General features: G+C 40.7%; 2 protein-coding genes across 2 annotated transcripts in view; one reads left to right on the top strand and one right to left on the bottom strand.

The window, feature by feature from the left end:
• Positions 1–6,927, bottom strand: part of man2b1 (mannosidase, alpha, class 2B, member 1) — an 11,188-nt gene extending 4,261 nt beyond the window's left edge. Inside the window, exons 1-10 of the mRNA XM_015968519.3 lie at positions 6,773–6,927; positions 6,480–6,582; positions 3,990–4,163; positions 3,725–3,918; positions 2,059–2,191; positions 1,829–1,974; positions 1,543–1,742; positions 1,343–1,463; positions 1,167–1,245; positions 386–495 (exon numbers count right to left, since the gene is read on the bottom strand). Coding sequence (XP_015824005.1) covers positions 386–495; positions 1,167–1,245; positions 1,343–1,463; positions 1,543–1,742; positions 1,829–1,974; positions 2,059–2,191; positions 3,725–3,918; positions 3,990–4,163; positions 6,480–6,582; positions 6,773–6,895 — 1,383 coding nt within the window. The 5' untranslated portion in view covers positions 6,896–6,927. The remainder of the gene's footprint in view (positions 1–385; positions 496–1,166; positions 1,246–1,342; positions 1,464–1,542; positions 1,743–1,828; positions 1,975–2,058; positions 2,192–3,724; positions 3,919–3,989; positions 4,164–6,479; positions 6,583–6,772) is intronic.
• Positions 6,928–32,650: 25,723 nt separating this feature from the next.
• mfng (MFNG O-fucosylpeptide 3-beta-N-acetylglucosaminyltransferase) lies at positions 32,651–53,941 on the top strand. Its single transcript, XM_015968605.3, has 8 exons — positions 32,651–33,478; positions 36,439–36,484; positions 38,163–38,265; positions 42,156–42,309; positions 49,300–49,385; positions 51,945–52,110; positions 52,200–52,285; positions 53,402–53,941. Exons 1-8 carry the CDS (start codon positions 33,110–33,112, stop codon positions 53,451–53,453), a joined length of 1,062 nt encoding a protein of 353 aa, XP_015824091.1. The 5' UTR covers positions 32,651–33,109; the 3' UTR covers positions 53,454–53,941.
• The last annotated feature ends 18,148 nt before the right edge of the window (positions 53,942–72,089 follow it).

Raw genomic sequence — 72,089 nt, 5'->3', positions numbered from 1 at the left:
CTCTGATTGGCTAACAGCATGACTCTTCCACTGCCTTAGTTAAAACATGCAACATTTACATTTTATCTCCACAAATAACACACACCTAAAAGGAGCTCTGTCAGGTTGTGGAGTTGCTAACGCTAACCGTTAGCTCCTACTAGCCAAGACGTGCTCTGCTCTTTCCTGACTGCTACATCAACCACAGCCTTCGGCGATCGCACACAAAGGCGAGTCCATCAATGCTATTCTCACAGTGTGACGTACATCTGTGTTGCCATTTTCTATCAGGGGACGATGCAGAAAATAGGAGTAGAAGACAATTCTCACATTCAGTGTAAATATACGTAAACACACACGTTTCAGACAGTGGCTAAAATGTGGAGATTAGTGGATTCTGAAGTACCTGACAGTGTTGCCATCCTTCAGCTAGCCTCTTGGCGTAGTCGTTAGCAACATGTTGTTTCTCTGTGCCCGACACGGCGTCGTGGTGCTGAGCCACGGCCATGGCTTTACCTGCCAATCAGCACGCAGCTGTTCATCAGTGTCTGGTTAGGAGGCTTACCCCGGCTTTCCACGGGAGCCGTCAGCAGCACGTTACTGCAGCAGCACGTCTTGCTCGCGTAAGCTGCTGCTTGGCCCTTCCCACGAGACGCGAAGCATCAGGGGAGCAGCTGTCACCGACCGAGCACGAAGTCACACGAGTGACTTCGTCAGTAAACACAACAACAAGCAGGAGAAAACTACAACATGGTTTGTGTTTTATGTTCTGTCCGTGTTATAATCGCCAATACGGACCTGACAAACAAAGGAGACCGCTAGCTAGGTGATAACTTCTCACGGGGACGCACAGTTAGTAGCTGTTTTTAAAACGAAAGCAACCGGAAGGCAGTACGTTCTTTATTCTGAAAATCTCGGGAGCTTCTCTCCATTTCCGCGTCAGATTTCCTGTCTTTCCTTCCCCAAAAATGTCGAACTTGACCCGTTTCAGAGGCGTCGCGTGTAGAAAATAGAACCGGCGCGTAAAGGCCGCGACATGCTGCTCCTGAGACGCGGCCGACTCGCGCTGCTGACGGCTCTGGTGGAAAGCCGGGGTTACTGACATCAGTGCAGCAGCGATGTGAAAACACAGAAACCAGTCACCAACAGTCAAGTAAAAAAAAAAAACAAACAACCCAAAATCTCACTCAGAGTCTGGCTGTCACCCGCTCCAAACGGTCCCTTCCTGGAAGCTGGACCGCCCAGAACCTCCAGCTGGTTACACGTCTGTTAAATACAGATAATAGATGTTTGTGTTTCCTTGGTTCTTCTTCTCACAAGGAACGTGGATTCCTGGGTAAACAGGTGAATGAAGCTCCGATACCTGCAGGTTGCTGTTGCTGATCCTCTCGTAACGTTTCAGTGCCGGGCGACTCGTAAAGTAGCCCGTCCAGAAATCATGAGCGGCGTCGGCGTAAGGGAAGAAATCATCTTCCTTCAAAGGCCTTGACACAGAAATGTGACAGTGAGGTGAGAAAATGAACACTTTTCTTCCTGATAATTTTCTGGCTACAGCTCCGGTACCACGTGAGGTTTGCTCGGTGCAGCTCCTGGAGGTAGCATGATGGAGTCGAATAAAGCAGGTTGACTTTGCTCCCGCTCGACTGATTCGCATTGACGTAGAGGATCAGTTTGTCCAGGTTCTTGTACCACAGATTAGCATTCTCATATTGGAAATCTGAGCCCATGGTCATGATGATGTGATTGGTTTTATACGCCAACGCCTGAGTGAAGAGGGAGATAATGTAACAGAACACACAAGGCGCATGTTTTATTAGAGTATCAGGGTTGGAATTTCTTTAAAACAAACCTGAGTGTTTGCAGCTTTGAGGAAACGCGTCACCACGTCGTCAACGTTATAATCCTCCAGATCTGGGTCGTCTCTGATGGGTGCGTCATCGCAGAGCTGGTCCCAGCAGAATCCGTCAGGGGGGTTGTACCCGTTGGGCAGGATTCCTGTTGAAGGTTTTTTCACAGTTTGCTGCAGGAGGTTGTCAAGCGATCCATCACAGAAAAACACCCCGAAGATGATTTAGTTACCAGTGAAGAGGTCAGCCATCGGTGGAGTGAGGCTGCTGGAGGCTCGCCAGAGAAGCTCCTGCTCCTTGTCCTTCATCCTGCGGGCACGGTCTTGGTAGTCCACACGGCCAAAGAAGAAGCCGTCGAATCCCATCTGAAAAAACATGTTGGGGCTAACAACTGTGCACTTCTCATGGAAAAGCCCTTCAAATACATGCAGATGTATCAATCACATTCTATTATATATGAATACTTTCAAATACAACACGAATTTTAAAATAGTGTGTGAGGTGAAAATGACCTCCTGTGGTCACATTTGGGTACTGCAGTTAAAGCTAAAGTAGTTTTTTTAAACTTTAAGCTAGAACGTTAACTTTGAGCTCACTGATTGTTGAGTTGGAAACTTGATCAGTTTCATTTTTGACACCACTCTGCAGCCCTCAGCTGACCAAAAACCACCCTCGATAGTTTTGTGTAGTGGGTGTCCTAGGGGAGCGCTTTATCCGCTTGATGGCTGTTAGCTGTAATGCTAGCGGTTAGCATTTTCAGTTCGCTGATCAATAAAAAAACAAGAAGAAGAAAAAGAAGAAGTTTGCTTTTTTGTTGGCATTATTGCGGAGCCTGAAGTAAAAGTAAGAATGTAATGTCTCTGGAGGCGAAGCAAAGAGCGAAAACCAGAGTAAACATCGGAGCGGCCTACACTAGTTTGAAGGAGCTTAAGGAAGCTACAAAATCAGACTGATGGTGACCTGGCTTTGTTGCTACTGGACTTGTAAATAATACTGTTTTGTCTGGCAGTGTGGATCTTTTTACTTTGTGGTTTATTTTAGTATAAGTTAGCTCATGTTAGTGTTAGCTCATTGTTAGCACTAGCTACAGCAGGCTGCAGAAGGGTTGTTAACAGTTGTAATTCCACTTCCAACCATTAGGGCAGAGGAGCAGGAAACTGCCCAGTGTTACTTTAATGTTTAAAAACAAATGAGACAAGTCATACACGGTAAGTTCATAAGTAAAATATTCACTGTGATGTCGAGTAGTAGTTTGAGATTATTTTAGAGTTGACTATATGGTTTTAATTCACTTTTAGCTCAACATTAACCCCTAGCTGGCTTCACACAATATTAGAGTAAAACAAAAGAAAGAAAGAAAATAATCTTTTATATGGCGCCTCTAAAGATACAAAGGATGCTGAAGCTTCTTAGTGATACAGGAAACAACTTCTGGGTCGCTCCTGTTCACTGGTCAACACTCTTTCCACAACTTTGCTGCTCTTTGCCAGCTAATAAGTTACAAATGAAGGCAAAGCAGCATTTCTGTTGAAAACCTGGAAACTTTGAGGGCTCACATATGATTGGCTCTGGAACCAGGAAGTATGGAAACAAAACAAATTGTAAACAGTAACTTCGTCCTGCTTTGGCCTTTTTAAAAAAAGACAAAAACCAACATTCTACCAGTCAGCTGAGAAGGAAATCTGTTTTAATTAACATTCCTTCCAACAGGACTGGGAACTTTGACTTTAGTGATTACTTCACTGTAAAATTCTTACTTAATGAAAAACACATCCATACTTCCGTTTCATTATTTGGTTGTTGCAGGTATAAATTCTTACTCAGATGTATTACTTTCACTACTGTTTTTAAAGTACTATTTTGTGTAATGCATAAGTATTTTGTTAAGGTCTAAATACCTGTGCAAACATGGAGGCGTGTTCACGGGCATGTCCAAAGGGATCGATGTGCCAGGCAACTCTGGGACGACCACAGACTCCAAAGGTCTCATTGAGGAACCTCAATCCTAAGGTCATCTGGTCTATGACTGCGCTGTAGTGGGTGGTGGCCTCGTCGCTCATACACCAGCCACCGTTCACAAACTCCAGCCGACCTAGAATATGAACAAATCATCGGAGGTGTGCTGAAACGCCAACAACAGCAGCTCAGCATGGGGTTACGTACCTTCATCAACCAGCTGCTTGACGGTTTGCTGCATGCTGGAGCTCTGCTGCTTCCACCAGCGGTAGAAGAAGGCTGTCTCAACATAGATAAACCTCCGGTCTGGGTTCTTTAGCAGCTGATCCACCACAGAGTCCAGGATGTACTGAACTCCAGCATGCTGGATGTTGTTACGATCTAAACTCAAATACAAAAACAGAAAGCCATCTTGTAATGCTGGGCTGGTGCACACATCCTAGCGTCAAGGGCCAATACCAATTTTCCAATTCAAGCACATCTCTGACCTGCTGATATTGATCTTGGGTGATTTGGAATTATTTCAAAGAACTATAACGATCAGTTATTGCTACAGTGAACAATCTCAACTTTAAATGTTTATTTTTTTTTATTTCTGCTTGTTAGTGGTGCATTTATGGACCCAAATATTATTTTAAGTGTTGAGATTGGCTAATCACTGATGAAGTCAATACCACAGATGATTGGCTTTATTCATAAGGTTTTACAGTACACACAAATTTTTTGGTTTCCTAATTATTATTATAAATTTATTTTTATCCAACTTAAGATTCCTTTGTTTGCAGTTTTGGGAAACTCCCTTGCAGAACATTTTACTTTGCACAAGCATTTTTTATTCCTGTTAACGGTTAGTTTACCCTTTTCCCCAGAATTTGTTTTAATTTAAAATCATTTCGTGTTCGTTGCGCAAGGGAAATGAACTCCAACTAAACATTTCCTTGACAGTTATGTTTTATATCCCCAATTCTGTAAATTAATAAAAGAGCCACACATAAAAAGTGAACCCAATGCCGAGGTGACAATAATCGCAGTTCCCACCTCATCCATTAGAGGCTGAATCCAGAAAGGAGCAGGTTCCCACTGTCTAATGGGCCATTCCCATCTGTACCGGGTCGGTCCGGGCCGGGTAGCCCCAGCCTGGCCCGGTTGATTCCACACATCCTTGTCTTAAGCCCATGTGGGCTGATTCTACCCACCAATCAGAGGCTTGCTCTAATGGAAGGTGTGAATTTGCTGTCAGCAGTGGGTGTGTTGGCCCTGGTCGGCCTGAAGCAGACCCCCTCCAGAAGAGGGCTGAGAATGAGCCCTGGTTGGCCCGGAAAAATACCAGGCCACCCAGATATGTAAACAACCTGCGCTACCCGGCCCGGGCCGACCCGGTACAGATGGGAATGGCCCATTTGTGAGCTGGTGCAAATAGTAGCAAATTGTAGCTCTTTTTGTTTATGTTTATGTTTATTTATTTAGCAGACGCTTTTATCTGAAGCGACTTACAATTTATAACCTATAGGGCATGTTGTGATCTGTGGGGGAAACCGGAGTACCCGGAGGAAACCCACGCATGCATGGGGAGAACATGCAACTCACGCAAAAAGGCCGCAGCCGAGTTTCGAACCTGCAACCTTCGTGCTGCGAGGCAACAGTGCTAACAACTGCACCACTCCTATTCCTATTTGTAGTGGAGATGAGTGGGACCCGGTGGGATCTTCTGCTGTTGTAGCCCATCCGCCTCAAGGTTGTGCGTGTTGTGGCTTCACAAATGCTTTGCTGCATTCCTCGGTTGTAACGAGTGCTTATTTCAGTATAAGCAGTAGAGACCAGCACAGCAGCACATGTGAGATGATGCAACAGGCGAGTTTTGCATAAAATGCCCCCTATAGAATTCTATTTTTGTGAATATTTGAAGTCACAAATCTTACCGAATACCTAAAAGCTTAAATTGTGCAAAGTCAACATCCCAGCATGATACAATGAATGCACAAAGAAAAGCAACCATGTGCAGAACACACAGCTCACCATAAAACATAAGCTAGTCATGCAATTGTAGTAAAACATTTATATGACAGTGAAAAAAAAGCCGAACCACCTTCAAACTACCTCAAATATGTAACCAAGATTATAATAAAAACATAAAAGTAGATTATCAAATTACAGAAAAGCAAATACAGACATTTTCAGTAGTTAAATAATGTATTTGTGGCTTGGACAGGGACAGCAAACGGTGGCAACTGCCACCCTAAAAAAAAAAAGAGCTACCCCTGCTGCCACCCAAGCTGGCTGCCAAAAAATAAAAAATCAATCAATCAAGAAATGTTTTAGGCTAATCGGACTTGACGTACATGAATGTCACATGTCCGATTAAACAGATTACGACTTTAACTGATAAAATGATGACGTGAAGCAAAACAAATACATGTACAACAATGTAAATACTGATAAGGGTTAGGGTTAGAGCACAGTGCATAGAAATCCACAGGGGCATTCTTAATCTATTGTTCATTCCAAATGCCTACTCTACATTTACCAATCTATCTATCTATGATTCCTCATATTTTAGAATATAAATTGTGTCTATGTCGCCAAAAGAGTATACTACCTATGCCATATCTTGGCACCTTAAAACATGTTGCCGCCCCCCACCCCCACCCCCTGTGTCACCCCGTATTTTGTTAGGTCCGCCACTGGACCTGGACTCACCTCCGTAGTAGTACTGGTCCACAGTCTTGAGCCAGCCGACATCATCATGTGTGTGAGGAACCAGGTGAACGTTTAACATGTCGGGCTTGGTGGCGTGACATGACTGAAAACACACAAACACACACTTAGCAACAGAAAGGGGACTCCCTGTGGATACTGCTATGTCAGGAGGAAATACAGAGAGAACGAAAGAGGATTTCTTTCATTTTTCACTCAGTAAAATAGCTCAGCTAAAACGTTTAATAAAAAGACTAAATCAGAAAAAAAACCACAAAACCATGGAGGCAGCTAACCTGGTATCCGCATGTTGTTTCCTTTTTCTGCTGACCGAGAGGAAAACTGAAAACTCCGCTGAAAACAACGAGGAAACACACCGTCACCGGCCGGAGCCTGAGCGCCATATTGCACACTAACATAAAATCATATGACACCTGTTTATAAGAACCGCGTCACGTGACACCATTCCACACAGTTCGCATTTAAGCCCTCAGTTCTGACTCGCAGGGAGTCAGGCACCAAAACAGGAATTAAGGTTTTTTACGGAGCGCGTCAGGCAGGGGTCATATGTCGAAATGAGGGTGGTAAGAATCCGTTTCTGTGGAAAATCCACACCTATTATAGCCATAATCAAATAGACAAGAAGAAAAAAACTGCCTATGCAAGCAATTATAACCCCTGGTTTGTTTCTTATTTTTTATAAAACAAAGTTTTGTAGATCTACATCAGTACATGTCCCAATGATTTTATATGTAGGTCCCATCAAAAGCAGCTCTCATATGTTGAAAGGGGAAATTAATGCCGATTTGAAATCTTGAAAATAATAAATAAAAGCCTAATTCAGTAATATCTCAGTAAATTAATGTGAATAAAGTTAACATATTTGGTTAAAAACACATTAAAAACACACCTACAAAAAAAACTGGTCTAAAACGTATACACACACACACACACACACACACACACACACACACACACACACACACACACACAAACATACAGGTGCTTTTATGTTGTTTAATTCATAAAATCAAAATCATGGCTAGTAGACACTCTCTCTTCTCTATACAAAAGCTCCAGTTCTTCATATTAACGACTTCATAAACTTTTTCTGACATGTTGTGACCAAATTTTTTCAAATTTGTCAAATGAACAATCACATCTTTGTGGAGCCTAAATTTAAAACTTTATTTCAAAATGAACGAACACAAAACAACAAGAACTACATTTGGGCCTCTAAAAGAAAGAAACTGATGAAAGAGCATAAGTGGAAACAAAAACAGAACAAACAGAATAAAAGACAGGCATTAGAAAATTAAATATGTTCAGATCCGTTGTCAGTGTGGCACAAGTCCCAAGTTGAGTCAGTGAAAAACAACACAGCCTTATTTTTGTGAGGTATTACATTGTCACGCTGGACAAGATAGTAAAGATAGTGATATTTGTGCTGAACTGTGGCATTCCCCCATTTGTCTTAAAAGCCAAACAAATCAGTGTGTCTTGTGTGCCAGTAGGTTACTTATTGATCTTTTGTTTGCTTGGGACACGGTGAGTGTCCACATTGTTCTAAAAGCACGTAACTAAGTTACATCATCTTGGGTCCTCTCAACCAATAACAGTTACAGTTGTACTAAAAAGTCCTCGGTTTATTGTCCAATGGTCATTAAACCATAAAGCCAATGTTCATGTTTAAAAATCTGTTTTTCCACATCATGAAAGCTGTACAGAGAATAAAGAGTCCTACATGCATGATTTTCTAACATAATTGTTCTAATCTGAACAAAGCTCCCCATTCATTTCTTTCAATCTACAATTGTCTGAGTTATTGACTAGCTGACAGGCCACAGTCTGAAGACTGAAGGGTTGTATCAGGTTCGTCAGCTGCTCGGGAGCATTTCAAAGAGCTGCGATCTCATCATTCCTCTTCAATCTCTCTACTTTCAATGATGAATGCATCTCATATTCTTTTGCTATCTACAGCAATTCCATGACTTTTCAATTATGGAGGTGGACAGAAGACAGAACGATGTTAATAGCCTGCGTAGTTTCGGAAGTTTACCCAGAAAACTGACTCAACCCACACAGAAAATGTTTACACATCTTAGTTTATGTATGCGGAACGATGCAGCTCATCTGTAAGATGCTGATAAATGGAGACAATTTTCCATGGCAGTTATCTGTTGGGGCCTAGCATCAGAAAACATGACTTTTATAGACAAAACACAAAATACACCGCCCGGCCAAAACAAAAAAGCTGCCTCCAAAAAAAGGTCACACACTCTATTTCACTGGACCACCTTTAGCCTTGAATCTGGCGTGCATTCGCTGTGGCATTGTCTCAATAAGCGTCTGCTATGTCACCAGATTTACTTCCATCCAGTGTTGCATTAATGTTTCACCAAGATCTTGCATTGATGATGGTAGTCTGACCGCTGCACCAAGCCTTCTCCAGCACATCCCAAAGATTCTCAATGGGGTTAAGGTCTGGACTCTGTGGTGACCAATCCATGTGTGAAAACGATGTCTCATGCTTCCTGCAACACTCCTTCACTATTTGAGCCCGATGAATCCTGGCACTGTCAAATTGGGATATACCCGTGTCACCAGGGAAGATGGAATAACCTGGTCATTCAGGTAGTCAGCTGATCTCCTTCTTGGAGCACATCCTGTTGCTGCACCTGAACAACTGCAGCAACCCCAGATCATAACACTGCCCCCACAGGCTTGTACAGTAGGCACAAGGCATGATGGGTGCATCACTTCATCTGCCTCTCTTCTTACCCTGATGCACCGTCAGTCTGGAACAGGGTCCATCCGGACTCATCAGACCAGTTTTTAATAATGCATTGGAAAGTTCTTAACCCAATTTTAGTAACTTCTGCAATCTCCTTAGATGTTTTCTCTGCTTGATGCATGCCAATGATCTTACCCTTCTCAAATATCTTTTCTACGACCACCAGGCGTGTCTTTCCACATGGTTGTTTAAGAAACGAGAAGCAACTCATTGCAGCAGTTGGGGTTAAATCACTCGTTGCTTGCTGGAAGATAATCACCCATGCAGTAATTATCCAGCAGGACGCTCATAATAATTTGCTTAGTTAAACTCCAGGTGGCAACTTTTTGCCAGGCACTGTACCTTTGTTGTGTTGCAGGCTTATCAGAGACCTTGGAGCTAATAGGACATATGCTGTTGCACAAACTACTTGATTTTCTAAGATGTTTTTCTTTTTCTTTTGTAAGAGTTGTTTATGATGACCAAGCTATCTGAGATGACTTGATTTCACTCATAATGAATTTGTTTCAGTGTTTTAACAGAAAGACATGGCTTAATCATAATAATACATTTTATTTAAAAGCGCCTTTCAGAACATCCAAGGTCACTTGACAGAAAACAACTTAAGATAAATGAATCCTCTTGCAAAGGCTTACGTCTCGGCCCGGCCGCTCCGGTCATCACAGGATGGTCGGCTAGCAGTGCCTACACCACGCTCAGGAAAATCCAGACTCTTCTCATGCATCATTCCACAAATGTGGAATGACCTTCCAAGCACTACCAGAGCAGCGGCTTCCTTTTCAATTTTCAAGAAACTCCTGAAGACCCTGCTCTTCAGAGAGCATCTTCTAAACTAGCACCCTCCCTGCACCCGTCCCCCTCTCTACCGTCCACTCCTTGTTCCCTCCTCTCTTTGATTGATGTCAAGTTGTTGTTGTTATTGTTGTTGTTAGCTTTAAGGGCAACATGCCGATTATCACTCATAAGTCCCTTTGGACAAAAGCGTCTGCTAAATACATAAACATAGACATAGATACCCTTGCACAAAATCTTGGTGAACTAAGAGTAACAGATGGAGACCTGTCTGCAATCCTACAATAAAGATAGAAATTAAAGGCATTTCATACTTAATGATCTATTATTTAGGTTATATTAATGTTTTATTCAGTGCTGCTCCTCTCCCAGGAGAATCGACTCCTTATAGGATGTAATAAATATTCACCCTGCCTCTTTGTTCTTTTTATTTTAAGCCATGTCTTTCTGTTAAAACACTGAAACAAATTCATGTTGAGTTAAATCAAGTAATCTCAGATAGCTTGGTCATCATAAACAACTCTTACAAAAGAAAAACATCCTAGAAAATCAGCTCCTTACCTCGTCAAGGAATAAGATGAAGGTAGAATTTAAAGTGGATATATTAAGCGTTGTTCTGAAGTATTTCATTTTTTTGCCATATTGATTTAAATACTCACCACAAATGGATGGCAACCAATGAAATTAGAGGATTTGTCAAAAACAAAAAAGAATCATTTTAATTGCATTTGAAATGTACAACCCTGGAAAACCTCTTCCAATCATTGTGAACTAGACTTGTGCAGTTTTAAAAAAGATATGAGGGCAAATTTAAGTATTTTCAGGATATGAAGCAGGTATCATTTTGTCTATAGGATGCAGGTGAATGAGAAAAGGAAATAAGACACAACAAATTGAAAAGCACCTTTTGCATGGAGTAAATAATAGCTTGTTACACATGAATACATTCATGCAGAAAAAAACCATACAGCACCTTTATTTTACACACAGCACTTATATTTTCAGCTTTACACACCATGTAATGTCACGATTGAATCATCAGAAACAAATGGTAAACTTTTACAACCAATATGGTCACAAACTCTGACTCTGTGGATCATTAGATTAAGTCATATTTAAATGAAAGTTTATTTAAAAATCCACTGAAATGCACTTAACCAAACTTAACATCAACACAGAAAATCGTGAAGGAGGCACCATATGTTAGAAGGGTGCGAGAATAAACGTTTTACTGGGAAAACCCCTACAAAGGTCACGTAATGGTTTAGTTAGTGTAATATTGCACTGTTTGGCAAAAGTATATTTAGTGCTCAAGTAAAATTTTATAATTATATTTAAAGGCCTCATAGTGCTGAATAAAAAACAAAAAAATACCCAGTATTAAAACCCCATAAAAAATAAAACAACCCCCAAAACAATGATATATTTGAGCAAAAGTTGTAGATTCAGTCCGGCTCTGTTCAGGAGGAAGGTAAAGTCATTAGAAAACCGCTTTGCCATTAGTGTTTCAAATGGATTGTTTTTTTTTCCTGAGAGTCAAGAGTTCACAGTGGCAGACTGTTAGTTTAAAAGTTTAAAGCTGTTGTTTGGACTCAGGGATTCCCAAAGTGTGGGGGTGCGCGAGCTGCCGCTAGGGGGTGCGGGGGGGGTGCGCGAGGTGAAAAGTGTAATGGCTGCGGAGCTCAGAGGTCTGTCAGATGTCACCATTAGCGTAGCCAGAAACTCATTTGTGGGTGGGCCAAAGAAAAAGTAAGTGGGCACAATAAATGTAATTGAAAACAAGTATATGTTTGTGCGCGCGCGCGTGTCCTCCACATGTGCCCTAGCTTCATAATAACAATGCGCCGAGCTTCAGCACTCTGGCCTGCGCACGCCGATATGTTCCGTATTTGATCATTTTTAACGGTGTTGGAGGAATCTGAAGGTGGCGAGTCATTCTGGCAGATTGTAATTAACACCTGTCTCGTGCAGGTGTTCTGACGTTGTAAACCTCACACACAGAACATTGTGGATGTAACTAAATAAATCAAGAAATGATTCCCATTCAGGCTATTGACAGCGCGCTGAAGATCTGAAGTTCAGAGTGCGTCTGTCAGAGGTCAGACGCGTTCCAGCGGAACCACGGCTCACGGGTGCACATGTGGGCACATCTGGGCTGGGCAGAAGTCATTTACTACATTGGTTTAAATAGCGCCGATAACGAGACGCGGGGACTGGAGCGGCTCATGGAGCACACACACACACACACACACACACACACACACACACACACACACACACACACACACACACACACACACACACAGATTCAATAAGCGCACACGCACGCCGCGCAAACTCCGGCGCGCCGTCAGACTGAAGACAGAAATGAGCGCTGCCTCCTCCGTGATAAAAACTTTTAAGAGGTTTTAAAACAATTTTCATTCCAGGTCAAATTAAGCTATTAGCTTCTATTTTGGGATGACGTCTTAAAGTCGGGTCCGCTCCAGCCAGTGACTCCTCATGAACCTGACCACAACTCCTGCTACTGCAGCATTTGTTATTCCAGTCCGCGTGGCAGCGGATCTCAGAGCCGCGGTTGCCGACCCCCGACACAGACATAGGGAGAGAATCTCATTATGTCACGTTGCTGCATCGATGCGGAATCATGCAGGGCTGAATCGCGATGCATCTTAGAATCGATCATTTTTCCCACCTCTAGCGGATCGCAGATTCAGCCACACCATAAAACAGCAATAAGTCGGTCTGAGGCAACAGTGAACCTCATGGCTATAGCTTTTCCATCTTTTCCCCCTATAGACATTTGATTACGCACAAGTAGGTGACCAGCTCAGGTTTACGCAGAGCAGAAGGAAGGAGAGCGCTCTGGCCGCACAGGTTAAACGTTCCTACTTTAAGAAAACTGTTAAATTGCATTGTTGATGTGCTACCTGGGCACTCTAAATATTTATTTAAAATTAAATCAAAGGAAATTGTAATGGTATCGAATGTTTATTAATTACTATTTAAAAAATGAAAGTGATGGGGAAAAAGGTCGATCATAGTTTTTTAACCCTGTCTGTTTTGCTTGACGTCTGATATATATACTGTAAATCCTCTAATACAGGCCCAGGCCTGTATTTGACTCAAGCTCATCAAGCTCCAGGCCTTTATTGGAAGGAGGGCCAGAATTAGAGGCAGGCCTCTATTTCTATTTGAGCAAAATGAACTAATGGTTCGCTGGAGTTTTTGACAATTAAAATTGCGTCCACATTTTCAAAGTTAGACACATTTCTTTTAACAACGGTAGTTTCTGCTTCAGCCCTCTCCCCCCCCCCCCCCCCCTTCTCAGCGGCCGCAAGCTCACTGATGCGCCTGCAGCCTCTCGGAGTTCCTGCTGCTCTAAACATTAAAATAATTATTTCATTTTCCGTTCCTCACTTCTGATTACCTTCAGTGGTGTCTGTTTGTTGCAACCAGCAGGTACAAAAACTAACTTGTTTTTATTTGACTATTTTTCTGTCCTGTCTGTTTATTATCTTCCTGCATCTCCTCTCAGTCCTAAAGAGAAACTGCTACCTGGGTTCATATATATTCACCTTATGAGTTACCTTTGAACTGTAGTTCTAAAAGATCTACACATTCTCACACCCTAAACGTCGGAAACAAACGCTTGGTCAGCCACCCGCCACGTCAGACCCCAGACGCCAAAAGTGCCCTTTTTCGTTACTTATGTGAGTAAAAGGGGTTTTTCCCTTTTGTAACTGCAGATCCCAATGCAGCGTAAAACTGACGTGATGAGATATCTGCTGATGCAACACAGTCTTTCACTGTCTCTGTCTCTCTCTCTCTTTTACCTCTCTCTCTCTCTTTTATCTATCTCTCTCTCTCACTCTCTCTCTTACTACCTTTCACGGTCTCTGTCTCTCTCTCTCTTTCTGTGCAGATGCAGGCGTTGTACCGGTCTGTCGTCGTGAAGAGAGAGCTGAGTCAGAAGGCAAAGCTCTCGATTTACCGGTCGATCTACTTTCCTACCCTCACCTATGGTCATCAGCTTTGGGTAGTGACCGAAAGAACGAGATCGCGGAAACAAGCGGCCAAAATGAGTTTTCTCCGCAGGGTGTCTGGACTCTCCCTTAGAGATAGGGTGAAAAGCGCTGTCATCGGGAGGAGCACGGAGTAGATCCGCTGCTCCTCCACATCGAGAGGAGCCAGTTGAGGAGACAGCAGTAGCTCAGGAGATAGAGCAGGTTGTCCAGTAATTGGCAGGTTGCAGGTTCAATCCTACCAGAGAATGTTGCTGTTGTGTCCTTGAGCAACACACTTAACCCACCTTGCCTGCTGGTGGTGGTCAAGGGGACCGGTGGTGCCTGTGTATGGCAGGCCTTAGCTCTGTCAGTGCGCCCCAGGACAGCTGTGGCTACATCGTAGCTCATCCCCACCAACGTATGAATGGGTGAATGACTGATTGTGTCATAAAGCGCCTTGGGGGGTTGTAGAACCTTACAGGCCATTTACCAATAATAGATCATATTTTCTGAGGTGTAAACATGGACTGCTGTAAAGCGTTGCTACTTCTCGCAAAATACGTGACTTTGGGATGCAGTGTGGATATATATATATACATGTATGTATGTATATATATGTATGTGTGGGTATATATATATACATGTATGTATGTATATATATGTATGTGTGGGTATATATATATATATATATATATATATATATATATATATATATATATATACATATACATATATATATATATATATATATATATATATGTGTATATATATATACCCACACATACATATATATATATACATGTATGTATGTATATATATGTATGTGTGGGTATATATATATACATGTATGTATGTATATATATGTATGTGTGGGTATATATATATATATATATATATATATATATATATATATATATATATATACATATACATATATATATGTGTGTGTGTGTGTGTGTGTGTATATACATATATATACACACACTTAAACAATTCAAAAAAATGGGTACAGGCAGAAGCATAAGCTTATAACCTCAACCCTCAAACCATTTGAAACTTAAACTAAATTTTAGAATAGCATACCGATACCATATACACCATTATTGAAATTTATGAGAAAATATTCAAATCCCCATTCTTGCTTCATAAAAAATGACAACCTTTAATATTTTATGCATTTTTTTCATTGACTCGATTCACAATATTTAATCACATTTGATTTAAACGTACCCTTAAACTTTAACATTGTTGAAGAATCTTTCTGCTCCTGGTCTAATTTATTCCACATATCAACCCCAACATAAGAGATACAAAGTTGTTTCATTTTGTTCTTACTTTAGGCTTTCTAAACATTTTATACCATTTCATACCCTCTGAGATCATAAACACTTGGCATATATCCATATATATTTACATATACACACACATATCCATATATATTTACATATACACACACATATCCATATATATTTACGTATACACACACATATCCATATATATTTACATATACACACATATCCATATATATATATATATATATATATATATATATATATATATACTAGTTAGTCGACTGTCTGATTGTTGCCAACAGTGACGTCTCGTGGCGAAGTGTTAAATTGCAGGCAGTTTAAGATTTTCTTTTATGTCACTGGGGGGAAAAATTAACTGACTAAGGAAAATCACCCAAATCTCACACAAATACTTTCAGAAATCTTTTTTAAAAATTCTACTTTATACATAATATTTTCGAATTTCTTAATATTAGATAATTTTGATGAAGTTTCAGATCAGGAGGTGATTTAATTTTTTATTATTTTAGTGAAATGTTGTAATTTTGATTTTTAAATTAAAACAACACGACTTTCAACACCTTAAAAAAACCAAAAGCCTTTATCTTGTAAGCAGTTGGTTGCATCAGGTTGTGTTTATTGTGCACTTTTCACTTGCTAAAGGAAACACTTTTGGGTTTGGCTTTTTCCTATATTCAAACCACACATCTGTTCTGTGAAATCTTGCACATAAAACTAAAGCTGCAAAACAGTTTTTTCCATAGAAGGATAAAGCAAGTCTATGCGACTCTTTCCTATTGCATGTGTGATCACCAATCTGTAGGTTGCAATTGCATACACGTATGTAGATAAGCCAGCGCGGGAAGCAGAGATGAAATGGAGCAAATTTGTTGATGACATTTATGTCAAATGGTATGTAATTTAATGATACATGAATGTGTTATTTATTGTTTTTACAATCGAGGCCTTAATTATTTTTCTATATAAATTGTCAAAGTTGCATTAAATTAAGTGGCAACCAAACAAACTAAAATTATCTGGAAAATAAGGATCATAAAAGATCACAGAGTGAAAAAAAATTCTTTAAAAAAAGCTAACCAAATTTTTTTATAAGTTCTGTTTTGAACATTTTACTTCAAGTAAATTCAAAAGATTAGCAATTAATCAAAAGTACACAGTATCGTTATATTCAAGGGTGTCAATTAGTAATTTTTAAATCTTCATAAATTATTTGAGTTCAATAGTTAAATAGTATTTTAATAGTGTGTTTGTTTTTGACAATACGTTTTTTGTGTTTTGTTTAATTAATAGTTTTTTTAATTTTGTTTATATATAAATATTTATTTATTTTTTCTTCCCCATTTAATCTTTTCATTCATTGTCACAATTGCTTCAAACGTAATTAAATTAATTAATTAAATAATTCTGACATCATCAAAGGATGACATCATATAGCTGAAGACACCTGTGTGGGCCTCTTAATCGTCAGAGTTCGATCAACTGAGCCTGAGTCACGAATCAGCTCCCAGCTGGGACACACATCAGGTCTCTGCTGGGACACACCATACCAGGTTTATTTATAAAGCACATTTAAAAACAGCATGACAGCTGACCAAAATGCTGTACAGTAGTAATAAAAAGGAGAAACCCCAAGATAAAAACAAGATAAAAATCATATAGGAGATAAAAGGAATAACCTAAAATTTTAAAAGAAACATACTAGAGTTAAAAACAGAGTCACAATAAAACATAAAAACAATAAAAGCTTGGCCATTGATCAAAAGCTAAATGATAGAAGTAGGCCTTCAGTACAGGCTTGAATCGACCCAGTTCTGGGGCCTGTCGAACACTAAGGGGGAGAGCATTCCAAAGTTTAGGAGCAGCGAACGCAAAGGCCCGCTCCCCACGAGATTTATACCTCATTTTTGGGATGCACAAAAGCAAGAGATCTGCCGATCTCAGGTTTCTGGGTGGAGCATAAGGCTTAAGCAGTTCTGACAGATAAGCAGGGGCTTGACCATTCAGGATGTTGTAAACAAAGGTCAAAACCTTAAACTGGATGCAATATTTAACAGGCAGCCAGTGCAAGCGTGCAAGGACAGGTGAAATGTGACAGCGTCCAGAGGTGTTTGTCAGGAAGCTAGCCGCCGCATTCTGTACTCTCTGAAGACGCTCAATTGCTGAGACACTGACACCAATAAGTACTGAGTTGGCATGGTCTAAACGTGAGGTGACAAAGGCGTGAACAACAGACTCCAGCTGTGGTCGTTTGACTATTGACTTTAAACGTGAGATGCGACGTAGTTGAAAAAAACAAGACCTGACTGTAACGTTAATTTGTGAACTCACTGACAGATCAGAGACAAGTTTCACTCCCAGACTGGTTACACAAGATTTGAAATTTAAAAATGGTAGATAGGAAGTCACCAGGTGCATGCTTTGGATTTATTGGATTAAAGAGAATGGCGTCAGTCTTGTTTTCGTTAAGCCAAGGGAAGTTCTCCGACAGCCAGCCTTTAACTGCAGTAATACAGTCAACGAGAAGGCGTGTTGAGTCAGGTTTACTTAAAGCCAAATAAATCTGTCAGTCGTCAGCGTAAAGGTGATAACTAACTCCAAGGTTTGCTAAAATCATCCCCAATGGCAACAAGTAAATCGAGAACAGGAGTGGCCCCAGAATCGAACCCTGAGGCACACCCCAGCAAATTGGGGTAGATGGAGAGGAAAATGTGTCAATGTGAACACTAAATTGCCTATCTGACAAATAGGACCTGAACCAGTGAAGTGGGGTCCCTTTCACCCCCACCCACAACTCCAGCCTCCTAAGTAGGATGTCATGGTCCACTGTGTCGAAGGCAGCAGAGGTCCAGGAGTAACAGGACATGGGAACCAGTATCAGTTGCCACCAGGATATCATTTAATACACGAAGGTGTGCAGTTTCTGTGCTGTGGTGAGGCCTAAAGCCAGACTAAAAGTGGTCAAGGAGGCTTTGATCTCCCAAGTAATTGGAAAGTTGAGTGTGGACTACTTTCTCAATATTCTTGGATAAAAACGGGGGTTTGGAAATCGGACGATAATTAGAAAGGTCAGTATGATCTGGGCCAGGTTTTTTCAGTAGTGGATGCACGACTGCATTTTTGAAGGTGGTTGGAATCACTCCAGTCGAAAGGCTGCTGTTGACAATTTCCAGAATGAATGGCGCCAGCACAGGAAGGGCCCCAGCTAGTAGTTTGGGTGGGAGGGAGTCCTCACACGTCAGCTCCCAGCTGAAACCCACCAGACCTATGGTGGGAAGCCTGCTGTTTGGGAAAACAGACCAAATTTGACTTAAAAATGAATTTACTGTATATTTGAATTGTAACGACGATCAAAGCGCTGAAAATATGTCAGAGGCATGAGGAAAGATTTTTGAATTGGATTGCTTAGAAAAGTGTTGGTTGTGGGGGAGCATGCTGCTCCAGTGAAGAATATAAGGGCTCTGTCAGATGCTGGCAGGTGCCTTAATTAATATTAGAGCCAGTAGTAACTAGATAAATGCATCTCTTTCCAAAATACAGTTTGAATGTTGATTGCTGAAAAGCTGAGCAGATCCACCAGGGTAACAATAGGTTAGGATTTTGGGTCGGGGGTGAACTGGAGCTCCCAGAGAAAACCCCCACGCAGCACAAGGACACACAGAAATGATGTGGAGGTGTGTTTTCTGTGACGTAATCCTTGTGTGGTCTTTTTTTAATTTTACAGACGACTAGGTGGTGATGTGTGCCAGGGAAGGGACGTGATTTAGTCACCCTTGATGGAAGTGCTCTTATTTTGTAATTATCTAAAAACAAACTAAAAACTAACAGTTTGATTCTTGATCTTATAACTAATGAACTAAAAATGCATCTAAAAACTATAATAAACCAACTAAATGTAACAAATGAGCATTTAGACTCAGCCGTGGGAGCATATCGGACTCGACCTAAGTGAGAACGTGTGTGCATCCACTGCAGAACGTGGTATCCGTAACCCCATGGTGTCGTTCTTTTTGAAAGCACAGAAACAGTTGTTTTTCCGCTACGTTTCGTCTGCAGCTGCAGACTTCCTCAGGCTGACGCGTGGTATCTATAGATTTAGCAACTATTTGCTGCTACAAAGAACAGCTCCATATACTTTTTTCTAAGGTCCCGGTATAAACTTTGTGTATTGTTCAGTTCTTTCTGAAATGTGCTCTTTTCTACGTCTAACTGCTGTGCCATCTGGACTCTAAGCGCCTCTTTTTCAGACTGAATAGTTAAAATAGTTTGTGCTGCTTCTTCACGTTCTTTTTCCATCTCCTGTTGCTGCCGTTTACTATTAAAAACCTCAGTTTTATACTTTCTCTCGAGGTCCTGACAAGAAACCTCTCTCTCCTCCAGATCTTTCATAAAATTCCTCTTTTCTGTTTCAAACTGTCCTTCCATAGCTCGTGCTTTGTCTGCCATCTGATTATAAAGCTCTACTTTTTCATCCTGAACAATCCTAATCATTTCCTCCTTTTCTTTACGAGCTTTCACTTCTTTCTCCAATTCCCGGTGTAAATGTTCTACTTGCTGACGGCTCTCTGAAAGCTCAGCTCTATATGTATCGTCGAGGCTTTGATACAAAACGTCTTTCTGCTCCTGATTCTCTTCTAATTGACGTATGTTTTGTTCAAACTGCCGTCCCAGCTCAAGGGCAGCCTTCATCGTTTGAAGACGGATCGCGTCGTTCTGTGCCTGAGTTTCCTGGAGTTCGTCGAAATGTTGTTGCCGTTTTGTGTCCAACTCCTGCTTCAAACTCTCAATCAGCTGATGGCGCTCTGAAAGCTGAGTTTCACACTTTTGTTCGAGGCTTTGATACAAAACGTCTTTCTCCTCAAGCTTCTTTATAAAATTTCTCGTTGTTTCGTCGTGCAATTTGTTCAAATCAGATGTCTGCTGCTGCATTTGGGAACAGAGATCGTCTTTCTCTGCCTGAATAGTAAAAATCATTTCTTCTCTTTCTTTACGAATTTGTTTTTCCTCCTCTAACTCCTGGCTTAAATTTTCCATCTGCTGTTTGACATCTGAAAGCTCAGCTCTATATGTATCGTCGAGGCTTTGATACAAAACGTCTTTCTGCTCCAGATTCTCTTCTAATTGACGTTTTTCTTCTGCAAACTGCCGTTGAATCTCATCGGCAGCCTTCATCGTCTGAAGACGGAGCGCCTCTTTCTCTGCCTGAATAGTGAGAATAATATTTTGTTGTGTTTCCCGCGTCTCAGCATGAGATGCTTTCTCTTTTTCTAGTTCCTGCTCTAAAAATTCTACCTGTTGCTTGTAGCTTGCAATCCCACTTTGAAAATGTTCTTCGAGGCCCAGACAGAAAGCATTCAGCTCCTGGAGATCCCTCATAACACCCTTTCGTGTTTCTTCAAGGCCCTTTCTAAAGTCGGATGTGCTGTGCTGAATCTGAACACAGAGCGCTTTGTTCTGAGATTGCAGATTACTAATGATTAAGTCTTTTGGCTCTAATTTAGAGCTTTTTGCTTTTTCTAATCCCCGCTGAAAAATCTCTTCCACTTGTGTGGGACTGAGATCACTGGTTTGATTTGATTCACTCAGTTCCTTCAATGAAACCTTCAGACAATCGTTGTTTTCAATCAAAGTGTTCACTGTTTCACTGTAAGATCTTCTCATTTCTTGATGAGCCTTTTGTTCTTCAAGTAACATCTGCTTGTAATCGTTTGCCAGTTGTTCAGCGGCTAAAACTTTCGCTTCTCCTGTCGCAATGCCTTCCTGAAGAGAAATTATGAGACAGTCTTTCCCTTTCAGCGTTTCAGTAGTCCGCTCATAATTTCTCTTGGTTTCATTGTGGGCCTTTTGTTCGTCCTCCAAAGCCTTAATGACCACTTGTGACGCTCGACCCATTTTTCGGATAGTTTCAAAAAAATATACCTTGGCATCTTGGTATCGCTCAAGATGATCTGTGGTCAAAAAGTTGTTCAGCATGTTTATTTCTTCCTGGTAAATTATGGTCTCCATTGATGCTTTTTCTGTGATTTAAATGTCTTAAGAATGAATAAAATGTGTGCAGATAAGCTATCGACTTATGTAAAACCTCTTCTCTTCTGAGATGTGTTCTCTAGGAGACGCTCTTTAATACTGTGTGTACGACGTCACTGAGCCCTTTATATAGGCCACGCCCCCTAACGGAGACCAGCGTCTGGAATGGAAGGCATAACTTTTCACAATAAGAGTCTGAAACATAAAACACGCATCTCAAAAGACCTTGGGCTTATATATTGTTTTGTTAAACGTGTTCTCTCAGTATCATCTGACAACAGGATTTTGAGGCTAACTTAGTTTAAAAACTTTAGTTGTTTATGAGGAACGAGTGATTTCTTGAGACTCTTATTTTGAAGGGTTAAAGTTCCGTTGTGCACAATACCCTTTACAAAAGTAAACAGTGCCTTGTACTGATAGAAATAAAAAAATAATTTGTAAGATATAGATTTAATTAGATATAATTTTTTTAAATAATTTAACTCACATATTTCTACTTATTAGTTCAGTTGTGTTTTGTTTTGAATAAAGACTATTTTAAAAGGCTTATGTGATGTATTAGAAAATGTTAAAAGTCATAGCTAGTTATACTAATGTTATGCAAGGTGAAAATTGTTATGTTAGACACTGCTGCCATCTTTTATTTTTATTTTTTTTTTGTTTATGTCTGACACCGTTTAATAAAAATGATTTGTTTAGCTAGTAGCTGAAACATGTAAGGTAAACAAATCATTTTTACTAAACTGTGTGAGAAAAGAACTAAAAAGTGGATTATGGTCTGTAATTTACGGACAAAACCCTGTATGAACCGGTATGAACGCACTACAGACTGCTGCCACCTAGTGGTGAGTGTTATACTACAGTGCAGTGGACAACTCCCAACTGTAAAAACTTCTGCTTAAGCAGTCAGGATTTGCTTGTTTTGTTTTCAGGAAAGTCTACATTTTGTTTTTTTCTGGTTGCGTCGTCAGTATGGATTTTTAAAATGGATTAATATTATTTACTCGTTTTTCTATTTTATTTTTGCTTTGAGCTCTGAAGTTAGTGATTGCATTTGGTTTATATAGAAATCTACACTGAATGTGTCACTTATTACTTGTATGCTAGGCTATTTTGCTTTGCTTTGCTATGATGAACACCAGATAAGTGTCTATAGTATATGATCTAATGCCTTGTATCAGATTTTTTTTTAGTTAAACTTTTTTTCATCATCATTGAACCTCTGGACAACATGAGCTCAGTCTTCAGAGTTTTGAAGTGGGAAAAGTGTTTAACTGACCGTCTACACTGTGACACATTCTCAGTTTTGACTTCATTCCTTTTGTCCACAAGTTGACTAAAGGGCTGAAGCTTACGTTTGAGTCCTCTTTCTCTCCAAATACCGGGTAATGACTGTAGTCACAACTATTCTAACGGCGATTCCATCCTTTAACTACATTATCGTGAAAGTTAGAGTTTTGTTTTTTTGTTCTTTTGTACCCCGAACATGCCACCAGCAAGAAAGGTGGCATGTTCAAGACAGGCTACAAGTGTGAACACATCAACCTGGGCTGCGACATCAACTATGGCATGAACCGTACAGCCATTCACGGCGCTGGCGTGGCAGGCTACGAGTGCTGGCTCGCCGGTTACCAGACGACCTTTGAGGCCGGCAGGAACAAGATCACCCAGAGCAACTTAGCCGCTGGATGCAAGACCGATGAGTTCCAGCTGCATACAAATGTGTAAGATGCAGCATGTTCAACCACCAGCACACACGTGTACGATACATGATGCATTTTAAAACTGCATACAGGCTTTTCTATAACTTTGGTTTGAAGTTTCTCCTTGCTGCCTGTTCAGCTTTCTGTTAAATGCCAGTTTTTTATTTTTTTAATTTTTTTTACTTTTCATAGTGATAATAGGAGATAGAAGTGGTTTGCTGTGAAAGTACAGAGGGGTGTGGTGTCAGACGGAGAGCGTAAGGGATGGGCCTTGTTCCTGCTGTGCCCCCAGGTAACAGTCTGCAACGGAAGCGGTTATGTGAGGTCAAAGGTTAACGTAGGCTTTTCATCAGGCACTGTACACTTCAATTGGATGTGCCATCACTGATGGAAGCAGGACCGATATGCACATTGTAAGATTTTGGAGCTTCACATATACATTTTAAGCTTGCATGATCATTCCAAATGACATATCTGTATCATAATCCAATGACATTAGTCACAAACGGCTGTGTTTCACAGAAATTATGGCACGGAGTTTGGTGGCTCCATCTACCAGAAGGTGAATGAAAAGCTGGAGACAGCTGTGAACCTGGCCTGGACTGCTGGAAACAGCAACACCCGCATTGGAATCGCTGCCAAGTATCAAATCGATCCTGATGCATCTTTCTCTGTGAGCAGTTTGTCTTCGAAGTCACATGGCGATGCAGTCCACCCCTAACCCTGTTAACAAGTTGAATTAAAGTGCACCACAGTGTGTACATCTATTGGTGTGTGGGTTCCATGCTGGGTGAGGCAAAAAAGCTCCAACCTCATTCAAGTAAAAAAGCCCTTTGCTATTTCTGGCCTGTTCATTACATTAGTGGTAAATTCCCCTTGTAGCCGAGCCCCTTAGTGAGACTGGTTGCTTCCTGGGCCGTAATGGACTGACGTTGTTTTTTGTTTATATCTGTTTACCGGGATTAATTCAAATTGCAAATAAATAAATCCCAAAGGTATGCTCTGTAAGACTGACTTTGTTTCTGCTTAACAGAAACTTTGGTCTTCCTGACGTGACGTCAGCGTGTTGAGAGGGAGGGAGGCAGGTAGGAAACGGCGCTTCCGCATATAGGCGTTCCTGAAGCCCTCAGCGTGGTCTTGCAGGAATAATTTCCCTCCAAAAGAACCACTTTGCGTTTATAATCTATATTTTACTCTTTTTTTACTTTGTTGAAATGCAGGAACTAGTGATTGTCAAATAAAAAGAGCCACGTTTATTCAACCAGCTTAATAATAACAGAGCTACAGAATTAGAAAAAATACGTAATGTAAAAATGTAAAAATATCTCACACTGAACAGAATAAGACCCTTTTTATTTAGTGGCGATCTAAATTAAATAAACTATTATTGATTTAAAACAAGAACTAGATGATAATTTAATAGTAACAGCAACAATAATAATGATTATTATTGCAAGTTGCTTCTAAGGGTTCTTTTATGGTATTTCCTTTTGTTGTTGCATGTGTTGCCGGACTAGCCCACAAGCAGGGCCAGATTAACACTTTGTTGTACCCTGGGCAACAATATTAATGGGCCCCATCATCACGACCCAAGGATCACCATAATATGGTCACATACAGAATATTTTACTGTAATATGCAGTAAATATACTCAATACTTGAATGCCTGATGTCACGTAACCCGCTCAGGGTAACCTTTGACCCACCTCGTGTGGACTGACCAATGAGGAGAGTGTCTTAACTTGAGGCCCTCTCTTCATTGGTCAGTCTGCATGAGACTGATTCTCAACTGACGTTCAGTCATAGGCAGCGAAGCGTCTCTGTGCAGCGCAAAATCCCGGGTGGACAGTTTGTTTAATGTAGGGTGACCATATTTCCATTTCCAAACAAGAGGACAGGTGATCTGTGCCTATGATGTCACACTATGGCAACGCCGCACAAACCATGTTGGGACCCATTTTTTGTAAGAACTAAATTAATATCAGATTCTGCCAATAAAAGGGCTCTAAAACAATTCATATGTAAATATTTAGCATAAGTATTGCAAAATCTCATTTTTCTGCTTTAGTGCTGCAACAAGGTTTTATTAATAATAAATTATTATACCTTTTGTTTTACTACAGCATCGGTACGCTTCCTGTGCACAGATTATTAAGGATGCTTGTTTCAGCTGTGAGATTAGACGATAGGATCAATGATAAAATAAGTTGTCACACACTCCATGGAAACTTTCAGAGAATCCACAAATAGTGGCTTTCAAATGGTTTTGTTACTTTTAGCAAGTTTAGAAAAGCAGCAGATGAGACAGCATGTCTGATAATTTAGTTTTTCATCTGATAATATTAGAACATGTCAGTAATGTCTGAGGGGCTTTTATAAACACTGTATAACTAACACTACTGGAGAGGGCATGAATTACACAGAGGCTTCTGGGGAGCCCAGTTATGGGGGGGTGGGGGGGGTCATTTTGCCTTGGCCCCCAAAATGTTTTGAAACGGCCCTGGGTGTGTGACTGAGTTTTGAAGGTGATCTGAATGGTATCAGATGTATAAATATTACATGTGTATAACTTATTGTTTTTTACAGGTAAAAACATGTAGTGGAGATAAATCTACCTACATTTTACTTTTCAACACTTAGTTTTGTTTTCTTGTTTTTATTTAACTATTTTCCTGTCCTGTCTGTCTCTCATCTTCCTGCGTCTCCTCTAAACTCTCCAGAAAAAACTGCTGCCTGGATTCTTACTTTTTCACCTCATCAGTTACTTCTGAGCAGATCAAAGATCTCCTGACCGTAGCGGAGAGCGCGTTTCGATGCTGCGTCAGTGAGGTGACATCACCGCAGCACAGGTGATGAGCTCCGCAGTAGCAGAGCGCTTCAGGTGCAAATAAGACAGAAAATAGAGAACATGTGCAGACATGAACGATCGTGTGCTAATTATAGTTTTTTGGTTGCACCACTTTGAGAATGGACCGTGCGCTGGAAGCAGCTGCCTGGAGCGCTGCGCAACAACGCGGCGCTGAGCCGCTCTCTGTGCTCTCTAAAACTTTTTCCTGGCTCCCCTGGATGTGTAGGATATCCAACTCCCCCATAATTCGATCCCTGCTCCAGGATGAAAAGCCGGACATTTTCATCAATGCAAGAACCCCCAGTCCGGACGCCCGGACAGAGAGTGAAAAGTGGACATGTCCGGGGAAAACAGGACGGTCACCCTAGTTTAATATAAAGCGGGAGATTACAGATAGGCCTACAGTATTTTGCTCGTGCCCTTGCTGCCCTGGGCCCTTTAGAGTTCGTGGGTCCTGGGCAATTGTCCAGTTGCCCATATGGTTAATCCGGCCTTGGCCACAAGGCTATGTCGCTCTCTAGTGGATATCACTGCTAGCCACTCATCTTGTCATTATCTTGCTACAAAACAAAATCGGGATAACATCATGACACCCATAGAGTTTCATTTAAGTATGTTGATTTACGTTGAACTTGCACGGTGCGAGTCGCACCAATTGTCTATTTTATTTTATAATTTCATGACTTTGTTTTCTGATTTTAATCTATTTCTGTTTTAAGATCATTACAATTTATGAATTATGATTTTTGTTTTTGATCTATGTGAAGCACTTTGTGATTCTCTTTCTGTGCTACAAAAATAAAATGTACTTAATAAATAAATAAATACAATAAATAAATGAAACACTTCAACTAAAGTAGAAACAAAGACCTTGGAATTTGCAGACGTTTTCCAAACCAGCATCACTGTAAAATCCTTGGCTGCAACAACTGCACTCAAGCATTTATAAATGGAAATGAGTTCCTCGCATCACCGAGGATGGATGTTGTTCCACTCTTATTCACAGAATATTTTTGATTCAGCCACACTGGAGGATTTTAAAGCATGAATGGCTGGTGGCAGTCAGATTTTCTCCTTCAGAGTTTTCTGGTGAAGAACCAAATTGATGATTCCACCAATTACAGCAAGTCATTCAGGTCCTGAAGCAGCAAAGCAGCCCCAGACCATTACACTACCACCACCATGTTTGACTGCTTGTCTGATGCTTTTTCTGACATGCAGCATTCGTTTTACAACAGGATGTACCTTCCAGAGGAATTTACTTTTCAAACAGTTCACAGAATATTACACAGAATATTAAACATGGGGATCAAACTGTCATTTTTATTTGATGAAAATAAGAATGAGCCTTTGTGTTCCTTTTGCTCAGAGGAGGTTTTGGTCATGGAATTCTCCAAACCAAAGTCATTTTTACCCACAATTTCTTTTTATTCCTGAATCAGGACCTCTAACTTTCCTTTAAGCTGCTGTTCTGGTTAACTTTCTTGAATTTTTTTAGACCAGTGATGTGTTGCTTTTTGAAATCTTGTAGCCTACACTTGAAACCTGCATAAGTCCAGTTTACTTAAAAAATCTGTGAACCTTAATGTGTCATATTAACTCAAACGCATCTGACTTACTTGACAACTTTTAGATGTACCAACTGTTTTAATACAAACACAGCCAACTACAAGTTGGATCAACTTAAACTCTTTTGTAATGTGAATTTCTTTACTTCATATTTTAAGACTATAATTATATCTCAAGATCATTTGCACGTCAATTTACTTGTTATTTTAAGGCCAGTTGAATTATTTCTACGTTCTTTTAAATTAAAATCTTTTCCAATACCAATGTCTTTGCATAATTAAAACACTTGAAACTTCAAAAGCTTTTACTAATTTCTAAGGCCAACCATTTGGAGTTTAAACTAGTTAAAGCAAAAACATAGGAAGTCTTTTGAGAGTTGTGAAAACTGACAGTACTGTGTCTTCACATGCTCATGCAAACATTCCTACACATCCATAATGTGTCTGAATACTTAGTGTTTGATTTCATTAAGGTTGCAGCTTTTTTGTTTGAAGATTTCAGTCTTTGATCTTCTCATATCTTCACTAATGTATCTCCAATCTGAGTTCTTGAGTGAAGTCCAAGCCTCCATCTGAAGCTTAAATCAGGCAGAGAAACAAAGACCTGAAAGGGGATTTGGTCCCTCGACTCCCCAGACTCTTTGTTCAAAGTGGGCCTGTTGTGTGATCGTCGGTTCAGAAAGAGGACTTTTGAGCTTGGCCGTAAGGCGATGCTGAGCCTTTCCTGGCCAGGGTGTTCCCTGGGCGTCTCTGGTTTACCTGCGGGACCAGAAGGGGTGGGGTTGGTTCGGAGGGCTTGTCCTCTCCTACCTGGGGAGTAGGGGAGAAGAGGAACGCAGCTGGTCAGTGGAAAAAGATGAGACAGAGAAAGGAGAGATTGATGTAAGGCGAGAACGCTGAGAAAGCACAAATAAACAAAGGTGGCGATGAGGGTCTGAGATGAATTAATCGTATCAAGCTCATTCACTTTTTGGTTTGAGTCTCCAGAGACGACACCACAGAGAACAGCAGATATCTGAAACAATGTTCACTTCCACCAGCAGGGAAGGGCTGGGGCTTCCAACACAACACAGTCCATTCACAGAAGTAAGTACATTCATTTATATAGCTCTCATCACAGATATGGAATCACAAAGTGCTGAAGATCAAAAACAAAATAAAACAAAGTCATGAAATCATAATGATCTCAAAACAGAAATAGATTAACATCAGAAAAAATAAAGTCATCAAATTATAACAATTCATAAACAGATGAGAGATTACAAATCTGAGTTAAAAATGAGAAAATAAAAGGTTTAGATAAAAGCAGCGTTAAATAAAAGGGTCTTTCGCTGTTGTGTCCAGACTGTCAATGCTGCGTCAGGATGGATGAAGATCATGTCAAAGTTGGGGTGCAACAGTCTGGTTGGAGAGATCACCTCGACTTTTATATCTGGTCTTTGGAACTTCTAGAAGGTTCTGCTGGTTGGACCTGAGGGATCGGGCTGGAGCATTAGGCTTTAACAGTTCAGTAATATAGGGAGGAGCTGGACCATGCAGAGCAGGGTGTCAAACTCACACTCACACGGGGCCGAAAGGAAACTCTGGGACGGAGTCGAGGGCCAAACTTAATATTTTTGAAAAAAGTGACGGCAATTTTGCACATTTTCTTTATCAACTTATATGCAATTTTGAACCTTTTAATTTGGAAACAAACTTATTTCTGCATTAACACTGAATGTGGAATAACCAAATTACACACGAGCAAGTCAGTTTTAAATAAAAGGCATCAGTGGTATGGGCCAGATTAACACTTTGTTGTACCCTGGGCAACAATATTCAAGGGCCCCATCATCACGACCCAAGGATCACCATAATATGGTCACATACGGAATATATTACTGTAATATGCAGTAAATATACTCAATACTTGAATGCCTGACATCACGTAACCGCTCAGGGTAACCTTTGACCCACCTCGTGTGGACTGACCAATGAGGAGAGGGTCTTAACTTGAGGCCCTCTCTTCATTGGTCAGTCTGCATGAGACTGACTCTCAACTGACGTTCAGTCATAGGCAGCGAAGCGTCTCTGTGCAGCGCAAAAGCCCGGGTGGACAGTTTGTTTAATGTAGGGTGATCATATTTCCATTTCCAAACAAGAGGACAGGGATCTGTGCCTATGATGTCACACTATGGCAACGCCACAAAAACCATGTTGGGACCCATTTTTTGAAAGAACCAAATTAATATCAGATTCTGCCAATTAAAGGGCTCTAAAACAATTCATATGTAAATATTTAGCATTTTTATTGCAAAATCTAATTTTTCTGCTTTAGTGCTGCAACAAGGTTTTATTAATAATAAATTATTATACCTTTTGTTTTACTACAGCATCGGTAAACTTTCTGTGCACAGATTATTAAGGATGCTTGTTTCAGCTGGGAGATTAGACGATAGGATGAATGAAAAAATAAGTTGTCACACACTCCATGGAAACTTTCAGAGAATCCACAAATAGTGGCTTTCAGGTGGTTTTGTTACTTCTAGCAGGTTTAGAAAAGAAGCTGATGAGACAGCATGTCTGATAATTTAGTTTTTCATCTGATAATATTAGAGCATGTCAGTAATGTCTGAGGGGCTTTTATAAACACTGTATAACTAACACTCCTGGAGAGGGTATGAATTACACAGAGGCTTCTGGGGAGCCCAGTTATGGGGGGGTGGGGGTGGGGGGGGGTGGGGTCATTTTGCCTTGGCCCCCAAAATGTTTTGAACCGGCCCTGGGTGTGTGACTGAGTTGTGAAGGTGATCTGAATTGTATCAGATGTATAAATATTACATGTGTATAACTTATTGTTTTATACAGGTAAAAACATGTAGTGGAGATAAATCTACCTACATTTTACTTTTCAACACTTTGTTTTGTTTTCTTGTTTTTATTTAACTATATTTTCCTGTCCTGTCTGTCTCTCATCTTCCTGCATCTCCTCTAAACTCTCCAGAAAAACTGCTGCCTGGATTCTTACTTTTTCACCTCATCAGTTACTTCTGAGCAGATCAAAGATCTCCTGACCGCAAAGCGGAGAGCGCGTTTCGATGCTGCGTCAGTGAGGTGAAATCACCGCAGCACAGGTGATGAGCTGCGCAGTAGCAGAGCGCTTCAGGCACAAATAAGACAGAAAATAGAGAACATGTGCGGACATAAACGATCGTGTGTTAATAATAGTTTTTTGGTTGCGCCACTTTGAGAATGGACAGTGCGCTGGAAGCAGCTGCCTGGAGCGCTGCGCAAGAACGCAGCGCTGTGCCGCTCTCTGCTCAGAAGAGTCCATAAATGATGTAATATAGGTAGAAAACTTTTTTCCGGCTCCCATGGATGTGTAGGATATCCAAACCCCCCATAATTCGATCCCTGCTCCTGGATGAAAAGCCGGACATTTTCATCAATACAAGATGTACATGTACCCTTATGAAAGAGTCCTACGTTGAGAGGTAAACATTAGAAGTGCAGGTAATGCATTCTGGTGCCTATAAATGAAAAATGAATGAAAATTAAATTGGGAGTTTTTATTTCATATTTTAGAAATAAAAATGAGGGGAAAAATTTCTGACGTCTTTTTAAACGAAAGTTTCTAGCGCCACCTGCCTGCTTCACTGAAGTCACTGCTTATTAAGGTCCGTCCAAAATTACCTTGGCCCACCCAAAAATGAAAACCTGGCGCCGCTCCAGTTATAAACCTCTGCAAATTGTTGTTCTTCACTTTATCAAACTGAGAGTTTGTACAGCTAATGTCAAGATGTAAAATTATGAATTCAGTCGAGCTCTTCCCTCCCTCTCCTGTTTCTCCTTGAAACCCGACATCGGCTGAGTGCGACGTAGAGAAACCAGACTGGTGTGGAGGTGAGCAAAACGGCGGGAAAACTGTGGGTGTTGAATCCCCCACATCCCCCACGGGTGCGACGCCCATGGCACCCAGTGTGGTCTTATGCTGCTGTGGCCCATCTAGGTCAATGTTGTGTGTTCAGAGATGCTCTTCTGCATACCTTGGTTGTAACCAGTGGTTATTTAAGTTACTGTTGCCTTTCTATCAGCTCAGACCAGTCTGGCCATTCTCCTTTGACCTCATTCTCTTTAAACCCAAGAGATGGTTGTGCGTGACAATACCAGAAGATCAGCAGTTTCTGTAATACTCAGACCAGCCCATCTGACACCAACAACCACGCCACGTTCAAAGTCACTTAAATCACCTTTCTTCCCCATTCTGATGCTCGGTTTGAACTACATCGGATTGTCTTGACCATGTCTAAATGCCTAAATGCATTGAGTTGCCAACATGTGATTGGCTGATTAGTAATTTGCGTTAACTACAGTTAACCACAGTTGGACAAGTGTACCCAATAAAGTGGCCAGTGAGTGTATATTCTTAGTGAGTAAATGAGTGAAAGCAACCACAGTCCAAAGAAAAACTTTAAAAGATCTTCAGAAAGTCCAGAGAACAGCTGATCAAGAAGATAACAAGATCTGCTGCTTGGAATTCTGTAGAATTTGGGAATCACTGTGGGAGGAGAGGTTTACATCTATATAATAAATGTGACTAATTAAGATATTTAAAATGTGACTGATAGTTTTTGTTTTATATTGATAATAAACCATACATTTCTGAATGTTGCACAATTCTCTTTGGTCACAATGTTTTAAAGTTGCATTTTACTTGAAATGTGTGACAAAAATCTCAAGATGTTTTTCTGACAGAACTCATAATTCAGGTTCAGTTTTCTATACTTTCAGTCTAATTTTGTTTCAGTTCCTGTGTCCTAAAGAGGAAAGAAGCAGCAGAAAAGTTTGCTGTGGAATGCAGTTTTTCTTTCTGTTCATGAAACTCAGCAGCAAGTTTACACAAAGAATGGTGAGGGTGAGTAATGGGATTATAGATGTAAAATGACGATTTACAGTAATTATTACTGGTGGTGGTCGGAGGGACCGGTGGCGCCTGTGCTCGGCAGCCTCGCCTCTGTCAGCGCGCCCCAGGGCAGCTGTAGCTACTTTGTAGCTCATCACCATCTGTGTGTGAATGGATGAATGATACACTGTAGTGTAAAGCACTTTGGAGTCCTTACTCTGAGAGGCGCTATACAAGTGCGGGGTCATTTATCATTTCTCATTTAATTAAAATTTGTTTAATTTGAATAATTTTGGATCAATTTACGAACAGAATTGTAAACCGGAAGCTCCTCTGTGCAGGTGTTTATTTTGAAGGAATGGAAGGAAGTCCGTTTAGGTTTTACAGTCAGCTTCACACAAGCAGAGGCGGCTTGGGCAAAAGTGAAGTCAGGGTTATCTTGGCAGAAAAACGTTTTTGACATTTCACAGAAAAATCTAATCTCAGGGATGTTTTCGTTTCAGATCAGACACACATCCAAACCCTGATCAGGTTAATCATGACTGAAACTCTTTTTTGTATATGAGTTGAGAGGAACCATGCTGAGAACTGAAGAAGGAACTGATGAAGAAACCGAAATTAGACCGAACCTCTAAAAACAACAAACGGATGATTTTAAATGAGGAAACTCAAACTTGAGGATTTAACCCGAATTGTCTGATCATGCAAAGAAGATGGATGCGTCGGAGGGTGCTTGTTGTTATTTTCACAGTTTTCATCATTGTCTTCGTGGATTTGCAGTTTCGCACCGGCAGCTTCCCCAAAGTAAACGTGGATTACCATCCGACACCTGGTGCGCCCCGCGGCTCCTCCGCTCCAGAGGACGCACGGAGCTCCGTCTCCAACAGCAGCACCGGAGGAGGCTCGCAGCCTGATGTCAGGAGAGGACAGCCGGTGTCTGAGGGTGCACCTGCCACTCAACCCAGGCTGAAGTTAGAGGACATCTACATAGCTGTAAAAACCACCGGGAGGTTCCACAGGACGCGGCTGGCGACCCTTTTGGAGACGTGGATCTCCAGAACCAAAACGCACGTAAGTTTCTAATCCTCAGCATGGGATTAAGAGTTTTAAAGGTGTCAATTTAAACAATTTGTTTTATGTCGGGGTAAATTAAACATGCCTCAGTGCTTCGATTAATTAAAAATCCTTCATTTAATTTTATTGTCTATCATCTGTCTCTTTAGGCTGTGCGTAATGGGCCTACAGTTCTCTGAACCAGCTGGCAAACTGTATTTCACAGATTAAGACTTAAATAATTAACTGGCATTTTTTAGGCCCACGTGTAATTACTGCAATAAAATACCTTAGATAAATCAAAGAGAGGCATTCAGATGTATTCTTTTGGGACTTTGCTGAACAAACCAGAAACCAGAAAATATGACTATCAGGGGAACTTTCTTTTTTATAATCTAATCTGTGAGAGTCAGATCAAATACTGCAAAAAGTTTCAGTCTTAAAGAAGCTTCTCACAGTGTCAAATAGAAGAAACATTCCCCATAACATCTCTAATAATCCATAAAGAGTTGATTGAATTTTGAATCTGTGATGCTGAGATATTGCAAATATTGGTAGTTTGGAATTTTAAAACACACCAAAAATTGAAATTGTATTTAGGTGTTGTAATAACTTTGTTGTTTTGGTGTTTTGCCTTTTTAATTATCCATCAAACTTTCATAACTTCACAAAAGATCAGTCAAAACATGTTCGGAAAGTTGGAAAAGCTACGATAAACCGTTATGTCACCCTGTAATTTCCCTGTTTACTGTTAAAAAAGCATAATTCAGAAGAGGAAGATGATGTCTTCCTCTTTTTTACAGAAAAGGCTGGACAAAAGCTTTGACATGGTGCCATGCTTTACTCTATTTGAAAACTCTTCATATAAAAAATCCTAATGTACACAAGCGCCTGATCAACATGCAGTAACACACGAAAACAGAGACACAGGAAGTGGTGCAGGTCTGTCTGCAGAGGGGAAGCCGTGTTGTGACTTTGTTAACAATACTGAAACGGAAGCCGCTCAGAGAACAGGAAGCTGAGATGCAGATTATTACAGAACAGAATGAACCTAATCCAACCCTCAGAACGGGTGAAAGGTAACGTTTAACCGCCTTGGCAGCTGCTTTCAACTCATCAAGGCCTCTCTTGACCATGGGGGGGAAAAAAAGATTATAGCAGCAGAAATCATCCTCTTAAGGCAGCTTTGTTGCTTTCCTACATCCATGTTTATGCTACTGAATCACTTTTTTAGCACGCCTCAGCTAATCCCACACATGTTCAGTCGGCTGGTCTGGACTCACTGCAGGACATACTATCCTGTCCATTCTCAAATTTTGGCGGTGACCTGGGATGGTCTTGACTCAGTAGTGAGTCAGGTTACAGCCGGGATGGAAGGCGTCACCACTGACTTCAGAATCTCTCGGATATCCTACAGGGCTGAGATTGCTTTAAATGAGACATTTTAAGCAAAACTCACCTTTTGCTTTCTTTTGTGTCTCAACTGCCCATATAAACAATGTTGGGGAGAAACAGAATACATGCACCACCGTTAGGTATTTAGAGTACTAATGATGAGTAACTGTATTCTGTTACAGTTACTATTTTAAACTTTTAGAAACAATTACTTAGTTTATGGGTTCACGTAGGTGTATGTATGTATGTATATATATAAATACATATATATATACACACACACACACACACACACACACACACACACACACACACACACACACACACACACACACACACACACACACACACACACACACACACACACAGCTAACGGGACTGAAATGTGAAGTCACGCAGGACAAACTGGTGTCTGAGTCCTTTTCTAGAAATTAATTCAGTTATGTAACCTGATTATTTATATTTCTCTGTTATTTCTCTGCTAAATATTTTGGTGGGAAAATATTTCATAAACAGAAAATGTCAACAAATGTAATCACAAGCAGTTATGGACTCTGTTCATACAGAAAATGCACACACAGACACAATGCTGAAATATTAAGAAGTTTGATCATATGTGAATAAATCTTTTTCATTCTATAAATTCCACAGTAAATGTATAAATAATGCTAACATTCACAACGTTTCTTACCCATGAATACACATTTTCAAACAGAAACTTTGACCTGTTAAAGCTTTAGAGGAACAACCTGCTCAGTTTCGAAAACATCCAAAATACGTCTTTTAGCTTTCTTGCAAAAGCAGAATCCACGCCCTTGAATAAAACACACATTCCTGTTTGTTTTGATCTCATCTAACGGGTGTTTTTTTATTTAGTGCCTCACCGGCACAGAAAGTGGAACTCGGGACGGTTCAGCCTGACAAGTTGTGGAAATTAAAGTTGTTTTCTCAGACCTGCGGAGCAAACCCTCCCAGTGTGTGTGCCGTGAACGGATCCAGAATCATTTTAACAAGTTGGATGAACTTTAAAGGCTTTATTCAACAAGGGTATCAACAAATGGGATACTTCTTTCTTGCATTTTTAAACAGCATTTGACCTCAGTTATGTTTATTTTAACATTGTTTTGAAAAAGGCATCAATAGTACAGGAGCAAACTACAGAAAAACAATATTTTTGTTAAAAACATTTAATAAAAAAGACCCATACACATTATGATAGTTTGATTTTTAACTTCAGGTTTTGAAAATACCTCAAAAATGTTTTTATATGGTTTTGCCACTAGATGTCAGTGTTGCACCACCATTTTTGTCTATTTTTCCTGTCTGAGAAGCCTGAAGTAATGGAAGAGACATAAAAAGACTGTGATTTATTATTCTGCAAATAAAACTCTGAGTCAGCCATATTTGCTCCCAAACCTACTGCAGACTAATCATGTCTCGTGTGTTTTGTTCATGTTGGAATTTTCTGGTTTTTCATCATCTTTTATGGTAAAAATCCTGAAAAAGAATCAATAACAGATGCAGAGGAAGAACAAATCCTGATCGATTCTGGATCTTTTTTCTCTCTTTGTTTCTCCCCACAGACGTTTATTTTTACAGATGCAGAAGATGAGGACTTAAGTTCAGAAGGTAAACATATTTAATTACCCTCAGATTTGAAAATAAATAGTAATTTCGACAAGATCTGCAGCCTACACTTTCACTACATCTTAAAGCATGCAGCAACAGGAACCTGCAGCTCACACAGCTGACTAGTAAGAATTTTCCAGGTCTTCAGCAGCGTGTTGCAGTCTAGTGGTGCTCATTTTCTCTGTGTGATGATGCAGGGCCAGATTTACCACTTGACATCCACTGTAATGCTTGAAACAGGCTTCCCATTTCAAGCCAGCTCTTTGTTTCGCGTCACTTTCACCAGCCAATATGACAACTAATGAATGGTCAATTTAAACACAAAGTGCAAGCTAGACCTCATCACCCTACATCAGTGGCTGGCGGGGAGCAAATGGAGGCAGATCCTTGCAGATGGGGTCAGAAAGCTCGAGGATGGACACTGCAGTGGAAGCTTTTAACAGGACATTAATGGGCTCTGCTCTCAAACACAGCAGCATTTGTTTCTACTTCCTGTTTACTTTTTTATGATGTCTAGGTAAAAAAACATGTCTGCTTTATTTTTTGTTTCCATTTGTTTTTACCATTTATCCATCCATCCATCCATTCATTCATCCATCATTCCATCCATTTTCTGCTGCTTGTTGGGTCATGCAGGTAACAAATCCAGAATATCATTCAGTTCCTTCAGGAGAATCCCATCTGTCTATCAATCTGTTCATCTGTCTGTCCATCCATCCATCCTTCATCAGTCCATCCACCCATCAGTTCATCCATCCATCTTTCCATTCCTCTATCCGTTGGTCTGTGTGTCCATCCATCCATCCATCCATCCATCCATCCATCCATCCATCCATTTTCTGCAGCTTGTTGGGTCATGCAGGTAACAAATCCAAAAGCTCATTCTGTTCCTCCAGGAGAATCCAAAAGCATTCCCAGGCCAACAGGAATACATTGGCTGTCTGTCACTGTCGCAACGCCGCCCTCTCGGTCAGCCAGGCAGTCCCTCCTTTTGGTGCATTTTTCAAACAGGAAGTGTGGATGGAGAAAGACTGGTAGTGGCCATGACTTGCTCTTTAAGACAAAGACTCAGCCATCCTGCAGAAAACTTTAGACCCGCTTCTACTGCCGGAACTTCAGGAAAATTTTATCTGAACTCCTGAAAAGACTGAATTAGACACGATGGCTGAAAGGGCCAAGCCATCGTATCTCCTGGCCGATTTACCCCCTTCCAGATAGTTCCCAGAATTTACATAGTGGAAGCATGGTTTCCACCTTTTTCTTTAGCCCTGACAAATAAATCACCACCTTAATGGGCTGCAGGAGTTTAAGAACTTCTCGTGAATGCAAGTGTTGTGTTTTCAGAGCTGTTGGTACCTGGTGGTGTTTCCCATCACCTCAGGGGTTGAAACAAGACTCATTCAAACACCTTAATGAATTAGAACTACAGTAAATGGTTTATCCTTACTGTAAAAAGGAAACATGTTAGGTCATCATTGAATTTATGGTGGGCAAGCCTTGGCTCTTGCTTTTAATTTGTTTTTAAATTGGTTTTGATGTTTTTATTTGTCAATCGATAACTCGCCTTCGTTTGTTTTTTTAGCTTTATTAAAAAGAGAGCATTGTTTTGGCAAGATCAAAGTCTAAATACCACTACAATGCCTGTTAATCTCCTAATCTGATGCTGTTGTTCTTTCAGGTTATAACCTGGTGGTAACCAGCTGCCGCTCAGATCACAGTCAACAGGCTCTGTCCTGCAAGATGTCTGCAGAGTATGATGGATTCATGGCTTCAAACAAAAGGTGAGATGGATTAGAATCCATTAATCCTCCTGCCTGGGGAGGATTCATGAACCAGATTAAGATTGGAGCATATAATCAGGGTATTAGAGCTATAGAAGGAACTCGATTTTTAACCAGAGCTTACAGCTTTTAACTTTATGCAAACAAATTACAATAAATGTACAAAGGCAAAATTCAATAGTATTAGTATAAATAGTATTGGTGTTAGTACTTTTACTTATTTGACAAAATGACATTAAAATCTTTTTGTTGAGAACATTTAAAATAATCCAGGTGGCCATAATCCCAACGCAATAGGAAGAGTCACAATTTAAGTTTCAAACACAAACAATTTTCCTCATTAGTGTTATTAACACTAATTACATTAACACAAAACAAAAGCTAAATCATCAGAGAAGACTAACAGGAAGGAGAAATAAAAATTTTGAGAGACTTCCAGCCTAACTTGAAACACACACACACACACACACACACACACACACACACACACACACACACACACACACACACACACACACACACACACACACACACACACACACACACACACACACACACACACACACACACACACACACACACACACACATCTAAAAAAGCTAGAAAATCTGTTGGAAATGCGAAAGACAGATTTATTACTGAGGGAAAAAACAGCTCGTGTTTGGTGTGTGACTACGACACAGTCTTGTTCTAACAGCGGCAGTAAAAATGAGTTTCGTCTCTTTCGTTCCAGCACTAACTAGAGAACGTCACCAAGGACAGCAGAGGAAGCACGACTTCGCTTTAATCCAGAACCAGTAGATTTATCGTTTGGACTCTCATGTAGCTGACGTATTCTGCTTAGGAATCAGACCCTGACATTAAAGATGGAAGGAAAATATTAAACAGTTTGATGGCTTTGAGCGGTCCAGTGATGAAATCCAGAACAAAAATAGCTGCTGACTGGAGGTCGCTGTGTGACTTCCTGTTCTGTGGATTTATTCAAAACTCAGCATTGTTCCAGAACATTCGAACAGCTGAAAGCCGTCAGATATTAGGAAGTGGATGCATGCCACTCTTAAAAACATCTTATACTGCTTAGAGTGAATTTTTTATTTTAGTATTTGCTCAAAAATTCTTTAATTACTGCAAGAGACATCCAATCCAGTTACACTTGACATTTGGCAAGGACTTCCTATCTATTCTCAGTCGAATTCGTGTTCACTTTCTCCAAAAAAGTAAAATAAACGTTTCCTGCTGGTTTTACAGCTGTTAAAAGACCCAACATGCTTTCTAGAGGATGAAAGTTAGGATTTGTTCTTTTGAAATATGATTAATTTATTATTTTTACATCATGAGAGTCTTTTGAGAGGAACTCGAGACATTTGGGGAAAAATCAATAAAAACTTAACAAAATGGAAAAGTAACACATGACTGGTTTTTGATTTAATTGTTTTAACCAGAATAATATTGAAAAAAAAAATTCTGGTCAGTAATTTCCAAAAGTCTTCACATCCTCTGTGAGGGACACGCAAACCAAATGAAAAAGTTTTCAGATACTCCGCATGTCTTTGTTTCCAAGAAGCCTGATTTCCTTGTAATCTTTTAAAGTGGTTCTGATCAATAGTTTTTCAGGCTTTATCGAGGTCTTATAAAGCTTTTATGTGAACTAGATCAAGAACACTTTGAAGGAGTAGAAGAGAGTTTGGCTCATTGGAAGCAAAACATAAGAATTGACTCAACATTTTTGAGGATCTTCTATAAACAGTAAAAATCAGGGATTCCTTGTGAAATGACACACACAAATTATAAATATATTAAGGGAGGGAATTTAACATGTTAATTATGATAAATTAAATAGAAAAATAATGTGTTAATAAATTACCTCTTGAGTCCGAAGTCTATCATCAAAATTGATGCCCTATATATAAATAAATATCACTAAGATGTGCCTCTAATAAAAATACAGAGCCTGAGCTACAAGAACATTTCAACACTTCTTACGTGCTCCAAACAATAAACTAAAACCATAATTAAATGAATCATGACAAATCTCTTCATGAATTAAATAAATCTTCTTTTTTACTGTTATGTTTTGTGGTTGGTAGAAAGCAGGCAAGCAGTAACTTTATCCATATGAACTTTATTACAGCAGGAGGGACAAGCATTCATACAGCATTGATCCTGTAACTCTCAGCAGAACTTCCCCTGAACTCTACACTACACCTCTATATATATTAGCAGTGTTCTGCTGCCACCTAGTGTTCAGTTTAGTACTCATGTCCATTTACACTTCACAAATAACACATTTACACATCCCAACAAATCCCACAATAGTTACCTTTATAATGAGTCCACAGTAGAACTGGTAGTTACAGAAATATACTCATTAAATAGTGGGTATGTCATCTGTGCTTCACTAACAATATTTTAAACTTAAAAAATATCCTTAAAGAGACAATGTGTAGATTTTACTGTAACTGGAAATATCCATCTAAATGCTGTTAAAAATGAATTAAATGATGCCCAGTTGTTGAAAAATATTGGCGGCTTTGTAACATATAACACACACACACACACACACACCCACCCACACACACACACACACACACACACACACACACACACACACACACACACACACACACACACACACACACACACACACACACACACACACACACACACACACACACAAATCAGGTCTAAAATACATGGGAGGGGGTCTAAGGGTGTTTCTCAATGCAAAGGAACCTTGCCTTGATGTCTTGGCCCCGCCCCTGTTGCCTAGGAGATATGTCATCGGGAGCCACCAAGACGTGTTCCAATGTTCATGTTCTACCGAGGCGTGTGTTCTCTGTTTGCTAGCCGTTAAGCTAGCTGAGTGAGGATACACGGGAGGTGTCTTGTAGCCTAGCCTATGGTCAAAAATTACCCAGAATACACAGCGGTATTTTTTAACAGGACGGCGGATCAGAAGCCGGCAGCTACTTCAGGGACAATTTTCAAGTTTAAAAGTAAGTCAACTAATTTAAAAAGTTTTTTTTAGATCCAAAGAAGTTATCTATTGTTGGTTAGTTGCTTAGTAGTTGCAGCTTCGATGGCTAGCGGCTAGTAACTGACTTATATTTTTAATTTAATAAACATATACACAATTTAAAAAGTAAAAGTCTCATTATATATTTATATTGAAACTAATACATATAAAATATAACGTTATCTCCAGTGTCACGTGATGTTACGTGGCCGCCGAGGAAGCCGCGGTCACGTGATGCAAGTCTGTTCCATTTAATCGTTTTCTTTGACCAAGGAAGGACCGTGTCCTCAAAAGCAAGGCGCCTGGCCTCGCAAGACATCGCCTCGCAAGGCCAGGCGCCTTAACATTGAGAAATACCCTAAGTCTCTGGGTGACGCCATGTTAGATGACGGTAGCCTGTGAGGACAAAATGCATTTACAGTTTTTTAACAGTTACAAAACTATTGTCATTCATTAACATTGAATTGTTGTTTTACACATTTGCCTTTTCACTTGCTGCCAGTGATGAAAGTGAGTCTGATGTGTTTGTCATTTTGCTGAAGTTTACACTCCCCAGGGCTTTTTGACCCTAATGGACATCTGTTGGTTAGGTCTTACTCCAACACAAAAATACTGCTTGCTTGCAATGATTTTGGTATCTACTGCCCCCTGTTGCCAGGAAAAATACACACTGTCGCATTAAATAGACAGACTGAGTTGATTCTTTTTTGGTTTGGTTTCTATATGAAAGCTTTAGTCAGTGATTAATTCCTCTACAAGAATAAACCAACAAAGAGGAAAATTAGTGAACAAATCTCTGATGTGCCTGGTTTCAAACACAAAAAATCTTAGACAGGAATTCAATCGTGTCATTTTCCTTTCTGTCGTTTTCCAGGTGGTTCTGTCACGTTGATGACGACAACTACGTGAACCCGGAGGCTCTCCTCGCTTTGCTCTCGACCTTTTCCCTGGAAGGTGACGTCTACGTGGGCAAGCCGAGTCTAGACAAACCCATCAGTGCTCACGAACTGCTGGAGGGAAATGCAACGGTACCTGTCACACTGTTTGTTTGACTCATTCCTCCACTGATTCAACTCCACTTCTAAAGCACTACACAGACTGAAAGAACTGTGTCAAGTTCACTCACCCTTGGGTTGAATAAAGTTAATCTGGAATAGTTTTATGGTGCAGATCACAAGATAATGGGAAATTCAAATGTTACAAAAGGAAACAAGGACAACACAAAAAAGACATTTCTTTATTATCAACCAGTGGGATGATTTTTCCTTTTCCCATCTTTCATTCCTTTTCTGATTTCTTCTTCTTTTCTATTAATTAATTTCCTCAACCAACACACGTTTTTTTGTGCCTTAACCTCGTTTAAAAGGCAGCCGTTCCAGGTTAATGGCTTTCTCTCATCACTGCTAACATTTTATTACACCCTTATTAAAAAGATGTTGCATTTTCCGAGTTTTGATCCTCTCCAGGACCAAATCAAAGCAGTCAAATAATTTCAGAAGTGCTAATCAAGAGTTTCCAACCCCAAAAATCTTCATTAGTTGCTTTTTTAAAAGTTTAATTCAAAGAAAAAGGAGGTCTTTGGATCATTGCTGCAGAACGGTTGAGCTTGTCAGAAGAGTAGCTGAAATCTCTCCCGATCTAAAGTCTCTTCTCCGAGTTGTACCTTCATGCAGGAGGGCATTGGACTCTGGCTGTTGCAGATCCCCACAATTCTGTTGTTGCAATTTGTCAGAGACTTTAGAGCGATGCCCGTTCTAGGCAAGCATGTAGCGACAGAGAGGAAAGCTCAGTATGAGCAGCCATCCACTGACACACACACACACACACACACACACACACACACACACACACACACACACACACACACACACACACACACACACACACAACGTGATAAATTAAAAGATTACTCTGATTTGATCAAAAGGACACAATACACCATGTTTATTTACATTTTCAGTATTGTTTACTGTGCTTAGCGTGCTGGACCCAATGTCTTCCTGCTTGATGCTCAGCTGTAAGGGGTTGGATTGAGGGGTTAAACCACCAAATAGCAGAGGTGTGGACTCGAGTCACATGACTTGGACTCGAGTCAGACTCGAGTCATTATTTTAATAACTTCTGACGTGACTTGATAAAATCTATAAAGACTTACGACTTGACTTGGATGTGAACGCCAATGATTTGAGACTTGAATCGACTTGCATCTTATGACTCGATGATGACTTCAGCATATTTGATATTTCAGCACAAAAGTGGCACGACATGGACATAAATCATAAAACATTCTTCGTTCTGGTTTTGATCTTGCACTGCTAAACGCAGCAGCACTTTGTTTATAATCAGTTTCAGTTGCACTTTCTGCTTGTTTGAGCAAATAAATGAAGCTTTAAGAAGCTTTATTTCTGGAATTTATTTATTATCATTGTCATTAAATTGAAGTTGGACAGATGACTTGAATATGACTTGAAAATTCAAAGTTAAGGACTTGGACTTCCACATTATTGAGTTTGGACTCAACTTGGACTTGATTGTCTTTGACTTGGACTTGATTCGAAACTTGACTGGAAAGACTTGTGACTTACTTGTGACTTGCAAAGCAGTGACTTGGTCACACCTCTGCCAAATAGTTCCCGAGCACAGCCATTGCTGCAGCTGACTACTCCCCACGGGAATAGATCAGATGCAGAGGCGTGATTTTACCAGCAGGTGATGATGACTAATGGGACTCTAGGAAGGCGTGAGAAGATCCTGAGATGATTCATTTTGATGAAGATACAAAGCAGTAAGTTTTATGCTTTTCTTTTACTTATGCAAAGCTTCTAAATGCTCTTGGATCCATTTCCAGCACATTTTAAATGCAAACTTGTAAACCTTTTCAGACAATCAGATTTTATTTTTACTTGGAAAAGAAAGATTTGTTTAGTTGGCCCTGCAACATTTTTATAAATAAACAAATCCTACGAATGTCTATAGTTTTTCAAGCCTCTCAAAATGACTTATTATTTAAAAGTGCATCTAAACAAACTCTAAACTTTTCCTTTAATGTTTTTGTCAAAATCAAATTTGACCCAATTTGCTTGTTCCTATTTAGCTGGTTGTGGCAGCCATCTTGGATCAGGTTGGTGCCAAAACTGTAGATTTACACCAAGTGAAGAGTTTCTGAAATTATTATCAACATTAATCTGAAGGTTCATGAGTTCACGAGTTTCCTAAAATAAAAAAAAAATAAAAAACTGACAGTCTAGTCTCAAAGCTCTTGTGCAATCTGCTCAAATGTTTGCTGTGAAACACTCTGGACTATAAAAACATCAGATTTTAGATCATTATCTGTAAAATAAACAGGGCCACAGCCTTTTTGACAGATTTTGCTTATTATCTGACGGTACTGGCGAGCTTATGACCAAACATAAGAAAACTGACAAAACAATGAGAAAAAAAAAACCATTCATGCTGTCTGAAATAATAAAAAGAAGTAAATGTGAATTTAAGATTTAGATAACATCTGCTGCTCTAATAAATAATCATCTTCTACCAACTTTTTCTAATTAGCGCTCACATTTTACAGCCTTTTCTCTTCCTGCAGCGACCCGTCGTTCATTCGGATCTTTTTGCTCTGCTGGAGATCCTCAAGAGCCGTAAAACAAAGCGGAGGCCTTTGAAAATTCACACGTTCAATTATTTTCCATTTTCCCTCTCATCAGTGCTGCAGGGATGATGAATGAGGATGTAATCAAGTCTGTGTGTGGATGAATGAGTCAAAGGAGGAACACGGAGGGTTATTGTGTTTGTTCACCTTGGGACTATTTTGAGTGATTAGAATTTTGTTTGGATTTTTGGCACACAAGCAATCCGTTTTAGGACTTTTTTAGACACACAAACAGGTGTGTAGTGAAAGAAATGAACATTTAATTGTCCGTGTGTGTGTGTGTGTGTGTGTGTGAGCTCACAGAACTAATGCTTAAATGGCGTTTAACTGCATGCTGATTCCCGTAAGCTGCACGTTTCAATCTCTAGTTCATTTCTTGAAATTGCTCTCTCGATCACTTTAGCGTCACGTTCTCTGCTCTGATTGCATCCATTTATATTGAAAATAGATCTTTATTAGTCTTTGCTTCCTGTTACCCTTCTGCTCTCTCTCCCTCTCTTTCCTTCCTTCATCATTTTGCTGTTTTTTTTTTCCTAGTGAGAAAAATAAAAACGAATGTCAGGCTTCTCTCCTTGTTGTTTTTACATCTAAAGCTGCCTGTCGTTTTTGATTTCCTGGCTGTAATGTGAGGGGAATGGGAGGAGGAATGGGAATAATGCTACAAATGAGCTGAAAGGAAAGGGGGGAATAAAGAGAGGGGTTGCGAAAAAGATAATGAGATGTTACGGGAAGAGAGAAAGGTGAATCATGAATCTAATTGCAGAAATAAGAGAGGAAAAATATCATATTCTAAAATATTTAAGGTGTGGTTCACTAAAAACATTTTAAATTATTTTTTTCTGATTATAATCAGTCACTGTGAGTTTTTCATGCCGGCTACATCATAAAAGTCTCTTACACCTATCTGCTGCATTAGCGTCTGATAAACCTGACAGATCTACATCACACCGTCACTGAGCATTCATGGACTCACCCATCTTGACTCACGATGGGGAACGCTGTTGTTAGTTTAACGTGCAGGAAACAGCTAGTTTAAGCTAACTGTTAGCATTAGCAACACCACCACATAGCAGAAGCTCGCGTCGCTCGTATCCAATCCGGAGCAAGATGTCTGAAGCTCAGCTGTGATGTGGGTAACTTTTAGGTCTGAGAAGTAATTCACCGGTATCTCCCCCCCCCCCCCCCCCCCCAAAGAACAACTTAAAAGGATTTCATTCGTCATAGCGTCCACTTCAAATGTATTGATTAAACGAGTAAATTATATATGTTCAAACTGAATTGGAGAAGGGATGACAGGAGAACAAAAATAAGAAATCAAAGTTGAAAATGACTAAAATTAGAATAATCATAAAGGAAATTACATCAAACTTTAAACACAAAACAAAAAATAAAAAAGACAAAGGATAAAAACTGTCATTTTGCTCTTTAATTACAGGTTCTGCTTTTAAACAAGGACAACAACATGACATCTGTAGTTATAAATATCCACCAGCTCTTGGAAATAATTCAAGAACAGCAGATAGATGGTATTCAGCAAGGGCTGCTTTTGATAAATAAAGAAACAACCAAAGTAAAAATAAAGCTGTAAACAGACAATTCCTCAGCAGCAGTATCACAGGAATTGTGTGTGTGTGTGTGTGTGTGTGTGTGTGTGTGTGTGTGTGTGTGTGTGTGTGTGTGTGAGAGTGTGTGTGTGTGTGTGTGTGTGTGTGTGTGTGTGTGTGTGAAAAGGAACAGGTTGTCTTAGCACTTATGATTATCAAGTGTGTGTTTGAGGAGTTTTATGTGTCTGTAAACCCAGATTTAAGTATTTATTCTGTGCTTCCTTATGAGGATCAAACACAGCAAATTTGTTCAAGATGTAGAAGCAGTTTGAAAATAAACCCTTTAAAGGTAGGAGAGCTGGAAAATACATTGGTGACATTTTTTTTCTCTTTGGTTGAAAATTATAAACTTATCAGCGAGAGCGTAAAGCAGTTTTAGACACTGAGCATGATCAGACAGCATCTAAACTCCAGTGAGATTGTGTTGTGTGACTAAACTAGGAACTACAAAAGAACAAGCTAATTACAAATTACACAACAGATTTTTTTTATTATTAATGTACCAGTCTGATTCTCCAATGGTTTTACATCAGCCGCGTTCCTCCCTACGCTGCTCCAGTTTTTTGCCGGGTACGAGGAAAGAACTGTTTAATTCAGAGGCAGCAGGTTGTTTATAATCTCTGAGTTAGTTTTACTTTTATTCTGATTTATTGAAAATGAAAAAAATTGTAATCAGTCTAATTGTCCATCCATCCATCCATCCATCCATTTTCGGCTGCTTACCCGGGGTTGGGTCGCAGCGGCAGCCTAAACCGAGAGGCCCAGACTTCCCTCTCCCCAGCCACTTGGACCAGCTCCTCCGGGGAATCCTAAGTCGTTCCCTGTCCAGCTGTGATAGTCCCTCCAGCATGTCCTGGTTCGTCCTTCAGGTCTTCTCCCGGTTGGACGTGCCCGAAAAACCTCATTAGGGAGATGTCCAGGAGATATACTAATCAGATGTAGGGTTTGGTAAATTGAGTGCTTTAAGAGCGCTCTCTCTCTCTCTCTCTTTCTCCATATATATATATATATATATATATACATATATGTATATATATGTATATATATATACATATATATACATATATATATGTATATATATGTATATATATATATATATTACCTCTACTTATGACCAATAAGCTGCGACCCTCTATCTAAATATAGAATATCAACCCTGCTTGGTCTTTACGGTGTTTAATCAGGCAATTCTAGGATTCTTTATTTATTTGGGGATTGTACACACTTCATTTTGATTCAGAAAACAGTCAGGTTTATAAAAGTAAGAATTTATTTTACCAACACTTAAAACATGACCAGTTAACTAACATTTACTGTGATGGATGAAACTAGATGTGATGTATGAAACCTATGTGTGAATGCGATGTCATCAGAACTTCCGGATCTAGGAGAGCTGAGTTCTGGATGTAAAAGAATTTGGGTTGCGCTACGCTATGGAGATGATTATTATCAAAGGCACATCAGACGCTATCTGTGTGTCTACTTCACCCGTTTCGGAGACCCTCTTAGTGGATCCGAAGGTCAGAGAGGTCGGATGACCTCTGGCACAGAAGGTCCAGTAGATATACCACCGCACTGACTTCTCCAGTCCAGAGATGTCTCGGATCGCGACAGATGGATGGAACCGCGCGTCTGGGACTCTGAAGGAGTCTAAACAATATCAGCTTGTTCTGCAGGAACTGTTTGCTTTATCAGATTCGCAGGTGCAAAAAGGTTTTGACGACGTGTCAAAAGCTTTGGTGGTTAAGGAGGTCTTTGGCTTCAGATGGCCGGTCTGAAGCTTTCTCATGTTATGATTTGTGTAGCCAACCAGAGGTTGACAAGTTTGAGGAATATTACCAAGAATCTCAGAAACACACGCCTTCTTTCATACCAGAGGCTCTGATCTGGGTAAAGGACTATTTATGTGTCATGAGTTTAACTTTACTTTGTCCTTGTGTGAGTGCAAATGGTGATGACCTTGTCATGTAAACATGCTGAAACATATTTCAATCACTGTAATCATAACATAACATTCATTTCACACTTCAATCATTGAGCACAGATTAATTAAACATTTCATTATATTATAATTATTATAAGTAGCAATAAACAAATGTTTATTTAATGATTATCTAGCTTATAAGTTGTAGTTCATAGCTGGTTTAGGAAATCCGGGCTGCGAGTGTTCCTTATATGGAGGCATGAAGAGTCCTGAAAGTTTGGACCTTGAGGAGAGAATGTTATTGTTGACATTTCGTTATCTGTCTTCAGAGCTGCAGGCTCTGAGCTCCAGCTGGTGGGATGAAGGCAGGCTGATTTAGAGGGGACACGTGCAGTCTCGTATCTCCTTTTTGACCAGATGTTGAATGGTCAAACTGTAACTAAAAACTGGCCATTGCTGGACGTTACACAGATGCCCGAGCCACCTCAACTGGCAGTTTGCAGAAATAAACAGGACAAACCGTATGATCTGTGTTGGTAGACTATCTCCCTACTCTGTGATCCTCCACAGGAACTTGCATTGATTCTAATACATTTAGTTTAATACCTCTTATCGTTTGCAATCTGCATGTTTGTGCTGCAAAGCAGAAAAAGATAAATACTGCAACTAATGCAGTGGTACTTAAAATCGGCAGATACTTAAATGACTAAATCAAAGAAACAGGCATCAGGGCCACTGTGTGTTTTTGTCTGCAACTGAAGCCAATTTAGTGTAACCCATATTCTAATCAGTGCAGTGTGTTTTTATTTATAGATTGTTGCCTGTTTGTGTTCTGTCTCAGAGGAAGGTCCAGTTCTGGTTTGCTACCGGAGGAGCAGGTTTCTGTCTGAATCAACGACTGGCAGAGAAGATGTCTCCATGGGCCAGGCATGTGCATCATTATCTTTCACTTCTGAAGTAAAATAACAAGCTAGTTTCCTAATGTGAGACCTAATTCAGCTAATTTTCTCTTGTCTCACAGTAAAAAGTTTTTTAAAAGTTAAAAATATTAAATTGCAATCATTCATGTACAGAAACAGAAAAAAAAGATTCATGTCTATAAAAATAACTACTGGGAAATTGTTGCTTGTGCAAAATTTTACAGCCTGGAGAAAAAGTTAAAGAAAAAAGAGAGAAGTCTTCACCAGCAATGTCCGATGCTGGCTCTCGAGTGCAGCGTCCCACGTGTTTTTGTTGTTTTCCTTCTCCAAAACAGCTGATTCAGGCCTTGTCCACATGTAGCTGTTTTAAAAAAGACTAATATCCCAAAAATAGCATCCACACCACCTCATTCTTGGAAAAAACTCCATCCACACGTAACCGCGTAAGTGCATTGTTAAGCACATCCACAGGCATACCAGACCTGTGGGCGGCAGTAGTTCCCCCGAATCCCATCCATTTCATCTCCCTACTCCAACAAAACATGAAACATGGCACCTAGCTCATTTGTGTGGACCGATAAGGAGGTAGAATCGCTCTTAAATGCAGTTTCATAACTAGTTTAACTACTTGTTAAATGTTGCAGCGTAAACACAGGTCGCACATGGGCTGTCAGCATTTTTCTCGCAGACAGGGACAACCAAAAACTCTGCCCACACAGAAACTCTTAAAACGGAGAAAACACAAATCTTCACTTCCGCCAAAGTTTTCAAAAACATGTATTATCGTTGCGTAAATCAGCGTTTTCGTATGGATGAACAATAGAAAATTGTGTCTTTGTTTTGGGAGATACCCGGCTAGTGTGGACTGAGCCTCAGTGCTTGGATGACCTCTTAATTGCGTCCTCAAGGTCTGCAGACTTTTATTAATTACCTGCTGATTCAAGTCAGGTGTGTCAGTGCAGAAAAAATGTCTTAAACACTCATTGGAGTGACCCTCACACACAGGAAATTAATTAAATTCTGCTTTTCTTCTTTTACTTTAAAAGGATACTAAGCAGTTTAGGCTTGCTTTTAGCACCCCCTAGCGTTGCTAGTGGAAAATTCCTCTCCTCACTGAGTGTTTGTCATTTTAACACCTTAATCTATCAGCTGAAATGCCTCCTCAGCCTTCATCAGTTTTTACAGGAGCGATTCATAACTAAATCAAACAAATCAGCTGTGTTCACGATCTAAAACATGCAGGAAATGTGCAAGAAACAGACTAGCGTCCAACAGCGACCGTACCAGCACTCTGAAGTTGCAAGTGTAGTATTCTGGCCACAGAGGACAGTGGGGGTCCGAGTGACTTTTCATTAACCTTGTAAAAGGTTGTTTTGGCACATACTGGCTTAAGAAAATGACAAAAAATCTGAAAAAAGTTGCATTGTATGGTTTTAAGCATATATTTTATTTTGATAAAATTTCTTTCAAAGGTATTCTAAACATGTTATTTTTGCATCAGTAGTGGCATTTATCTATTACTCATCAGACTGATGATATGCTTTGATTGTAGTTTAAATTACCCAGATGTGTTTATGTGACAGAAAGATGCTACATAAAAGAATAATAACATTATGTTAAAGGTGTAGTTCACTGTAAAATCACTTATTATTATTAATATTATTATTGAATATAATCAGTCACTTTGAGTTTTTCCATGCAAGCCGAAATAGTCTCCTACACCTATCTCCTGCATTAGCTTCTGACAGAAAAACCACAATGCTAGGATTTTAAAAGCCTGACAGATCTACATCACACTGTCACTTAACATTCATGGACTCACCCATCTTGACTCACGACGGGGAAGGCTGTTAGTTTAAGCTAACCGTAAGCATTAGCAACTTCCCCACATGGCAGCATCTCCTCCAGGCTTGTGTTTTTTGTGGAGATCAAAACTCCAAATTGCAAGTCAGTAAGATGGATAAGAACATCAGGTAAAATCTAGGAGAATTCCACACAGACATATTATTTAGTGCTTCATTCCTTCACCACAGGAATAAAGCTAACAATGATGGCCTTTTTTCAGCTGTCATCAGACTTAAAAAATATTTCAAACGAGAAAGCTCTAAAATTGTTAGAGCAGTGGCATTCTTTTGATTTTTTTAACCGCATTAATCTGCAGCATGATTTTGATGAAAATAAATAAATAAAATAAAGCCGACTAAATCCTAAAAGGGTTGAAACACAAGTCCAAGGTAGATCTCAGCTGTCTGCGCAACAGTGCTCTCAAAGAGCCGAGACTGATCGCTGCTCAGGGCTAGATGGTAGGAAATCCAAAAAAGTCCAAAAATATGGTGTTCTTTGGAGAAGGTCAGCACTAAAAACACGAAATGAAAAGTTAACGGAGCACAAGATGCAAACTCACCAGTAACGTCTCTGTTGGGTAAGAGTTCGGCAGCTTGAAAGCGACTTTATTGTTGTTAAAGTTTCCCCTGGAACAATTCAAAGTTTCTCACTGTGTAGATGTGTTTGACAAAGTTTGGGGTTAAAAGAGTTAAAGAAGCAAATGTGTGTGTGTTTAATTCAGTGGTTCGCATTTTGAGAGGACATCAGAGAAGATCCGTCTCCCGGATGACTGCACGGTGGGCTTCATTGTGGAAAAACGACTAGGAATCTCAATGGTCCACTGTCCTTTGTTTCATTCCCACCTGGAAAACCTGCAACTCATAAGTCAAAGAAGCATCCCACATCAGGTGGTAGCACATGCTTATGTACACAGAATAAACACCGCTGCAGTTTTTCTCACTGGTGTGTGTGTGTGTGTGTGTGTGTGTGTCTACAGGTAACGCTAAGTTATGGGATGCTTGATGACAAAATGAACAGCATCAAGGTGAAAGGAAGCTTCTCTGAAGAGGAAGATCCCTCCAGGTTGGTCTCCTCCTCTGTTCCTTTGATATTTGTGCAAAACTTCTTCTCCATTCAGCAAAATACTTCCCAATTTTTCCCCACATTTTTTTATTCTGTTCAAAATAAACTTCAGAAAAACACCTTTTTCTCTGACATCTGTTAACTGTAATCGCCTCCACTACCTTCCTCCATATCCGTGAAAATGTAATGCAACACCGGCTGTGAAAAAAAACATGCAGCTCAGCTCAGTTGTGATGTTGCGGCTCTCTCTTCCCTTTTAATGTACTTTCTCCTGTTCTGTTTCACCTCATTTGTTGTTTACAGCCTTTGTGTCCCGATTCAAAAACACCTTAGTCCACTTTTGACCTATTGTGAAAGAAGAAAACGTGTTGTAGAAGTGAGTCATTTACTCCCAGCACAGAACGGATGCGGACGGGAATCTGTGCAGCTTCCGAACAGAATTCCATATACATCGACTGCAGATCGTGTGCATAACGTCCGTGCAACCTTGCTCACGAGTTCATGCGCTGACAACTATGGGTGTCTAGAGGTGCTGGTATGCAATAGTGAACATTAACCCTTCACCACTCAGATGCCCTTGGTTCATCACTACGATCTTTACAGGCATGTGACCCAGTACAACAACACGTGTCGTATTTAGAAATAAATGGGATGCACCTCATTGGGACATGACTAACTTCCTGTCTAGCTCATATAATTTTTCTACGTAATGACAATCTACACGCGGTGTCTGGAAAACATAAAAAAACATGCGGAAAGATTCTGCAACTCTGCATTTGATTTTCTTTTCTTTTTTCAGAAGCCGAACATATTTAGATACGCATCCATTCCGCACGCGGGGTTAAAGAGGCTTTACCTGTAAAATTATTGTTGAATCAACCCCCAGCTGCCGTAGTATTATGGAAAAACTAGTAGTTAATTACCCGTGATCCCTCCTCGGAGGGCTCCTTTTTACTTGCCTGTCTGTGAACTTGAGTTTACAGCTCAGTCTCTCACTAAATATCCAATGTTTTTGTTTTATTTATTGTCATTTTTGTTGGCCTGGAATGAAACGCCCACAAGTTTCTTGTCAATGGAAGAAAGTTAGACTCTAATTCCCTGCTCTGCCTCCCACAGGTTTAGGACTGTTCACTGCTTGCTGTATCCGCTTACCAGCTGGTGTCCTTGAGGACGTTGTGGAAGAACAAAACATCCAAACACTTAGGATGAAATTCTCCTCTGAGATGTGGTCAAAATGAAGAAAAACTGACGGATCTAACTTCCAAGTATCTCAGAGTCGAGGAAAATTGTGACTACGTGTCACTCTAAAATCTTTTATCACCTTTTTCTCTACGCCCTTAATGAACATTTGTTCATTTTTCAAATTTAACTCCAGCGTTTTTGGCCAACATACCTTTTGTCATCTCTGTTGTTTGTATTATTCTGACTTTTTTTTTTTTTTACAAAACATTTAGCGCTGATTAAAATAGTTTTTTTCTTCAGTTTGAAGCTGCAGCAACAGGACATGAATTACTGCAGGTGGCGATGAATTAATTGAACTTTTTATAGACTCAACAGGCACAGTCATCTGTGTGCTTGTTGTCATGAAGGAGATATCGTCCTTGCACCTTCAGTATGGACTCTGCACACAATAAACCGTTCTGACTTACATCTCCCTCAGCCCAAGACCCCCATCCCCCCCGCCCCATCCCCTTTTTTCTCACTTCCTCCCTTCTTCCCTCCACCCCTCCATCTGTCTCCTTTCCTACCACCTCCTCCTCCTGTCTCCCCGTGAACTAAGCCTCCACGGCCAAACGTGAAATACTCCTCTACTGATCCCCATGGTCTAAGTTGCATTTATTTATTTATTTGCTTTAAATTTAAAGTACAACCAGAAGAAAACACAAAGTATGACATGCATACTGCGAAACAAAGCAAAAATCTTGTATTTGCAGGATTGAGCTGGACAAGGCGGGTTCAGGAAAATCATTGTCAGAATGATGCATCAACTTAAACGTTTAGTGTGGGAGTGGAAGACAGAGGCCGTGTGAAGAGTACCTGCAGAGAGATGACACCGCACCGCCGGCTTCCCGAGGTTCCCTTGTTTGGTGTGAATGGAGATATGATGAATACAAATCCACTCTTACAAAGCGTCCGGGTTCTGACCTTCCCAGCAGACGATGGAAAGTAGTTTGGATGGTATAAGAATGACTGTGTGACTTCAACACACTATAGTGAGACTACTGAGCCCAATCTCACTGGAGTAGCTACAGAGATGACAGTTTGGTGAAAATGGAAAATCAATTTGTATTACAAAGGTTGCAGGATTAAAAAATAAATACATTCATGAGAATTTCTGGTTTATTAGATGGAAAATGTGATGATAAAGAGATCACAGAAGATGTATGACCAATCAGGAGATTAGGACATGTATGGTAATCAATCTAAATCACTTTATGGAGAAGGGAGAGTTTCCTAAAGACCAAGTTCACCCTTTTTTCAACACATTTGCAGTGGTGTCTAAATTATTTCCTTGCGATTCGATCTCTGTGAGAAAAAAAGCTCAGGCGCTTCTGTTTCAGGTTCTAGAAATGAGCCAAATGAGAGGTGAGCAGCAGACGGCAGGATCTGGAGTCTCTCTGGCCGTGTTCGAGTTGAGCAGCGCCTCGCCTGGAAAACAGACGAGAGCAGACGGACGCAGCAGGGGGAGTGGCTGAAAGCCGGCGTTTAAGTGGGACAGATTTCCCTACATGTGTAGCTCGCAGGTGACGATGAATGAAGATATCGCGTTAGCGTTCATACTTGTTTAATTATTTATTTTAATTCTGGTGCCTATTAGCAGCTGAAACACATCCTCACGTGCTTGTGGACATCATATATTGTACGTAAAGATATGACTGTAATAATAAGTAAAGGTTATCAGCTGTAGTTTTAGTGTGCTCATAGGGAACGTGAGAAAAGAACACAAATCACATTTCTCTTTATGGCCTATATAGCTGTCATCATCAGCGTAGCATGATTTACAGAATACATGTGACCGACTAACATCTCATGTTCTACCACTGGATGTTTGGATCAGAATGTGAACCAATCAGATCTTAGATCAGGTGAGAGCCAGGCGTTTCCCGTCATGCCCTAGGTTTTGCAGCTGGTGGAGAGCAACTGCAGCGCCTTGCTCCAAAATCTGCGGCCGCCTTGATCTCACGAGGATATCGTTGCCTACGTAGGCATGACGTCAGAGCAAGTCGGCGTCAAGTCGGACACAAATCTAACTGGCATGCACTGAGCGCCGATCACCGCTGGTCTAATCTGCGCAGAACTGGCTCATCTCGAACACGGCCGTTTCCTGATATTTGACCATCTTGACTGATTGGCTAAAAGCAACATGACTTTGAGAAGATGATTAATTAAGGCACACAAGCTGTCAGAACAAGCTAACTAATGTCAAAATAAAACTAGGATAAGAACAAAAATGGACATTATGGATTACAGGTGCTTACATGGCAAGCTTGTGTATTTATTTTAGTGTTATTATCATCTAATTCAGTGGTTCCCAACCTTTTTTCCATGAGGACCCCCTTGCCTGACCACCAAACCTCAATTCCTACCTGCATACATACATGTTTAATTCTAAACTTTATACAGACATACAGAGTTATAACTCTTAGACAGACTTGTGATTATATTATTGGATGTGTTATTGGTATATAAATGTAATATTTATTATCTTGATAACCTCACAACCTTAGCAGAGACCAAATTTTGGGGACCCCCTTGGGGGTTCACGAACCTTAGGTTGGGAACCGCTGATCTACTTCATCTTTAAATTTGCTGATTTGGAGAAAGGAAATAGTGATTGTTTTGGAATTGTAATAATTTTCCAGCTGTTGCTGGGGTGGTCCCTACGACTTTTAAGCATGCTGTTGTCCGACCCATGCTAAAGGGATGTGACTTGGATAAGTCGGTACTGGCCAACTCCAGGCCAATTTCTAGGTTGCCGTTCCTATCTAAAATTTTAGAGAAGGTTGTCAACACACAATTAATTAGCTTTTTGGGGAGTAACAATATGCTTGAGGCATTTCTGTCTGGTTTTAAAAACTTACATAGTACAGAGTCTGCATTGTTAAGGGTTTCAAATGATATCCTCAGAGCAACTGATGAAGGAGCATACGTCATCCTCATCCTGTTGGACTTGTCCGCAGCATTTGACACCATTGATCATGGTATTCTATTGAATAGATTTAAAGAGTCTGGTGTCTGTGGCACTGCTTTAAATTGGTTCTCATCCTACCTTTTGGATAGATCTATGTGTGTGAGCCTTGCAGGTTTTAGCTCTGCTTCCTCACCATTGACATGGGGGGTTCCCCACGGTTCAATTCTGGGGCCCATTCTGTTCTCAATTTATCTTTGTTCTTTGGGTACCATGTTGCGTACTTACCTGTGAGAAAGTGTCAGTCAGTATCTACTCTCTTGACCTGCCTCCAAGACATCAAAAATTGGATGGCGCAGAGCTTTTTAAGCTTTAATGATAAGAAGATGGAGGTAATGGTTTTTGGCCCCACTAATAGTTGTTCACCTAGTGATATTGATTTCGGACCGATGGCATCACATGTGAAAAACTGCATTTCAATTCTGGGTTTTAAGATGGACAGCGATTTTAAACTGGAACACCAAATTAGCTCTGTGGTGAAGTCTGGGTTTTTCCACCCAAGGCAGCTGGTGAAGGTGAGGCCTTTCCTGTCGAGGCAACACATTGAAACAGTGGTCCATGCTTTTAATACTTCTCGTCTGGATTACTGTAATTCGCTGTACTCTGGAGTGACCCAGTCTGCCCTCAAGTGTCTCCAAATGGTGCAGAACGCTGCTGCCAGAGTGCTGACCCGATCACGAAAGCGGGATCACACAACACCTATCTTGGCCTCCCTTCACTGGCTGCCAGTGACCTTCAGAGTGAAATTTAAGATTTAGATTTTTGGTTTTAAATCACTGAATGGTCTTGCCCCACCATATCTCTCTGAGCTTCTTTCCTTTTATAAACCGGCTCGGAACCTCAGGTCAGCGGACCAACTACTGTTAGAGGTCCCGAGGTCGAGGAAGAAGCTCAGGGGAGAACGAATGTTCTCAATTTGTGGACCTGCACTGTGGAATGCCCTACTACTGAGTGCACGTCAGGCAACTTCGCTGTCATCATTTAAATCCGTCCTGAAAACACTTTTATCGGCAAGCTTTTGACACGGTCTGAGACTCTGTCTTGTGTGGGTTATTTAATTATATTCTATTTATTGTAGGTTTTAATTGTGTTTTCATCTTTTCTGTCATAAGTATTTTAAATTGTTTTATGTAAATATTATAGTCTTTGTTGTCAGCTCTTTGTTCTGACTCCTCGTCATGTAAAATGCGCTTTATAAATAAAATTGATCTGATCTGATCTGTTCATTTGAATACTTAAAATGGACAAAGACAGGAAATATTTTCACACATAGCCTCACCAAGAATCCTTTTCACCAGCCACCTCTGCTGTGTGGTTAAGGTGCCAGTGAGCATTGAACTGTAATGATTAATAGTTATTAATCTAGCCTTTCTAACCTTTCACACACATTGCACGTCTACTTTTATATTTCTATGTGGGCCATTTTGGCTTGTCCAAGATGGTGAAAATCACGTTCCCATATCCTCCTCCCCAATGCTTGACAGTGCCACTAGTACAGTAGATTTATGACCTCTGCTGTCTATAAACAGGACTAACAGTGGTAACAGAGGACCGGGTCAATTGGAGGCAGTGTGTTAGAGTGTTACAGCTGTCATGCCTCCCATCTCCACTGTCCATCACCTGATGGGGCCTTTTAAAGGGACAGCAGGGAAGAAACGATGCATGGGAGACAAAAGTGATGAATAAATGAAAAAAATCAGACGGTTAGATTTAACCCAAAAGAACGAGCTTTTACCACCTAGTTTTAATTTCATTGTTTTCATTTTTTTTTTACATCTTAGTGTTTATGTACTGTTTGTTTTGTTCTATTTTATCTCCATTGTTGTAAAGTGTCCTTGGTTGTCATGAAGGGCAGTGTTAAATAAAATGCATTATTATTATTAAGAAAGACAACTGAAAAATAATGTAGGAATTTGGAAGATATTTCAAAATAAATGAAAACTGAAATCTGTGGGTATTTTAGAATAAAGAAAGACTTTGCAAATGTTTTCACATTTTTAATCCTTTTCTAGAGTCAGTATGTTCTAAGAGGATCCTTTAGGTTAACAAGATGTCATTGAGACCCTCACCGACACCTGTGGCCAGAATGCTGCACTTGCAACTTCAGAGTGGGAGGCTGTACCTGCTAGGTCCTGTAGTTCTTTTCCTTGTCAACACACAAGAGAATGAGACACTTTCATCCTTAACAGCGTGGGGCTTTATTGTACAACACAGTTTCATACAACACCAGTATTTGGGACAGCGTTCAGCCAGGATCTGAGAGAGCCTCCGGCTGAATCCTCCAGGAAAGCCTGTTTACACCGAGAATGCATTTCAGTTATACTTTCTACTGACGTCACTCCTGCGTAGGAAACGGGCCTCACGTACACATGAATAGGAAACTGTTTGGGGAGACTTTCCCGTGCAACAAGACAGAAACCGTCTGGCACTGGCGTCCGATAAACACTCCTGATAATGTTAGTCTTACTGGAAATCATGCAAGCTAGACTGAAAAACAGGATGCTGGACCTCACGTACAGCTTTGGCTCCTACAGATCCCCCCCATGGGGATGTCCACCCCCAAAAACAAGCTGGCTAAATAACATATAATACAAAATGAATGTTAACATAAACCATTAAATGAGTGTCAAACGACTAAATGACAAACACAATGCGACCTTTAACCAAACCATATAGATATATATGTAATGACTAAGTAACTTCAGGTCAACACTTGGATGAGTACATAGACATGAAGTAAGTATTAGCTGCAAGACACAACATGGAATGTGACGTCCTTAACCAACTCACCAGTACATTACAATGTACGCACACACTGTAAGAAGGCAAAAACCTGTCCGCTGCTCTTAACAGGAAAAATTCCTTCTTGACCTCCTGGCCCAAACAGGACGATCACATAAAGCACAGAGTGAGCATACAAGTCTAGCCTAAGTATACGGCAGACATTAGGCAACATTGAATCAAGAAAAGAACACACATAAGAGAAAATTAACCGATTAAACCTTTCAAAAGAGAACAAAAATCATGAGTACAATCGAGTATAATTACCCTTAGCAACATTCCAACCAGTAACTGTATGTGAATATGCGATTAAAAATACAAACTTATATGAAATAAATGATTGACGAGGATACGAACAAACGATTAAGTGATGCCAATATGGCTAGACCTATAAAAACATAACAGTAAGTGTAATGAACATACTTGATGTAACAACACAACTGCTCAACCAAAATAGAGAATGGAGTCAGAGTCCCAGTTGCAGAGCTGAAAAAAATGGAGTGAAGAAAAACACAAGAGTCAAGTTCAGTTTTATTGATGACTGCTGCAGGGGTCTTGTCGCTGGAAGAGGACTTTGAGGCCGATTCCTTAGTCGAGTACATTTAACCACATCAACAACATTCCTCACGAGACACAAAGATTACTCCACAGCCGTCCCATCAGCCGTCCTGTTCTCCAGACACACTGGGAATCGTGCTGAGTCCAATGCAGCCATTTCCATTTGCACGTATTGAGACAATGCAGCAAGGTTCATTTGGGCAGCCAGAGTTCGCTCCCACAGTCTCCTCACAACAGGTAGGATGCAACATGCCAATAGAGAAATCAGAATTACTACTACTATTGCACTAATTCCTGCCTTTACAAAAATAGCTCCCCACTGACCCAATTTGAGGGCTAAGAGGTCTAAGGACCAGCTTTCCCTGCCTGCATTCTCCTTCAGCTCTATCTTTAAAATTTTCAACTTCCTCATACCTTCAGTAAATGCACCATCAGGGGCCGTATTAATTGGAATATAAGTGCAACATTCTTGCCCATTTGAGTTTAGAAACGTACAGAGCCCACCCTTCTCGGCCAACAACCAGTCCAAAGCCTGGTCGTACTGCAAAGTCATTTTGACTGTGGCATGAAGTTGTTCACCCAGGAGGCTGAGGTTATTTACTGTGTAATTTAAGATTCTTTGCTGATTAAAATAAACATAGTTGATCCATTCCACATTCTTATTTAATGTTATCCAAGGAAGAATTGACTCTACACCAGCTATTACCTCATCTCTTGCTTGAAATTCTATGGGAATTCCTGTCGGCAGTCCTATGACGTTTAAATGCACTTTATGATCAAACGCATCATACCTCTTTGTCCTACGTCTATTGGTAGTCTCCAACTGAAGTAATTCACTCACACCTTCATGCAAGATAGTCACTGGAACTTTCATACGCACTAGTGTACACAACCCAACTCAAAAACTTGGCAAAACATTCATTAGAACATCACCACCACACATCCAGTAGCTGTCGGCCACTGGAATGTCTTGCTCACCTAGTAGATCAAGAGTAGGAATCGTCATTGATATGTCATCACAATCCTGACTAAGAGTTCCAGGGTTTTCATACCAAACAGGGGTGTCAATAAGAAGTGGTGTCATATTTGCATGTGGGAACCAGGATAATACCCAAGTGACTTTACAGTTGACAGATGTATTACCCACGTTCACTCCTCCATCGTCAGCGAAACCTCCACTTGCAAAAAATTTATAATCAGCACTATAACCAATTTTGTAGTCTGTTGGAGGACCATTTTGGTCTGTTAGGATTGCAAATTCGGCACATTCATCTAGGATGTTATATTCTGCATATTTTTTAACATGTTTATACTTATCTCGTGTACCATGGAGCAATCTGCATTGAAGTCCACACAATGGCAACGTAAGAAGAGGTGGAATCTTTTTATTGATCTCTAGTTCCTCTCTAGTCTTACATGTGCGTCGTTGTGCAATGGCACATTCATTAGAAGCATATTTTTCTGGAACAACCTCAGGTAACATTCCGGGTGCTTGAGCGCACACTATGCAGTCATTAGGAGTCATCTCTCTTGTCGTATACAAAGCCCATTTATACCAACTATTTTGCATGGCGGCATCCCAAAGCCTATCCTCTACAGGCAGTGGTCTGCTCACTCTAGGGGAGATAAGTCCTATGTTTCTTCCGACCCTAGGTCTAATTGGCCCAAATGGTGGCTTAGGTACAGTTTTGCGATTGGTTACTTCTTGTTCATTTTGTCCATCCCGAGCAAGATTACAAACATGGTTACTACCAGAGGTTTTTGTGGGAAAACCAGATTTTATGGCTACACCTCCCGTGGGAGTTGTAGTACTAACAGGTGGCTTAGTGGTTATGCTTCTCAACTTGCTAATTGGTGTTGTTTTAGGTCTTGAAACCAGCGGAGTCACCAGCTATAAGAGAGAGGAAGAGCTCCAGTCGAACCACCAATCTTTAACAGGGATTGTGGTAGTCAAATCATCAGGGATTACAGTAGTAGTAGCACTAGTAGTTAAAACATTATTTGGAACTGTGGTTACACCGTCAGGGATTTTATTTGTCTTAGTTATGGTCAAAACATTGCTTGGAATCGTGGTTGTTACACCAGTTTTAACAATTGCTAAGTCGAATGCAGGCAAGGATGCCGACCTATGTTGCATCCGGCCTGCAGGATTGTACTTAACTCGATCATGGTGCTGTGTGGAGGATCGTATGTCTCTCTCAGCTGTCCATTGAGGACATCGAAGATATGTGGATGTTTGGCCTGATGATCACTGGATTTCTTCTGATTGGAGTGGGAGGATATCTGGTTTTCTGGAAATTTGGGAAGACGGGAGCGATTGGAAGGCAACCCGCACCGACGGGAAGCACCGCCTGGGCGGAGACCTCACAGACTGGGGCGTTACTTGAGCTGAATCGTAAGCTGGACAATGTCCTGGTGTGTTACCGGTGTTAGTGCGCAAAATGGATGTCATCTCGGAGAGGGTCACCGGACGGTGTGGATATGTTAAAACCTAAAAATTGGCTTCACTGAAGGACTGGAATGACCAGTAACAGACTGAAGGCAGAGAGGAAAATTATCTCTGCCTGACCCAAACAAAGTCTTGTTATCCAAATCGGACGCCAAGGCAGCCTTCAAGATGCCAACAACAACAACCCCCACGAAGGAAGGAATGCAGACAGATGCTGTGAACACCCCCCCCCCCTCCCCCCCGCCAGTTAGCAGGGTTTGTTGTGGTACACCTCTTTATGACAACGTCAGGGTATGTCACTAGTGCCATATACTGCAGGCATCTTGCTTGGTTTAACACAAACTTTCCTCGGTTGATTAGTTCAGATATTTTATGATGTGTGTAGATGGTGACAGGATATCCCATTGTCATCACTGAGGCTTTCTCATAAGCATAATGCAAAGCAGCCAATCCTTGATAAAAAGGGGGCCATCCCTGTGCCACATTGTCAAGTTTTGCACTGTAGTACGCAATAGGTTGTTTCTGACATCCACTGCATGTGTCCTGCTTTAGCACTGCAGAGGCATACATGTCATGTCTGTTTGCGTACAGCAAAAATGGTTTTCTCTCTTGGCGCAGTTTGCATGTCTTGCTTGATTGTTTCAAAAGCTATCTTAGCTTAATTTGTCCATTTTTGAGTTGATTTTAAAGACTCACTTCCAGCATCTTTAATTAGTGTCCTGAGTGGTGCAGTTTTTTCAGCATAGCTTTCAATCCACTCGGAGTTGAATCCAGCCATTCCCAGAAACGTCATCATTTGTCCAACAGTTTGTGGTTGTGGAGCTTTGCTCACACCTTCCACGTGTTCTGGTGAGATGGCGACAGTCCCATGGGAGATTACTCTGCCTAGTTACTCTACTTGTGGTTGGCAGTACTTAAGCTTTGTGTCCTCTCCGAGCTAACTTCTGGAGGACTTTAATGGAGTCACGATGACAATCATCGATTGTTCGTGCACAGATCAGTAGGTCATTAACATACTGAATCAAAGTGCTGTTCACCTCAGTGCCTTTGAGGCTCTGTTTCAAGATTTGATTAAAGATGTGTGGACTGTGTTTTAGCCCTTGTGGTAGCCTTCTGTAAGTGAGCTGTCTCCCGCGAAATTTGAAAGCAAAACGATATTGTGATTCTTTGGCCAATGGGGTGCTAAAAATGCTGAACACAGATCAATTACTGTGAAGTATTTAGCTTCCCCAACAATGTTACTCAGTACTGTACATGGATTTGGCACATCTGCATCAAAGTCAGTGATCACGTCATTTACAGCTCTTAAATCATGTACCAGTCTGTACTTGAGCTTGTCTGCTTTTAGCACTGGCAAAACTGGAGTGTTACATGTGCTATAGGTTTCTTTTAGCACTCCTGCTTGAATTAGACCTTCAATAGTTGCATTTATACCTTCTTCTGCTTCTGGTTTTAGTGGATATTGGGGTCGATAAGGCAGTCTTGCATTTGGCTTCAATTCCACTTGAACTGGGGTTGCAGATGTTACCAGTCCAACATCCATGTCATGGTTGGACCATAGCTGGTCTGGAACCTGTTTTAGCATGTAAGCTTTCAACTCGTTTTGAACCGTTTCTGATTCTGATAAACCTTGCATGTGTTTTTTGTTTGCGACTGTTACAACCTGTGGTTTCTACATCATGGTGGTACCGCAGAGAATTTAAATCATTTCTGCATTTTTTGTAGTGTAGATTAGCGGGTTATCTGTTTACTGACACTCTGTTTTAGTTGCTGTTAACATCATTGGTCCAAGATCTTTTGACTCAAAGCCTTTGTTTACCATTAAGGTAATATGTGGTGCTGATTCTGGCACAGTGTGCCATTTTTCAATAAATGGGTTTTCTTCCAAATTCACAGCTGCACCTGGCTGTCCTATCACGATGTATTGTGACACTAGCCTAACGTGCAAGTCTTTGGTTTCTTTGTCCCATTTTTCTTCAAAGATTTTACTGCATGAAGGTTCATAAGTCATAGTGCAGTCACTGAATGGCACAGTAGCTTCTGGAAGTTGAGCTTCAATAAATTTTCCGCATTGTTGAAACATCTCGGAGACTGGCTTGTTAATGTCACCAAGCCAGTAGACCTTAGCGTGTTCTGTCTGAGCAGTCATTTGAAAGTTTAATCCAGAGCTATCTACATAAATTCCTTCTGGTGAGCACCAAATTTTTGTTTTTAGTTTACACGATGCATCTCATCCTAGTAGATTAACTGGAGTTTGATCCGAAATAACAATTGGGATTACGATTTCGCTGTCATCAACTGCTAGTTTTACTGGAGCGGTTAATGGGTTTATTTGTTTTGTTCCCGAGAACCCTATTGTCTTTAAACCTTTCTCAGACATGGGGAGGTGAGTTGCATAATTTGATTTAATGCATGAGTAGGTTGCTCCAGTGTCATCTAACATTGGTACCGATTTTCCTTCTATTTTAACATCGATCATTGGTTCTTTATCGGCGTTAGCTGTTAAAATTGGTAATTGCTCCTCCCCCCCAGGGGCTCTCAGGGCATCCCTAGAATCGTTGTTGTGCTGCCCATAGATTAACTGGACCTCCTCTTCCCCGGTTTGGTCGTGTTCCACGACCACGCCCAGACTATTCAGGGCTTGGAATTGGATTCTGACAGTCTCGAATCAGGTGACCCATCTGGCCACACCCCCAACATGCACCTGGAAGGGGGGTCGATTCTGCTGCACCCAGCCTTGTCGAGTTGGGTACCGATTGGGGAAACGATTAGGAAATCGTCTCTGTGGTCTAGGCTGCTGTCTACCATACTGATTTGGGTAGACATTGAAAACCGGTTGAGATGGAGTTTGAGCGGGGGTCGGCAACCCGTGGCTCTGGAGCTGCATGCGGCTCTTCCATCCATCTGATGCAGCTCTCTGTGCTTGTAAAATAATGAATGGATATTTAAATTAAATGCTTTATATTTTACTGCATTAATTTTACATCTGTATGCCAATTCTAAATGTAAAGATTGTCTGCGTAAACCTGAACAGCTCCAACCCGGTCTAACTGTGAGACCGGGTAGACGCGTCACACTTGTGCGTAATCATATGCGTGTTCTGAGCTGACGAGGATGTGAGATTCTGGGATTCTCCTCAGCTCCTGGATGTGTCGCCACAATGGAGACAGGAACAAGTGCTATTCAGTCAAAGTTTCATAATCAGGGAGCATTTTCTAAGTGACAAGTCTTGATTCAGTCGGAGGAATCTTCCTGCATGCGCCCTGGTTCTGCGACGTGCTCCAAGCCCCTCTCCACATCTTCAGCTCGCTGTGCGCCGTACGTACGCACTGACAGTGAGCTGCACTGAGCTCCGTGTCCAGCTCAGATGGGAATCTTTTCTTGAGTGATTTAGCTACATCTGCGATGTGCGAAACGAATAAAGTGTCAGTTCGTCTGCATGCGTCGGGGTAAATTCTTTCTATTCTTTCTCCGTCAAAATAAATAGTCAAAAACGGGAACTATCCGGTCAACACAACACAAGCCCTGCTTTTAACTGTTTTGTTTTCTTGTGAAAATAGATCAAATTAAACTTAATTAACACCAGAGCCAGGCGCACTGCACCGTTATCTCCGTCACTGTAAATGAGGGAAAAACTAAATGATCGGATCCTTTTCTGACCTTCCCCACCTACAAAGTTTAATTACAACAATCAAACGTGACAGAGCCTGGATTTGTATTCTGAACAGTCTAAACGTGTTTTAAAAAGAAACGTATGACAAAAGTGGCACCTGCTCAGTAAAACCATCAACAGGGTGAAAAATATCAAAATATTGTCGGCAGAGACGGGCTACAACTTCTGGATCCACTTTATATAAATCGTTTTATTGATTATCTTCTTATGAAAGATAACTTTGACGTACACGAGCGACCGGTACTGGCTGCTGTCACCTGTTGTGATTGGTTAAAGCAGCTCTCTACTGTCTGAGGGTAGGCCCCGCCCACAACGCCGTGGCTGCTGTGGCTCCCAGTGTTTTCTTTACTGTGGAAAATGGGTAATAATGGCTCTTTGATGGGAACAGGTTGCCGACCCCTGCGCGGGGCCACAGCTGTCTGCAATGCTTGGGTTTGACTGTCACTTTTCACCACTGCTGCCTGGGTTTTAGCCTTGGTCTGGAGTTCATTTATATGCAGCTGCGTGAGTTTTCTCTGAGCACACTTTTCTTGCTCAATCATTTTATTATTGTCTTTCCGATAGCGGTCCACTGCGTGGACTACATGGTCTCTGAACTGTGCATGTGGCATTGAGTCCAGTCCCACAACATCCTCCAGTTTGTCTCACACAGGAGTCGGGAGAGCAGAAATCAGGGATGTTCGGAACAGAGATGTCATTATCGGCGTCCCCTCAGGACCCTCCTCCGTCTCCAGCTTCCACCGTCTGAGCTGCCTGTCAACGAATGATGCAGGACTCTCGGTCTCTGAAAGTGGCTCACCTTTCAAGGCTTTGGGGTCAATCCTGTTGGGATATGCTGCTCTTAGTATGTTCCAGAGTGCATTTCTGTGTGTGTTTAACTCCGTGCCGTCAGCCATTGGGTCCAGCATCCATTGGACTCCATTGGATGCGAGCAATGTTCCCATAGCTGATGTCCCAACAACTCGAGTCAAAATAGCTTTGAGATCTCCAAGGGCAAGCATTAGCCCAGTTGTCTCATGTTCGAAAGCCCTAATCTACTTTCCAGCGACTTCCTGTATCTCGGGTAGCTGCGAAACCAAACCAGTGAGGTCGAGGCTCTGCCAGGAAATATAATTAGCCCTTGTGCCCTTAATTAAAATTGGGTACTGACCATTATCAGTATATCGAGTAGGTGGTCTTAAGTCATTTCTGGGTCTCAGATCATGGTCTTCACAGCTAGGACCTGGTTTTTCCTTCTCTTGAGTCAGAAGTGTGTTTGGAGCAACACGTTCTGGTGAGTGGACGCCTGGTTTGTAAAAAGGCTTGAAACTTTTCTCCTTGCTTGTGCTAGTGGTGTTCTCACTATCCTCATCTGACTGTGTGCCTACGATGTGATTTATGGATTTCTGCAGGCTCTGAGATATTTCCTGTACAATTCGGTTAACATCGTTAAACTCATCATGCACATTTGCATCCTTATTCTCAAGGTCAATCCAGTATGAGTCAGCCTTCGGTTGTCTTTTCAAAAAATCCTTATGTTCTGCAAAACAATCAATCGCCCTTCAGCCTTCTTTACTTGCCGCTCGACGTTCTGTGCTGCAATACTTTGGAAGCGTTCCACGAGGTGGAGTTGTTTGTTCAAGTTCCCTTTCCTTACTTCCTTTTGCATGCTTTTCTTTACTAGGTGTTTCATCTGATTGCTGCGATGTAGTCAATTTTAAAATTTACTTTAGTCTTAAACCCTTTATACAACACACACCGTGCTGACAAATCAGTGTAACATTACACAACGGTTTGTCTTATGACCGCACCATGCTGCCATGGTGATGCGTGAATTTTGCGGCATTAGTTCCACCTCGCTTGGTAGTAATATTACGGTAGATGTCTGGCAGATAGACGGCAATTTCACTTTGGCGCAACAAAGAGGGGTGGAATTGATCAGAAACTCTGTTATTTAGTTGGGCAATACTTCATTAAATAGTATTTTTTAATTATCCTTCTATTTTAAAATAATTTAGGTCTCCAGAAGGTTTTATTCCCCTCAGTTCAACACTTGCATATGATTGTAATAGAGTGGACAGGGACAAATAAATGTGTTTGCAAAAATTGTTAAGGTTTAGTACGCATAAACATTTTTATTTTAAAAGCAGAGATCCTAATTTATTGTTTTATTCTACCTGCCAGTTTTTATTCCCGTCTTCTCTAACTCGGCCCTAATGGTGCAAATATAAAAAATGCTCTGATTGCCTGTTTTGCCGCCCTACCGCCTCTACATCTCGTTTATGATTTATTATTTGTTTTTGTTCAATTCTCAGTGTCTTTAGAATTTTCTTTCAATGTCACACTTTTGATTTTTCACATCACACTTAATTGTTTTGTTTTATTCCATCTTTTGTGATCTGCATCAGCTGGTTGTTTCTCTTCACCCTGCTTTCGGTTTCTTCTATTCCTCTCTTGTAGAAGAAAGGCCACAGAAGAGCTCAGTTTTACTTATTGTTTTCCAGTTAAGCAGCTTGTTATTATTAAAGATTAATTAAAATAAATTTAGTTGCAACAACTGGACAAACCATAATCCCTTATAGCATAGGTTTGAATAAATTGAGGCCCTCCATCCTAAAAACCTTCATTTTACATCGTTTAATTGGACAAAATCTGTGTAAATATAAGAATTTTTGCAATTTCTGGGAAAAGGAAGTTGTGACCTCAGGGTTTGCATGTTTGATTTTGATTTCAGAGGACTAGGTGGTCTAGACAGTGCCAGCCGTGTGGTTCTAATTATTAAACAGCCAAACCGTTTATAAACATGTTATCACCTCCCCACATCTCACTCACTTTGTTTGCCTCTGCAAAAAATGTATTATTAAGTGAAATTCCACATTAAAAATGTAAAAAATTTCTGACCTCAACAGTAAGCCGGCACAAACACTGTGAATTATAGATAAGTTGGAAATGAAAATCTCCAAGTGCATTAAACACCGCCTCAGCAGGAAGCAAAAGCAACCTCACAGAGTCCCACTCCACCCAAACAGGGCTAACAAAGGTGCATTTAGATGCTGCAACTCACAGTTGTGTGATGTGAGATAAAAATGGTCCAGACTTGACTAAAGTGGCTAATAGTTTGACAGATGCACTGGTTGCAAGCTATAAATTTACAACTGGTAAAAGTTTCCATCACTAAGAGATTGTGCCTGGAGAATACTTTTATTCAGTTTACACCTAATTTTTAAATGATATTCTTATATGACGGTGGCTCAGGAGTTAGGAGTTTGCCATGTAATTAGTAGGTTGCAGGTCCAAACCCAGTCAACCCTCGGTCATGTCAGCTGTTGTGTCCTAGGGCAAGATATTTTACATACCATGTACAAATTACACATCAAACCCTTCGGCTTCAGCCCTTCTCTCTCAAAATGTCAAAATATGACAAATCTGAGGTTTAGTTTTTGAGATATTTTAGTTTTTAGCCCTGTGTAGTGAGGATCTGCTGTTTTTAGAGCATGCAGCTGTGGGTAGCTAGCAAACAAATGACTAAAACAAACACAAGAATCTCACCCAAGGCTTGCTTTTCTTAAATGAAGATATTTAGAAACGTTTTGTCTCTGTAACTACAATAAACAGAAAAAAATACATTACTGACTACAGACAGCGTTGTGCTTAGCAATTAGCCTAGCTCAGCATGAGTATGCGCACACCGCTTACATTTTATTAACTTGGTAACTTTAACAGATGCCCAAACATTTCCTAAATAAGCTGATACTTTCAAAGACAAATGTTCTGCAAGGCACAAACTTAGAAAGCAAAATCAGCCCGTTAATAATCCATTTATTCTGTTGTTTTCCCTAAATGTAAATGTAAACACATGGAGTGGAGGTCCAGCAGAGAAACATCAGTGATAGATCAGCAACCTTATTATTATTTTTTCGGTCTTGGAAATTAAGAGTTAGACAATATTAGCAAAAAAGACAATATCGAGCATCCCTAGCCCAAGGGCAGCTGTGGCTATGATGTAGTTCAGTGTTTCCCAACCCTGGTTCTCAGGGACCACTGTCCTACATGTTTTCCATGTCTCTGCTTCAGCACACCTGATTTACATCGGCTCCTCAGGACACCAAGTGCTGCAGATATCGGTTAATCACTCATTCATGGGGCAGCAGTAGCTCAGGTGGTAGAGTGGGTTGCCTCATGATCGGAGGGTCATGGGTTCGATTCCAGCTCCCGCCAGGGGTATCCTGCTGTTGTGTCCTTGGGCAAGACACTTCACCCAACTTGCCTGTGCTGGTGGTGGTCAGAGGGGCCGACGGCGCCAAAAGGCAGCCTCGCCTCTGTCAGACCTCCCCAGGGCGGCTGTGGCTACAAGTAGCTTACCATCACTAGCAGTGTGTGAATGTGAGATTGTGTGAAAGCGTCTTTGGGGGTCTTGAAAAGCGCCATATAAGTTCAATGCATTATATTTATTATTATTAATTTTATTATTATTCATTTAAGTCAGGTGTGTGGCAGCAGAGCCAGAGACACACTGGTGTTTGAAAGGGCAACATGGAAAACATGCAGGACAATGGTACCTGAGGACCAGTGTTGGGAAACACTGGTGTAGATGATAGATGTCCAAAATATCAGGACTCCAAAACCTTCCGTCTGAAGCTCAGTTGTGATGTGGGCATAGACATGAATACGTAGACGCCCCACTTGGCGCTGGAGAGCATTGAACAGCGTTGCAGCCCTACTGTCTGGGCCTCCTCACTCTCCAAACCCAACTGGAGTCAATGCAGAGTGAGCAAATACCCGTTCTATTGTGCAGCCTGTGGTTGTAACACCTGGCATACTATTGAATAGTAAAGTAAAGTAAAGTAGAGTGGAGTAAGGTAAGTTGGTCAGGATATCGATGAACTCACAATTAATCCCTGTTTCTCAGAACTGAGGTTGTGGGTTACAATTTAACCCCTTTCTAGTGCTAAAATACCCAAAACGTTCAAAAACTGTTATGAATCTGACTTGATTTTGCCTCATTTCTTTGCTTATGCTTTAAATTGAAAACCAAAAACGTACAATTCAATGCTTATTGATGAAAAGTAACACCTGAGAGTTGAAAAGAGAGATGCAGGAGAATGTGGAAATGGAGGCAGGAAAAGAGGATTCAGTAGGGAAATGGTAATGTCCTATAAACAGATGGCGGAGGGCGCTTGGAAAATTCTCCTCCCATCATGAAAGACCTATGAAGCACAAAACTCCAGCTGTGAAGTGTACCGACAGCAGCCACCAAAAGGTAGCAACCTGCCAGCAAGCACCCACTAATTAACAGGGAAGCTTGAATCAGAGGCAGAGGGGATGGAAATGAGAGCACACATGTGGCCTCTTTCTGATGGCTAAAAGAGGCAGGAGCACGCTTGTCTACGTTATCAAACGGTCACGGTAAGTTGCTGTCTGATTGGTGGATTGGATAGATTTGGAGTCTGATCACCGCTGACAGGAGGGAAATGAAGAGAGTGGATTTCGAGATTTCTCAGGCTGCTTAGGTGAAAATAATGGGGTGGGGGTGGGGGCACAACAAGGGGCAGAGTGACAGAAACAGCCATGTGGAAAAATGGAAAAATAACTCGAGGGAAATAATGTAATTGTGAAAAGGAATGAAGTAAATAATAAACAGGTAGGCAGGAAATTATCAGAAGATGGAAAAACGGGAAAAAAAGAGTAACCATGAGAACTGAACTTAAAATAAACACAACCTGCCATCAAATAGCTTTATATAGTTTCATACTTTAGTAGATCTACCTGTTTCCTTTCAACATGTCTGCTTACATACCACGTCACTCTTACTGTAACTAAGCATCAACGGGGGTGGGGCGTGGGGGGTGGGGGGATGCTGCGTTTGTGCTTTTATAGTCCATTTGCCCTCTCCATCACCCTATTTAGCATTGAGAGGCAGACAAGTATACAACGACCAAGCCAATTTTAGATTTCATTTCAGTTCAAATTAATCCAGGAGCTAGAGAGTCTAATACAAAAAACCCAGACTCTGTTGGATTTTCAAGGATTAGCTTCTCTGCTCATATTTCTGCTCTGCCAGCGTCTCCATGAATGATGCCTGAGCAGGGCAGCTGACGTTACAATACGCTGCTGCAAAAGGTTTTCGCCCTAGATTAAAATAAGTCATGAACTTTATTTTTCTTGGTAATGAGAT

The sequence above is a fragment of the Nothobranchius furzeri genome, chromosome 4, assembly GCF_043380555.1.
Source record: "Nothobranchius furzeri strain GRZ-AD chromosome 4, NfurGRZ-RIMD1, whole genome shotgun sequence".
Taxonomy (NCBI): Eukaryota; Metazoa; Chordata; class Actinopteri; order Cyprinodontiformes; family Nothobranchiidae; genus Nothobranchius; species Nothobranchius furzeri.
The sequence above is the reverse complement of the archived record's forward strand: the minus strand, read 5'-3'. Positions and strand labels throughout refer to the sequence as shown.

Excerpts from the sequence above, each read along its gene's own strand:
- mfng (XM_015968605.3), top strand. The coding sequence starts at position 33,110 with ATGCAAAGAAGATGGATGCGTCGGAGGGTGCTTGTTGTTATTTTCACA. Across the intron at positions 49,386-51,944 it reads AAGATGTCTCCATGGGCCAG|TGGTTCGCATTTTGAGAGGA; the intron begins GCATGTGCATCA and ends TGTTTAATTCAG. Across the intron at positions 52,286-53,401 it reads GAAGAGGAAGATCCCTCCAG|GTTTAGGACTGTTCACTGCT; the intron begins GTTGGTCTCCTC and ends TGCCTCCCACAG.